Below are 72,089 nucleotides of genomic sequence, written 5' to 3' on the forward strand. Positions count from 1 at the left end.
AGGTTAATTCCGAAAATCGCTTAAAAACACGGGAATATAAAAAATCTTGTAGAATATAACAACATAAATTTCAAAATTCACCTGAAAATAGTCGCGTAAAAAGCTACTTTATGACTACATATTTGATAATGAAGTGACTTTAGCGGCTTTGTGAAATACGTGACAACAAATCAACAAATATTTTAAATATTACAATTAAATTTTTTATCTGGCATCCCTGGTTATCGGCGAGGCGACGCGAACTGTCAAAAGGTCGGAAGAAAAAGCAAAGCGAACAGTCGCACCAGTTTGTGTCTGTGTTCGTGTACAAAAATCTCGTTCGTTTGCGTTTCGTTCGTTCCATGCCATCAAAGAAAAATAGCCAGCAGCAGCTTTTTCGTTCGCGTTGTGCAGTGCGATTGTGCTAAAATTCAATACAATTTGATCAAGTGCATCATCCGGATTCCGATATCCGTCCAGTGGCATCCCAAACCTGTTGCATTTAGTGTGGCCCCCGACGATTACGGTAAGTGTTCGCTCGATTACTTTCAATTTCCCATCGAGAAAAATGAACCGTTTTCTCGCGTTCGCTCGGTACTGCGCCACTCCTGAGCTGAGCTGAGGGCTGAGTCACTTTGTCATCATCAGAAAGACAGACAGCGAGCGGAGCGAGTAATGTTTTTACGTGTCACAAAAAGGTACCGTTTTATCTTGGGCTTCGATTCGATGCCTTCTTCCACTAAGCTGTGTGGAATTGCATTCCGGAGGAACTCGCAGATTGATTCCCCCTTTTAGTAGTTCTTTTTTTTTCGTGATGTCGGTTGCCTTCATCGGAATGCGGTAATTACGCTATTTTTGCTTGCGCAAAGCAGTATGCTAACAACAGGTCTAAATGCTGCTGTTGCTATTGTTGTTATTGTCAGTACGGACAGTACAAGAGTACAGTGTTTCGCCGGTCGCAAGTGAGCGACCGACATGGCGAAGGAGAATGAAAGCGAAGCTTATTTCAAACAATCGAAGTTTTCTTTAGAACTTCCGAGATGAGTCATTTTTTGATTAGATTATTTTTCGGCATAATACCCAGCCAACTCTAGCTATTAAACTGGTTTGGACAGGAGGTTTTACGGGGTCAACTCGACCGTGGAAACCAAACCGATGTGCATTGTCTTCTCATCACCACTGTCACGCTAATTACCGTTAGGTTTCACTAATTGAGCTGTAAAATGTGACTACAATATAAGTGACCTTTCCATTAAGAAAATCAATTAAATTGTAAATAGATTGGATTTGTAAGTTCAACGCGTTCAAGCATCTACTACGGATAAATTACATCATTCGCGATTGCTATCGTTACGATATCGTATAACGTAGTGATGCGTGTCGTTCGTAATTAGTGATACCGGGTTGTTGGTGAGCTTTTCAATCAGATATTTATAACGGTTATTTATTTCAATCATAGGAGGACTTGGGGCAAGCGAGACCATCAGTTATATTTTGGCTGAACCGCTGAATGGCCATCCAACTGTATGCAAACTTATAAGTTCTTCCATTTGTGCTTTAGATTCGTCATCTTAAAATAACATTATCGAGTATCAGTTGTCTAAACAATTGCCACTCACTGCTTTCCGTACAAAGCAAGTTTATTGTTTGGCTTCAACTGGCCATCAGCACGTTCTGCAGCAAATTTCTACATCAAGTGCTGTTTAAAACAGCCCAAAATGAAGTCACGTTCATCTTCGAACGGATAATTTTCCTCCGATCAGTACCAACGCTTGAAGCCGTCATTTCATTTATCTTATTAGGCTTACCTTTTCCAGATCCGGATTTTTTTCCGGCATGTTGTTAGAAGCAAAAACTCAATTATCATTTATGGTCCATCATTAATGCTCTGCACATCCCGACAAATGAAGCTACTTTCGCTTTCGTTCCCAACGGGGGAAGACCGTAAAATTTACGCAAGTTTACCCTCCAAACCGGCAGCGTCGGAGTCAGGCATTTGACACAATGCACCGACAGTTGTCAACAATCTGACCCTGACTTCAAACTTCCACAGGATGCCCGCGTCGAATTCCCAAAGCATAATCCGGTACCGAAGATAACCTCACTTCATTGATGGAATCACTGTGTAATTTGTTCTGTTTCTCTGAAAGTTAGGGCACAGCCTAAAGCGCCAGCATTTCACCAATTAAATTTCACATCAACCCAAAAAGTTGTTCAATCCGGTCGGCTTCCCGTCCACCAGAAGCAGCAGCTCTCTTGTTTTGCTCGACTCAAATTGACTGACAAGGAATCCGAGAACCAGAAAACAAAAAAAAACTAGAAATCTACTATGCGGAAGAAGAAAAAAACAAACAAACTTGTACCCATAACAAGTCCAGTAACAAGGTGACAGAAGGCCACCGAAATCCGGGCAGCGGAAAACCTTTTTCGGCAAAAGACAAAGACTAAAACAAAACACAAACCCCCACCGGATTTCCACGCCAATTTCGCAGCCATCCCTCAATCGTCGCCGTATTCGTCGTCCTCATCGGAGTCGACGTGGTGCAATATAAATAATGATAAATTTTGCCCAAATTAAGTTGCCTCCTTCGGAGAAGATCGTGAACAATCAAGTTTTTCAGTTCGTTTCACCGTCCTTGGCAAGGACGGCACGAGCGAACCTGGAGGGACGGACGGACGGGGTGGGAAATGACTTCAGCAGGCTTATTCCGGTTTAATTATGCGCCCGTTTTCTTTTTTTGCTTTCGTTGATATTTTCTGCCGGAGTGCCGGGACGGGACGGTCGTATTCGAGCGCCCGGCAAAAGTGCCTCCCAGCCCAGTGTGCTTTTCCGAGTCGGGCGACTTTGGGGATTTTTATTTATTCTTTTCTTTTATGTTGCACTTTCTTGACGGGATTTTACCGTCGCGCCAGTGATTCGATAAGTGTGCAAACATTGGCAGGGTCAAGACTCGAGTCGAGGCCATGTTTTGCATAGTCCGGGGAGTTCCTTAGTCAAATATCAGGAAACAGATTGGTTAGGAGCACTCGTCGTCCCAGAGGTGGGGTACCGACTTCTTTTCAAAATATGTTTTGACCTGGAGAGCCTCAGCTCAAATGGAACGAAACAAGTTGATTTGTCGTAAAAAAATGTTTGACTTTTTATCTCACACTTGCATGTCAGTGCTTAGGAAGAATTTTCTCGACGTTTAACCAAATCTTCGTCTACTTTATTTAGGCCTTGTTTTAAAACCTTGAGCCGATTGTGAGTTTTTCAGTCATAATTCAACATGAACACAAAAATGCTATCATAAAATTTTTGTCATTAAATGATTACGATTTGACAAACAAGAAAAAACCCGATAATCCACCTGGTGTTAAATGGAACCTTTGTTATACCATCTTACGAAACTTAATTGAGGAAGTAGCCTTCCTCGAGACATTTTCTTAGATCCGTTCTAAACATATCTGGAAATGTCTGTAATGCCGCTTCCAGCGCTATTGGGGATTCCATCTAGACCAGACGGGTTCTTAGCTCTCATACCTTTCGCGGCAGCTGCTTTCAGAGTCATGGAAGATACAGAAGTTAGTACACCTACCGAAATCAGGAAAGTCCCCGGGAGATCCAGCAGCTTACAAGCCCATCCGTCTGCTGGACACACTCGGTAAACTTTTAGAGAGGATTATTCTCAAGCTCAACCGGCTTACAAAATACGCGGAGATCGAACAAATAGCGCCAGTTGGCACGCCATCGCTGCAGCACATAATGTGGGTCCCTGTCTACCTGTGTAACATCCTCAATAGCTATTTCAAGAACCGCTTTCTGGTTTATGAAACGAACATCAGCCTACGATACTATGGAGTCGACTATGCTTGCAACAAAGCAGCCAGGCCTTCAAGAATTATGCCAAATAGTGCTGGTTCAAATAGCAGCAAGAATCGTTATCTGGTTAGCGTATCTTGCTCGATACTGTGATACGTGGGTTCAACATGGAGTGCAGCACTGGACACCCAGCGGAATGGGACTAAATGGGAAGGAAAACAGCTCGTGTTATCGCCGGAATGACCCCTATTTGCATTACACTGGCCGTAGACAGTAATGTGATAGGCAGAAAGATACTAGAGGAATTCGCAAACGGACGAGAGCGGAGTCGATAGCCAAGCAGCAATCAAAGTGGAACACTGCTACGAACGTTTGATACCGAACGTGGTCAGTTGAGTCAGTAGGAAGCATGGAGAAGTGAATTTCTATTTGACGCAATTTCGATCAGGGCACGGTTGCTTCAGGCAGTACGTGATGGCGATATAATCAAGGAGGCGACGTAAATTAAGTAGTCTTAGTAACAAAATCAACAACGAAAAACAAATTAATGTTATAGCTTGCAAAATAAACCTTCATTCCCATTTTGTTTGTCAACCAGTTCACACCGTAACTATTTAATTCCTTAACTACGTTCTGCTATCCAAGAGGTTGTGGGCCAGCAGTTGTGAAAAATGGAGAGAACTGGAATCATCACTCAATAACGAAAACTACGATTCCTGGAAGTTTGAAGTCGAATTTCCGCTAGTAAGAGGAGGCCTGTGGAAGTTAATCGAGCCGGGCTTGAGCCTGAAGCGGCTGCTGACGGATCGAATACTGTGGCGTTGATTGCTTAGGCTGCTGCTCAGTCGGAGTCAGCACGGTCTAATCCGGAACACCAAGACTGCAAAGGACATTTGGGTCAACTTGAAACGGCAGCATGAGAAGAAATTTTTAACATCCAAGGTATGCTTACTGAAGCGAATTTGCGACCTGGAATTCAAGGATGGGGACGACATCGTAGAGCATCTGATCGAGTTTCAAGACCTTTTTGAGAAGTTGGCGAATGCTAGGACAAAATTAGATAACGATCTTCAAGTGGTCCTGTGGTACTATATGTCATCATTGTCATCGGCCACAAGAAGCGCGATTGCAAGCTATGGGTGCGGCAAAATAAAGAAACTGATTCTCAAAGCGAACGAAACCGGAGTGCTGAACCAAAACGGTCCTTTAAGAATCCGGCGAAAGCAAGAGTAGCTGCATCTGAAGGAGAAGCCACAGACTAACAGACGTAACACTTCGAACAAATTTTCTAACAAAACATCGTTTTAATGACACCCCTAAAACTACGCGCTACGCAAAGCAGCTTGCTATAAATGCTATAAATATAATATAGCATTAGCAATGCTATAAATTTACTTGTATATTACCTGACAACCGCGCCAGTGCAAGCGAGCGGCGTTCTCGCGTAGCGACTGTTGTTTGAGTCTTGGCTTAAGTGAACATTTGAAATGATCGTTTTTATTGGCGATGGAATGAGGCTTCAGTGTTACGTCTGTTAGTCTGTGCAGAAGCCTTCGTTTTCAGTGCTCGACATAATCCAGTTCAACACTGGATCGTGAATTATGGTGCCAATTCGCATATGTGTGCAATTCCGGATTTTTTCGTTTCAATTGAAGAGCCAACCGCTGCTATGCCAAGTTTTGTGACGGTTGCTGATGGTAAAAAGGCTCTGGTCAAAGGTGTTGGCAGTTGTCAAATCATGACAAGACGGTAATACGAATAAGATAACGCTTGCCGAAGTGCTATATGGTCCTGATTCGGATATGAACCTCGTTTCGGTTGGGCAACTCGTTTCAAAGGGAGCTACTGTGATTTTCAACCAGATGGATGTACCGCGGAGACCGGATTGCTGCGGTTGCTGTACATAAAAATGGATTGTATCATTTACGGATGGCAGAGCAGTTAACGGCAATGAAAGTAGAGTGTTGCGAAAAAGGATGTGTGCACCACTGGCATAGGAAATTCGGACATCGTGACGTTCATGCTGTGCAGAATTTGGTTCAAAGGCAGCTGGCGACTGGAATCAAGATACGTAATTGTGGAAAGAAAATCATTTGCGAAACGTGTTTGGCTGGAAAATTTACACGTTTACCATTTCCAAAGAAAGCAAACAAGAAGTCAAAGGCTGTAATGGAATTAGTACACAGTGACTTGTGCGGATCAATGAAGACGGTCACTCCTGGAGGTCGTCGATATTTTCTAACTCTTATCGATGACTACAGTAGATATACGATGCTGTATTCATTGCAGAAGAAATCAGAAACCTATGAAGCTATCGAAGTTTATGTGCTGAAAATAAAAACGATGTTTGGAAAACCACCAACGAAGTTGAGGTCGGATCAGTGCGGCGAATCGATAAAGTTCCTGAAGAGTGAAGGCATCCAGCAGGAGTTTACGGCAGGTTATTCACCTCAATAAAATGGCATCGCTGAACGCAAAAATCGTTCTTTGGTCGAGACGGCACGATGCTTACTATTGGCTGGAATGCACAATCGTTATTGGGGAGAAGCCTTCAATACAGCAAATTTTCTGCAGCATATGTTGCCAACCAAAGGAGCCGATTTAACACCGTTCGAGAGCTGACGTGGATTTAAACCAGATGTCGGAATGCTACAAGTTGTTGGTTCGGAGGCATACGTTGGCGTACCTGAGTCTAAGCGTACGAAACTAGAAGCTAAGGCAATAAAGATCTGCACCACAAGGCGTGATGATTCATCGATATAAAAACGATAAGTAGAGATGCGCGTTTCCTGAATACGTATCAAACCAGCGAAGGTATTCCTATTCCAGAATAAGCTGAAGATATTCAGTACTTTCAGTTGCAGCGAATAAAGAATTTGGAATGCCCAAATAGTTCAGAAGAGGATGAGCAGTTAATATGCCGTGAAAACAGAAAATGCCTATTCTTAGGATAATCTGGACGAGTCATTATATGAAGATGCAAGCATTCTAGAAGAGCGTGAGTTCGAGGAGGAGCAACAGGGGATTCAGGAGGAGGATTAACTCGCTGATACGCATAGGAGATTATGCCGGCCTACTAAAGGAATCCCTCCCCATCGTTACAACGCTGCTGAAAATGCTGTTCAACAAGAACTGGAGGAGCTGTCCTGTTACAAAGAAGCGATGTCAGGTTCGGAAAAGACAATTTGGAAGCAAGCTATTGAAGATGAGCTGCAGTCACTTGATGAAAATCATGTATGGGACCTGGAACCTTTGCCAGCTGGGAAGAAAACAGTTGGCTGTCGCTAGATATTTAAAAAGAAGACGGATGAACTAGGTCGGGTCGTGCATTATAAGCCGCGGTTAGTTGCTCAAGGATATACACAAAAATTCGGCGTTGACTGATGAGGTTTTTGCTCCTGTAATCAAATAGATTACTTTTCGGACGCTTTTCTCTGTGGCCAGTTAAAAGAAGATGCTCATCAAACATGTCGATGTGAAGATAGCGTATACATGCGCTAGAAACAAGAAACAGTACATGCGTCTACCACCAGGATACGAAGCGAAAGGAGGAAACACGGTATGCAGACTTCGTACAGGCTTATACGGACTGAAACAAGCTACTAGGGATGGGAAAACTATCATTAATTACTGATAGTTATCAGTAAGCAATAATATCACTAAGTATCAGTAAGGTTTCGCAGTTATTGAGTTATTGGTTACGTGACGTCGTCCTGTTAGAAAAATTAGTTGGTTTAAAGTTAATGGTCGGTAGTTTGCTTACGATAGACGAAAGTGACACAATATATCGTCGTTGTCGTCAGCAGCTTAGAGCCGGGGTGGCTCGTCCTGTTTCAAGCAGTCGTCTCTATTCAACTCGATCTTGGGCCATTCGTCGCAAATTTCCCAGTCGTCTCAAAAGTCATAAATCACTTTCGACTTGGTCAAGCCATCTTGCATGTTGAGTTTTCGTGTTTCTGGTGCCGGTGGGGTTGTTGAAAAGACCAGCGAACACATCACTCGTTCCAATATAGCTCTGATTAGTCGTGTCAGTTTATCCGGAAACCCGGTTTCGTGCATTATGTGCCATAGCTGGTCTCGATGTATCATATGTTGCTTTGAAATCAATAAAGATGTGATCCGAGGACACGATGTACCCGCAACATTTCTGCAAGATCTGTCGGATGGAAAAAATCTGGTTGGTAGTTGCGCGAGCCCCCATGAAGTCCACCTGATAAATTACAATGTAAAATTACAATGAATAATACAGTTATATTACAATTTCCTATTTTTTTGCTACAATACCGTGATGTGTAAAATTACTGATATTTACTGATAGTTATCAGTAACGCACTGAAAATACTGATGGTTATCAGTAACGATTTTTAATGATAGTTCCCATCCCTACAAGCTACTCGAATCTGGAACCACAAACTAGATGACACTCAAGAAAATGGGATTTCGTTCGTCCATGAATGATTCCTACCTGTACGTGAAATGCTCAAATGGTAGAATGGCTTACATCGCTGTGTACGTAGATGATTTTGTGTTAGTTTGTGGCTCTGAAGAAGAGTACAATAGCATCATTGCAGAATTGAATTGCCATTTCAAAGTGACATCCTTAGGAGATATTAAGCACTTCCTGGAAGTTCAAGTCACTCAAAACTTTTGTCAAGATTTGGATTAGAAGAATCAAAACCAAGTAAGATTCCTCACGATCCTGGCCACCTACAAGCAAAGGAGGAGAATGTGCTTCCCAAAAATCATCAATATGCTAGTCTGGTTGCTGGATTGTTGTATGTGGCCACAAACAGTCGCCCCGATATGGCTGCTCCGGTATCTATTCTCGGAAGGAAAGCAAGCTGTCCCACAAAGTCCGATTGGATTGAAGCAAAGCGTGTACTTCGGTATCTAGAAGGAACAATTGATCATGAATTGGTGCTAGGAATGGACACATCACAGCTGGAGATTTTCGTAGATGCTGACTGGGCTGGAGATTCAAAAGAGCGTAAATCCACGAGCGGTTACTTGTTTCGGTATGCCGGTGGAATAGTCGGATGCTCGGAAGCGGATATGTAGCACTAGCTGAAAGCTACTAGGAACTGATCTGGATGCTATGACTGTTTGAAGATTTGGGGATTAAAATCAACGTACCAATCATTATTAATGAACACAACCAAAGTGCTATCAAGTTACTCGAAGCCAATTCAAGTGGACGTCGCACAAAACACGTTGGCACAGGGTTTCATTTTATACGTCACTTGAAGCAAGATGACATCATCCAACCACGATATTTATGCACTAATGAAATGATCGCTGATATGCTGACAAAACCACTTCAACGGGTAATTAGACAAGATTCCGAGAAGCTGCAGGAATTCTTCAGTCGAAGAGGAGTAATGGTGATATATTCAAGGAGGCGACGTAAAATAAGTAGTCTTCGTAACATAATCAACAACGAAAAACAAATTAATGTTATAGCTTGTAAAATAAACCTTCATTCCCATTTTGTTCGTCAACCAGTTCACACCGTAATTATTTAATTCCTTGACTACGTTCTGCTATCCAAGAGTACGAGGAAATATCGGAGCACGTAGTCTTTGTTTGTCCGAGATTCGAGACAGTGTGAAGCGAGCTACCATCTCTTAACGCAGATAGTGAATAGTCAGTGAAATGTGTGGAGATGAGAGAATGTTGCCAGGGTGATAACATCAATCTTGTCCGATCTGCAGCGAAGATGGATAGCTGGACAGCATTGCAATTGTATCAGTTAGCGTCAGATACTCAACAGTGCGAACTTCCAATCGAGGTGGATAATGATGGCGATGTGATCAATTGACCAAACGTCCACATATGACATCTTGATCCAAAGTAATGGGATTCTGGGCGTGGTAAAACCCATGACCGGACTCATATCTGTAGGAATGGGTTTTGTACCCTAAATAATCCCTGTACTCACATTGGGTAAAGTTCATGACTGGCGGAAAACCTTGCGAGAGTAACTGTAATGGAGTGCGAGTCATGGTGGAGAGCATTTCTCAATCAGTACACGTTTCGACGGGTAGCAGTACCCCGCGAGGGTGGCTGTAACGGGGTGCATGTTATGGCGGTTATTAAGTGCGTGAAACGGAGTTTTTAGTAAACATGTCGCTACGAAACGTGCCTTCATCGCAGCCGTTTAATATCTATTCTGGCGTCGTACAGGGTATATAGACACCTAAGACCGATGCTCTTTGTGTTGTTCATCAATGATTTATGCAACTTGTTCCAAGCATCAAAATTTACGTTCGCTGATGAGCACAAGTTCTTTCGTGCGATAACTTCAGTTGATTGTATCGCACCCCAAGAAGATATTGACCTGCTTCTGAAATGGCGTGAGAGAAATGGAATGGAAACTAACGTCAAAAAGTGTCACATTATAACGTTTACTCACCAGTGCAATTCAATCGTTTTCTTTTACTCAATGTCATCCAGCGGACCTAGACAGAGTGCAGACCGTCAAATATCTGGATATTACATTGGACAGTAAGCTAACCTTCTCGGAGCATATCTCATCATGCGTGGTAAAAACATTCGCTGTGTTAGGTTTCATCAAGCGTAACGCTCGGCGAAACACCGTACCGGTGACAGGACATCTGGTGTAGGTAAAGACGATGTCGAATGTGGAAAAGCTGACAAAGGAACATCTAGAGATGGAAGAAATCCATCGAGAATCTATGAAATGTAAGTTGCAGCGTGAAATAGAATAAGCAAGAGGTTACCTATCCTTCGGAATTTGATAATACCTTCGGAATTTACCAATCGTCTAACGGAGCCTGTAGGACTCGGATATCGAAAACCTTGTGCGGCTACAAAAATGTCTAAACGCTCAAGCTCTGGAGATGGTTCAAGGACAGCTGTTTCTAGCGAAATAAGTTCCGGAAGCTATAAAAAAGGTTTGCCAGTTGTATCGGGCATCCAGGGGTACGTGGAGCTACGAGGGGTCATTTAAGAGCTGGTCGAAAAGCTGCCGTACAGCAATAAGTGTGAGTGAATGCGCTTCAAGCGCGTGAAGAAAGGTAACCCTCAGGATATTTATCTGTTCTCTCTCCAAAATAGTATCGGATGACTACGAAGCGAATGTCAGCGTCTAGAATTCAAGTCTGCTAGGAAAGCCAACAGCATTATATAAACACCGATAGCCGATCGGAAAAGGCCCAAACCATGTCGAAGGACACAACAACAGCAAAGCCGAAAGGGAAGCCACTGCCGAAGACAGGAAGAAATTTAAGTTGCGCAAAGTTTGTCAGCGCACAGATCATCAGCCGCGGTACTGCCAGGACTTCAAATATCGGTCATACGCGAACCGGATGAAAATTATCGATTGTGTCTGAACGAATACAGACGAGTCGGCGCCATGGAAGTTTAAACTGAAATGCAACATCGGAGTCCGCAAACAACCTCATAATCGATATCTTTATCAAATCGACGGTGCCATTGAAACTAGCGAGCACATCCAGACGAACAACGTCACGGTTCTCCGGATGAAAAGTTCAAGGTGTCCAATCTGAAGACAGTCCGTACCGTTGAAAGGTTGATGTTGCCTAATCAAACGTTAGACGCGGCGGATCTCGCATGGCAATTCATGCGCATGCGAGGTCAGCCTATGGACAATGAATCAACTAGAGACGCTGATAAGACTAAACAACATTTATTCATTTGCCCAAGTACAAACCAACATTAGAGAAGTGGTAGATCCGATAGTGGTGCGCTGCAAGATCGGATGGTGAATTTCTGGGATTCAATCGTGAAGTACCCAACGACGACCTGATTGACCTGGGTGACCCATGATTGTGGACTGGCTGTACCAAATATCTAAATAATCTGTGCATGTGGCAACCGTGTTCGCAGCTGCTGGAAGGTCCTGATATACTCGTGTCACTACTGTCCGTAATCATTGCATTCCAGGGAAAAAGAATCGCTGTTGACGACGATCAACGCGAGATGTTATTCCAGATGAAAATCATCGCTCGAGTTCTTCCGGAAAGATACCAAGCAATCTTCCTACGTGTTTGTCATGGTCGTTGCCACCTTCGGTTTGACAGGCTCCTCTTGTACGGTGCAATACATTTAAAACTTTGACAGCAGCAGCGGCAAAAATCAAGCGTCATCACATCAGGCACTCAAACATGCAGTTTGAGGCAATCAAATGTGCGAAGAAAGTGCAGTTCTTTCATCTGAAAAGATGTTACGAGATTCGCCGGAAGTACCCCAGAGAAGAAAACCAGTTTCCGCGGTCCACATCAAAGGCCGAAGGCAAAGTGACATCGTACGAATACGCGTGTTGGACCTTACCCTCTGCAGATTGAAAAAAATTACGACATTCGTGATTATTTTGAAGAGGTAAAAGAAGTGTAAATGAAACAACCATAACAATGAAATTATATATGGCTTGTCAGAATGCAACACCATTCTTTGCTAGATGGTTGCATACAAGCATTCCAAGAACGCTAAAGAAATCGGTACTATTTGCGGGTTTCCGAAAAACCTTCGAAAGCTGGTTATCTTGTGGATTCGCAAAAAATTTCTCCGAAACTGCATTGACTCGCTAACAGCTTGCTCCGCTCTCCGGTCAATTTCTTTTCAAAGAGATGTTTTCCAGCCACCAGTACGCGGAATCCTACAACAACACCAGAAAAAGTTGTCTAAAATTTGCTCGTCTGTTAAGGAAAATATTTATTTATCGATCATCATGATGTCTGTGCTAGTAAAGCACTTCAATTGTCTTATCAATTCTAGCGAAACGGTCAAAAATAAGACATGACAATTTTGAAGTTCTTTTTTTTAGTGGAGTCAAATTTGTTTCAATCGTTTGATGGGTGCAAAGCTGTTGAACACTGCGCAGGAAATCGCAGCGCTATTGAAGCAACATCTGGTCAATATGAAATTAAAATTGCTTTTAACGTTTTGTGGATAACACATTTATCAACAAAATGCATTGAGAGGTGAGCTTTAGCTCTGGGACAGATGAAGATGAGGTCACCGAACATGTGGCGAGCGACTTAGTTTCGAACACTGAGCAAATGTCTGCTTTTGTGTGTCAAGTATTAGTCTATCATTCGTCACCAGACGAATGACTATATCCTGCAACAATCCAGCCCCTGCTGATAAGATAGCTTCTCTTGAATGACTCTTCAGATTTGTTCCGGGTTGAACAGGAAAAAAAATAAATAAAAAATAAAGCCTACCTCTTTCCTATTCGTTCAAAAGTGAATCCATCTTTTTTCGGTACGCTTCGGTGGATACATTTTTCAACGCTTCGGGATTTCACTCCGGCATAATTTGAACGGAACAGTGGTGGGGTATAATAGTAGCAGCAGCTCTTCAGGGGGCAAAAACGCGCGTCGATGAAAAGAACGAAAAAAAAGAGTCTATAAGTACCCTAACGAAGCGCAACACGATGGCGATGGCTGGCTGGTTGGCTGGACGGAGAACCGAACAGAAAACGCACACCCAAGTGGCGGATGTTCTCTATTTTGGGCTTCCGAATCCTCGCGTATCCTCGAGAACATTGCGGCGTAATATTTTGCAGCAGCAGAAAGAGAGCAAAAAAATAGACACTACTGTTTTAGGCTGAGCCGCTTCGGTATAACAACGCAACGGTACGGGACGGTTGGCGATAAATGGCACCCAGTGGGAAGTATTACGCTGTAAGTGACTGATTGGGGCCTATTCGACGCAGAATGGCTGCTCGGAACGAGATTCGTGCAAAGTGCTTTTATTTTTGCGAATTGGCTTTCGGTGTTCGGTTTCAAGGATGGTAGGAAAAACAAAAAAAAAGCTGGAGTGGTAGCAGTCGAGTGTGAACTTGATACACTACTGGTTCGAAATTGGATCACGAGTACCTAGCCGGCAGCTGGTTCATGACGTCTTTTCGTCATTACGGTACCGACCCGGCGAGTGTAGTGCCCTTAATATTTACGGCTTGATGTTTGCTTCAGATTATACGAATACACCATCTTGACGATAACAAGAGAGAAAAGGGGTCGTAATTTGTATCGTTGTTGGAGAATAAATCATAGCGATTTTATGAGCACGCCACATGTAGTTAAATTGGGCACAATTACCATTAATTATCCTATTACTTGCCCCAGTCCGGTAGGGCAGGACCAGTAGTAGCCGTCCATTCAGGCAATCTGCTGGCTCTTTGTGCTGTTACTATTGGTGTAACAAACGGCACAGAAATTACCCATAGGAATTATGCCGAATAGCTCATAAAAGAGCCACGTGAGGTCTAGCTTGATGAATAATTTTCTTCTTCTAATATGCTATTTAACAGAAGTTTTGGGGATGAGTTCTTCCTGGGTGGTTAGGATATTATTGTCTGGTATTACACCTGTTGATTGGCTCTAAATATTCTAATCCTTAATTTTTCTTCCCCAATTTATTTGCAGGTTTCTTTTCTTTTTGAACAATAATGTCTGCTCCCGAAGGAACTTCAAACGGGTATGTTATTTAAACCTTGTATCTAATTCGCATTGGAACTAATCCCTTCATACATTGCAAAACAATGCTTGCCCCACGTTGTTTGTTGATAGAATGATATTTAGCTGTACACTTCCCTTCTGCCTTGCTTCTCTCGCGCCTATTAGAGCGTAGAGATACGACACTGTACCAACATTTGTACCATATAATACGTGTGTTTGTGTGCTTGTTGAATTTATCGCTACCAATAATCAACTTAATAACCGACGGCCTCCCGCCCGTTTATCGCACCTCCAACCCCAAAAACCAACAAAAAACCAAAAAACAAACCCATCTCGCCCGCAAACACTGACGCATAGTTTTCCTAAATTACCACCCCCGCCGACGGGCAGCACCCAGCCGACCGGCAGCGCCAACAATGCCACCAGCAACCGGCTGCAGCAGACGCAGGCCCAGGTCGACGAGGTGGTCGGCATCATGCGCGTCAACGTGGAGAAAGTGCTCGAGCGGGACCAGAAGCTGTCGGAGCTGGACCATCGGGCCGACGCGCTGCAGCACGGAGCGTCGCAGTTCGAGCAGCAGGCCGGCAAGCTCAAGCGGAAGCAGTGGTGGGCCAACATGAAGATGATGATCATCATGGGCATCATCGGAGTGGTTCTGCTGATTATCATCATCCGTGAGTACTATACTTACTTTGTTACTAAACTAGAACTCTAGAGGCTAAGCTTGCCCCAGTGGGTGTGTGTGTGTTTGTGTGAATAAGCTTTTTATTTCTTGTTTTATTTTCATTTCTGTCACTAACGCCTCACCGGGCGGCTGCTGGCTGTGTTTGCTCGAATGACGAGTGTCTGTCATTAGTGGATGTAATGTTGTGCTGCTCGATGGGCTTTTTTTTGTTGTTCAGAAAAAATACCCTAACAGAGGCAAAAGAGACGACGCTTTTTAATTAGATGCATGTAGCAACTAATGAATTCGCCCTGATTTTTTTTCTCTCTGTAGCTTAGTAACACTGTCGGCAGTTAGTTGCCAGGCACGGTGTGCGAAAGGTGTATGCAGAAATACTCTTTTATTACGTTAAAACGCTTTTCCTCTTGCTAGGGAAAAGGTGAAAAAGGCATAGCATTCGTCGTTAGTGTCAACAGTTTTTCCCGGTGGCACGAACCTGGACGGGGAGTGTTTGCTTACCCAAGGGAAGAGGGGTTGGAACGTTTGTAGAAATAGTTTCTGGAATTTATGGGAATCCTGAGTTGTCAATTAAGGTAATGTAAACTTTGCTTTTAACCATGGACCTGTATAACTCCAGTATTTAAAATTTTCTTAGTCATTCAGAGATTAAATGATACACTGTACATAGTTGTTGTTTCTGCTTGTGTGATTGATGAATTCACATATTTCTCAAGTCAAACTATAAACTAAAACATAATGTTTTGTATGGCCATTTGAATTTTCCAGTATACTAATGGCATTCAGCAGGGAATGGCGTTTCTACCTACTACCTTACAAAGTATAGCGATTAGACTTCGCAGCATCGAAAGGTAACCAAAGACTGTTTAGCTTTTCGATTTGCTGTGACTGCGTTAAATTTCTGGGTTAAAGTACGGTGGGTAAAAGTATGTTCATAGCTTGGATGCAAATATGAGATTTTGCAGATTGTATTATAAAGTGTTCCGTAAGTGCTTTTGATAATAGTTTGACATTTTCGTTATGTTATCATTGACTATGTTGAAGTGTAGAGTAGTTTTTGTACATTTCTGATTCTTTTTCTGTGAGGTGTCTCCTACAGACACAGTTGAAAAAGGATGTCCAAAATACTTGTCGGTGCCAAGTCCTATAATATGTTTTATGGCTGTGTGAGATTCTTATCCAGATCGCTTGGTAAATATACGATTTGGTAGTCGTTCTTTTCTGTAGATTTTGCTTTTTTATTTTTGAAGATTTTTGATTCTTTAAGTTCTTTGGTCATGAGTAAAAACCAACAGATTTTTTACTGCTATGACTTCGTTTTTTTCCTTGCAGGTGTAGCTATAAAGTACGCATCATGATCTCATTAATCTCAAACTGCTTGATTGATATTATTGCTGACGTTGTTAAACACATCTATTTATTTTGTTATGCCTGCTCTTTTACTGATTTGATTTCCAACAATTCACACTTTAAAGTAATTATTCGTTCGTCGAACGCTTCATCCAATAAATGAATTGTGCGCGCGGTGTGGCATGTTGCACCGTCTTGTTGAAACCACAGTCTCAGCACATTATGGGCACTCAATTGCAGTTTTGCTTATTGCTGTATCTATTTAACTAAAAGCCTTCCAGTTTGCATAGAGGTACGACGCTGGTCTAACAAGCCAGTCATCTTCGTTTATTCGAATCTCGGCTGGAGGGGTTGTTAGAGTCAATAAGGATCGTGACACTAACCCTGCAATTGTCCTGTACTCTAACAGCTGACTGCGAAGTATGCGATAACAGAATGTAGCACGTAGGCTCTGGTTTGCTTAAAAGCAACCGATTTTGTGCTCACACTTTTTTTATCGGTCATTCGATGCCCCTTTATTGAATTAAATCAAGAAATATTTCTTCTTCTTGGACTTTGTTAAACATCACTATTTTGAAGTTTGATGGAAATTGATATATTTTTCTTAATGTTTTTTGAAACGATGGTTCTACAATTGATGAAGGGACGGTAGGGAAAGAAATGAAAATTTTTTTGGTGAAGGTGGAGAAGAGCGGAAAGGAAGAGGGGGGGGGGGGGGGGTATTGGTAGCTATGCTTGACAAGTAGTCATTTTGACTCCTACCTTTTGTCCAATACTGGAAGGTGCATGAGTCGAACCAAGCTGGAATCTGAGATTACAACCGGATTCGAACCCACAACACCCGCCAGCGACCACCCCGCTTTTGTCAACCCCCTGTACTGATTTACTTATGTCAAGAAACATGTACGCTAAGTTTAATCAAGAACAGTCAAGGCCTTCCGGAGTTATGGCGCAACTCGTTTACTTTTATATACTTAAATATGTTAAAACCACACATATTCAAAGTTGATTTATTTGAGATAGAAAAAAATCCACTCTCCAATTTTTTGATATTATGCACAAAAAATCACGATCTTTCAAACGCAATCAACCGATTTTAATTCTGCTTGCACCTTTCTGAGATACTAACATTTGAAAACGGCCTGTTTTTATCATAAAATTTAATATAAGTGTAGAAGTAAAATAGATAGCCAATTTCTTTTTTCACCAAAAGTTGCGTCTTATTGAGCTTCAAAAGTCATCTGAAGAAATGTTTTGCGAAAAATGCAAAATAAAAAAGTTATGGAGAAAAATCGCAAAATAGCAGGGTCACCCTAACTTGACTCAGGAAAATCGCCCTAATATGGAAACGGTTCGAGATAGAAGGATTTTGTCTTCTACAATATTACTCAAAATATTTCAAGCTATGAAATTGCTGCAGCGAATATCGCTCTATCTTGTTTCGTTTGGAAGATAATTTCTGGATCTTGGTTAATTTAAGGGTCACCCTAAAATAGCTCATGCCAAAAAAAGCGCCATCCTAAATCAAGATTTTGTTGCTAAGACGTAAATAGTCTAAAATCAACAACAAAATAACTACTGAGTAAACAATTTTTTCCACCTAATTTGGCTTTCTGGACCATAGTGCATTGATGGCGTTGCCAATTCCAGGCAATCAACAGCTATTTCTATGGCTTCCTGACAACAGCAATTGATACGTATTTCTTCAACTTTTATCAAAAGACGAGAAGAAGAGCACAGGCTGATCAAAATTCTTTTGACGAAGCAATTTCGTGGTGTACAGCGTCTAGCCAAAAGATCGCCAGAAAAAGATTCCAGGACACCGATGCCGCGTGAATGTTTGAGTCCCTATTCCTCCCCAGGTCGCTAATAGGTTTACTCGAAAATCTGGCAAACACGAATAAATGTTTGGGCAAAATCTGGCGATCAATTTGACCGGAGGGAGGAACTTTTTCGGGAAACGTCTTGCCTGTTTCGTTCAACGCAGATACAAAATGTTGTCTGCAATTAGGAGTGATGACAGGACGAAGAAACATAAATCTGACAAAAATCTTGGATATTACCAAATATCTGCACGATTTAACCATGGGTTAAAACCATGGGTATAAACGTCCTATTTGTTTTGCTAACACGACTGAAATGCACTCTGTTGATACTCATTTGTGTACAGCTTGCTTTTTTCATTGGGCTCGATTACTTTACCCTTCCCTTGTATTACGTGTGTGTTATTTCCTGTATGATATAAGTGACCGTAATAAGAATATTATAGAATTGTTAAGTTGAATAAGTATCATGTATCTCTAGGTGAGCGAATCTCGATGGATATTGTCTCTAAAATATATGCACTATTCAGTTGTTGACAAACTCTGTTTTGGGAAAATCGCCAAGAGAATACTATTTGCAAACATTTTGGTGTTCTTTACCAGACCAGATAAGCCATTTTATCGCCTATTTGACATAAGCGGAGATTTCGCAAAAAGAAATATGATTTTACCAACTGCGACATCTAAAGGGACAGTTTCGAATTTAACCGATCATTTTCAAATTCGTCTTGTCTAGACTCACAACTTTGTCAAAAACCGCAACCTTCTATAGTATCATGGTCATGAGATATCATCATAAGATTATAATTTGGCAACTTGCGCCACCTAGTGAAACAGTTTCGAACTTTGTTATGCATTGCCAAATGCATCTTGTTCGAAGAAATAATTTTGTAGAACACAGTAGCATTCTTTCTCGTCACGAATCTGAGATATTCCAAAAAAATTAAAAAGGCTCGTTATAAGCGCCATCTATCGTATCAATTCCGAAATTTGTTGCCCGCAGCAGATTGATCTCGTCCAAATAAACAACTTTGCCAAAGACAGCAACCTTCTATCTCTTCTCAGTCCCGAGATATTAGAGAATCTAGTATCGAGATTCCAGAATCATTTAATTTGGTCGCCATTTACGCCATCTAGCGAATCAGTTCCGAACTTCGAACTTTATTTTCCGTTTCTAGATGCATCTTAACTAGATAAACAACTTGCTCGAAAACCGCTACCGAAAACTTACCAGTCCTGAGATATAGGCAGTATTATTCGCCGTGTACTCTACTTAGTACACGACGCGATCGATTACGTAACATTTTTTAGCGCGACCGCTCTAGGGTTAAGTGTAGTTCAGATGCCAATAACGTTAGCGAAGTTGAGCTTGCTTCTAACAAGACTACAGAACAGGAGTGGTAGCTCGAACAACGCGACGATCAAAAAGTGGTAATAGAGTCTCTTTCAGTTTTATCTTTTGAATGGTTTTCGCAGATAAATGAATAACAATAATTTGAGCAGAACGCTCGCTTGCTTTCGCCTAATATATGCTGTCGTGTACACTCAAGTCTTTTTTTTACACGGGGGATACGTGCCCGCCGTTAGAAAACCACGTAATTAAAAAAATGTTGTAAAAAACGCGTTTATTCCAAAATCGTCATAAAATAAACCGTGTTAATTCAAAAATTGACGTAAAAAAAACCGCGTTAATTCAAAATCATCGAAAAAACCGCTCGAAATTAAAAATCGCTGAAGAGACCGCGTAATTCATTTATTTATTTTATTTATTTCGTCAGCCGATGTAGACTAGTATAATAGTATAGTATGATATAATTCGAAAAATGATTTAAAAAAACCGCGTTAATTCAAAAATCGCATACCTTGGTATGATTGGCGAACAGACGATCAAAACAAAATCGTAAAAATGCTTAACGCCCACAACGCGCTATATCGATCAGTGCATGATCGATTGCGTCATATGCAACACTGACGTCACCGCTTCCGCACGGTAACAGCGTTTGAAATTATTGTTGGCAAGTCTCTGATTATGAATCAGGTTATTGTTCTATGAAAAATGCTTAGTGCATGGGAAACTTCTATGTGGGAAAGGAATTAGGGATTTATTGGGAGCCAAATCGCAATTCGAGACGCGATCTGCGTGATAAGCGTCTGTCAATTAATGGAATGCATTGTGCAACAGAGTAGTTTAACAACTTTATGGATTTTATGAATCTAGGGATTTTATGATACGAGTTTTATCGAATGAGATGAATGATGGAGTACGATTAGTTATAATGTTCTGTTTATATTACAGATTAATTTTAATATTTTGTTTGTACTACAGTTCGAATCTCGGCTATGCGGTACTGCTAGATTAGAGTCAGTAGGATTGTTGCACTATAGCCCCGTGACTGTCCTGTACTCTAATAGCCGGCTGTGAAGTCTGTCGATAAAGTAGGGTCAAGTCTTAAGAAAGACATTTAAGTCCTAGGCTTTTTTTGTGATTTCTCTTACGAACTTGTTTAATTGCTAATTTTCGGCCTGATTTTTCAGGTATCAGACAGTGGCCCCAAAGCTTTGTATTTTGACCTCGATGACTGCTCCCTGATCACGTTATCAATGTGTCTAGTGATGAGCAGCGGTCGAATGTTACCCTTAGATCACGAATAAATTCGGAACGTGGCACAATTTCGGTGATCACGGAAATAACTTTTTAGCACTAATAACTCAGCATTTGTTCTTATTTACTTTCAATCCACGATTTACGCCAGTAAGTTCCAAGGGGAGCTGCAATATCAGGCAATTTTGTTTAGAACAAAACTTTCGTATCGTCTGTGTAAAGTAAAATAGCTGTACGGGGATAGGTTTAGGCAGTTTGTCTACTAGAATCAGCAATTGTTCTAAGTGACTACCTTGTGGTACTCCTAAGCGCATTAGAGGCCATCCAGAGATACCACTTTTTATCTTATTTCAAATTTTACAAAACTGAAATGCGTGGCGCTAAATTTTGTTTTCAACTTGATTTATGCAGTATTTATTATTTTTTACGTGAAAGGAAGCTCCAGTCTGAAGGCCCCGACACAATTGCGTTGCGGAAATTTGAGTTTTTCCATGGAGTGTATGTCAAATTTCCGCAGTGTATGCATGCAAGGTGCCTCCCAGTTGGCCCCGAGGTATGATGCTGGCCTAGTAAGTCAGTCGTCGTATGTTCGAATTTCGGCTGAGAGAGTCTGTTAGAGTCAATAGGATCGTAGCAATTGGTCCTGCAATCGTCCTGTACTCCTTTAACAGCTAACTGCGAAGTCTGTCGTATAAAAACAGAAGGTCAATTTTCGATAACGAAATGTAGCACCTAGGCTTTGCTTTTTTTGCTTTTTTATGCATGCAAGGTGTTAGGAGTTAGGTCCGTATGCAAGATGTTAGGATCTTATTTCTTTTCTTCATAGTTACACATTGTCTACTGCGAATTATTATCGACTGCAAGAAAGTCCGTTTCAGCTTGACTTTCGCTTGACGATTCTTCTCTGTCCAGAGTATCTTTAACTAACCAGAGCACCTCAGCTTGGCCCTCCTAAAAAGGTAAGGGGTCCTAATTCATCATAGAAAAAATTCTCGTCTCCAAAAACCTTCACATGCCTAATTTGGTTCCATTTGTTTGATTAGTTTTCGAGTTATGAAGAAATTTGTATTTCATTTGTATGGTAGCCCCCCCTCTTAAAGGGGAAAGGAGTCATAATTCCCCTTCTAAAGAGGCGAGGGGTCTCCATTCACCATAGAAAAAATTCTTGTCTCCAAAAACACCCACATGCCAAATTTTGTTCCATTTGCTTGATTAGTTCTCGAGTTATAAAGAAATTTCCTTTAAAAGAAAACTTGTCCATGTGGACATTTTCCATACCCCCTCCCCCCCCCCCTTCCGTGGACAAGCGTGGACATTTTTATAACCCCCACCGCCCTCTAAACTGTCCACGTGGTATATGGATGGACCCTATATGTGGGCACGGTTTGTTGCCACGATTTTTACAAAATGTACCTACTCTAGTTTAAACCTCCCGATGTGTCTCCCAGGTATAGCATTAGTCTAGCAAGCTGGTCTATTAGAGTCACTAGCACTAGCGCTATTACTGTCCTGTACTCTAACTAAAGTCTTCAAGGGTCTCAAAGAATCTATTAGTACTAACTGCATTAAATGCTTCTCCTTAGGGAGTGAAGCCGCAAGGTTACCGAGTCTGCTTTGACAAGCGCATGATCGTGGGTTCGAATCTTAGTAGAATCACATCAATGTCAAGTGACTTTAGCATGGGTTTATTCTCAGTCCAAATCACAAATTATTGCCAAAGCTGATTTAGGAATCTATTTATTTCATAATATATCAGGAACATCGGATCTTTTGACATCAAAGTCGCAAATATGAGGCCAGTTGGTGTTTTACCTCGTTAGTAATAATGGGCAGTTTCTTGATACCGAAAGTTGTCTCAATAAACATGGTGCTACAAGATTGCTGCTCCGCAATGCTTGCTCTGCAAGAAGCATAACATCCAACGCTTACTCTACTGACGAAAACGTACAAACAACCGCTGGTACTGTGTATGCATATATTCTGCTATGTCCTACACACTTGCGAGCGCACAGCCTCTTAGCGTCTTCCTGTACAGCCCGCTCACAAGGCAAGCCAATGGCAAACAGCTCGTGAGCGCAAGCGACACAATAAGATGTTGTATGAATACAGATTTTTACAAACGCGGGCCCTCGTGAGGTATGCAGTATCAACTGCTGGATTTGCAATGACGAGCGAGAAGCGTGCTCTATAACTAGCACTACAAGTGTCTCATATTTAACCTTTTCAAATTCGGCCCTGCTGAGGCGGTACAGCCCAATGATGAACGAAATCAAAAGAAAATGAGTGCGCCAAGCCTGATCGAAGGTTAAACTGTAAAATAACAGTGAATCGACAGAATTCTCAACAGTCACAGGGTTTGTCCAAGCAACATTCAAAACGTTTATTGGTCGTATGAAGTCCGCATTTCTGCCACTGGTCATTGATATTCATCACTGTCTTGATTACCAGTTGAGAGACAAAATGCTCCCCGAAAAAGCCATATGCCCTCCCGATAACTGAAAGAATTTTAAAAGAACTAAAGTTCTGTCAGGTCACGAACAGAACTCGAGAAGGTTATTTCGCCTCAAAATGAGTCTATTTGAGCATTAATGTGACGCTACCGCATAAATTGTATGCTACCGTTTATTAGTTCCGACTGTTTAACCGTTATGTGTTCGGCTGGGTACCCGGGTACCTTTTGAGACTTTACAGCCTCGAAAAACAAGGTTTACGACAACTCAGCCAGCTAAAACTCGTAGAATGCTCCTAACTAGTGGGAATAAACCATTTGTCAACAACAGATTGCCTGTAGCAGCAGAGGGGGGTCGAAGGGGGGGCCTTCGAATTTTTTTACCCCGTAAGTGTTCGGATGGGTACCCGGGTACCCACCGAAATGAAATGCTTCTAACTTTATCAATTCTTGACCGATTTTGGATCTTGAACCGTCAAAAGATTGGAAAATTTGTCTATTTTTAGAGCATGAGACTTACCAAGCCTGGGATCACGTCTGGTTCCCGTAAATCCGGATCTCCGGGACCATGTTCCGGATCTAAAACAAATGTGTACAATTGTCAATAAAACCACACAATATTGGTATCAAAATTCATGAAATCACTCCAGGAGTTAATTTTTATCCATTTTGAGTCCATTCAACTCATAGTCTTCGGAATGGCCACTCCGGTGCAAATTCCTGTGGGGCCTTACGGGACCGCTAACATATTTGGATAGAAAACCCTAGCAATTTGTATATCAAAATTCACGAAATCACTCCAGGAGTTGAGTTTTATCCATTTTAAGTTCATTTGATAAGCTGTCCCCGGAATGGCCACTCCGGAGCAGGTTCCTGTGGAGCCCTATGAGACCATTAACATGTTTGGATAGAAACCCCAGCAATATGTATGTCAAACTTCATGAAATCACTCCAGGAGTTGATTTTTATCCACTTTGAGTCCATTTGATGAGTTGTCTCCAGAATGGCCATTGCAGAGCAGATTCCCGTGGGGTCCTATGAGGCCACTAGCATGTTTGGATAGAAACCCTAGCAATATGTATGTCAAAATTCATGAAATCACGCCAGGAGTTCATTTTTGTCCATTTCGAGTCCATCTGACAAGTTGTCCCCGTAGTGGCCATTCTGAGGACAACTCATCAAATGGACTCAAAGTGAATAAAAATCAACTTCTGAAGTGGTTTCATGAAGTTTGACATACATATCGCTGGGGTTTCTATCCAAACATGTTACTGGTCTCATAAGGCTCCACAGGAACCTGTTGCGGAATGGCCATTCCGAGGACATGTCATCAACTGAACTCAAAAAGGGTAAATTTCAATTCCTGGAGTGATTTCACGAATTTTGATATACATATTGCTAGGGTTTCTATCCAAACATGTTACTGGTCTCATACAGCCCCACAGGAACCAGCTGCGGAATGGCCATTCCGGGGACAGCTTATCAAATGAACTCAAAATGGATAAACCTCAACTCCTGGAGTGATTTCACGAATTTTGATATACATATTGCTAGGGTTTCTATCCAAACATGTTACTGGTCTCATAAGGCTCCACAGGAACCTGCTCCGGAATGGCCATTCCGAAGACAACTCGTTAAATGGACTCAAAATGGACAAACATAAACTCCTGGAGTGATTTCATGAATTTTGATACCAATATTGTGTGGTTTTATTGACAATTGTACACATTTGTTTTGGATCCGGAACATGGTCCCGGAGATCCGGATTTATGGGAACTAGACGTGGTCCCAGGCTTGGTTAGTCTCATGCTCTAAAAATAGACAAATTTTCCAATCTTTTGACGGTTCAAGATCCAAAATCGGTCAAGAATTGATAAAGTTAGAAGCATTTCATTTCGGTGGGTACCCGGGTACCTATCCGAACACTTATGGGTGTTAAATTTCCCGTACACATAACGGTTAAATATATTAAATGGTAGTTCTGAAAAGGTCTGTTTTGGTTTTCACCTTGCTAAATGATGGCATCTGAGTATGGATCAACATAACAAGCATTTCACTAAACCGTTCTGCAAACCATTCCGGCGAGCTATTCCGAGATGATTGATATTTTTCGATTATTCAACAGATTGAAATTTTAACGTAGGACTACGTCTTATGGCAAAGTTGCGTGTTACTTTGTATCAGTGAGTTGCTTGCAATTCTTTACAAAGTCTTAATTCAAGTCAAGTATACAAATAGCTAAAGAAACTGACTAAAGAAATGACATTGGAGCTCAGTCGCTCGCGACCTTTAACAAAGTTTCTTTGACAAATAGCGGTAAAGTAGAGTATCGAAAGGAACTAGTAAGATTCATAGGACGTTAGCTAATTGATATTTTAACTGGCTGTCCACATGTTAGTTGAAAGACAATTATACTTCAAATCAATCTATCACAATGAACGGTGCTATCAATTATTTTCGTGGAAATTGACGAATGCGAATTAGTGTTGTAAATGATAACCCGGAACAGTTTTTTTTCGGTTTAACCGTAGTTATAAGCAAGCTTCTTAAGTAAGTGACCTTCGTCAACTGCATACCAGTTTGAAGCCAGTTACTTAAACTTGCCTAGTGCTACAAGTCACCCAAAAATTGTCAAAATGCTGAATCATCGCCAATCATTCAGTTCAAGAAAATTCAATTTTATCTGCAGTTATATCAGTGGCCGTAGTTTGGCCTCAAGGGATTATCAATTGTGCTGGCATTAGTATTCCCTGTCAAATATTCCCACAGATAGAAATCAGGTGACGTTGCTATTTTCCATTGCCATTGTTTTGCAGATTGTGTGGCATGTAGCTCCATCTTCCTGAAACCAGTAGTCGTCCATTTTAATTTCTGCCATCTCATTAGCCAAATAGTGGAAGGCTCTCACTTCTAAACCTTGGTGTTACCAAAAAGTTATTTTCGCCACTATTCATTGAATAATCGTGACGAATATTTACTATCTTTATTTGGAAATAACAATTCCACAATTCACATTGGTTCCATGGTAAAATTGTATTGAAGAAATGACGTCGATGTTATGTTTAACTGTAAAATCATTCCAGCTTATCGCCATTTAACACAAAATAAATCATAATCATAATCATAAATTATAATCAAAAAATAGATGCCTAATAATGTGATTCTGCTAAAAGAATTCAAATTAACACTTTGTTTTGCGTAACACTTCGGAGGTTTATCCTTCAATTAAATCATCTAATTAAGCTGAATCGTGTTCTTTTCGGCACTTCAGTCCTAGTCGCCCATTCTGGTACGTAACAACGTAACCGAATACCACTCAATCAGTGACCATTTACACATTTTTACTGGATAAAACGTTTTTTTTTGCTCCTCTGGTTCAACAACCCGTTACGAAAGGACTGGCTGTCGTCTCCCCGTTTTTTTGCTCCCCATTCTCCCGCAGCAGTCGGCAGATTCTTTGTGTCTATGTGGCGCATCGCTTGTTTGTCACTCCACGCTCCCACCACGCACCACCGCCCGCGCGCTGCATGTAAGATTAATTTACATTTTAATTAATTTGAAATTTTCCAACCTCCTCTACTGCACTGCTTTGTTCTGCCGGCTTTGTTTTGCTGTTCGTTCCAACGCAACGCAACGTTAAGCTCGAATTTTTTGCTTCACTGATTTGTTGTAAACTGAAACTCGAATAGCCCAGCTGCTGCTGCAGCCCCGGCGTTACGTTGACTACGAACGATTTTTTTTAAATAGTGGAAGGAAATTTTACACAATTATAGTCCATGTGTTGGGCTAATAAACTTCTACGAATAATTGTTACGGTAACAAGGAGTAGGATTGAATTGCCAATTTTATATAACCAACCTTATTATCGATTCTAGATCAATGAACCTCTTGAAGGATCTGAAAAGAAAGATTGTGCTAACCCTTTCATAAATCATCCATTGACTTCCCTCTCCGTCACTACTTGTATACATGTATTGATTGGTTTGGTTGCACTTCGACAATGCCAGCAGCACAACTGCCAGCCTCACCAATTTTGCCATCCTGCGGGGAGCAACTTGTTTTTCCGTTGTTTTTTGTTCAGTGCTATCGATTCGGCTGATTTTCTTGTTTTCCGAGTAGAGCAGGTAGTGGGCCCTCTGGGCCCATATCTACCGGTTCTACCGGTGCTAACTGCTCCGAACTGTACGGAAAGTTTCGATGATTGCTTTTAGGTACCAATGAATGTGCACATGCACATTCAGATCCTTACAGTTCGCTCGCAAGCAATTTTCTCTTCCTCGGTGAAGTTGGCGAATTTCAACTTGAATCGATTGTGGCTTGTTTCCTTGTTGGTCGTATTTTTTCTGATAAGTTTGGTTTTTTGTTTTCTTTTGTGTTTCGGCATTATACAAAGCCGAGTGATTTTGCACCCATCGTCAATTGAAGGCAACTACATTTTTGAATGTTAGTTATGGAAAAGTTGATTTGAGTCGTTGTGAAAAACTTGTTGAATTCGAGTTTTTTTTTGAGAACTAAACAATTTTCACCATTGCTAATTCATGAGAAATCGGAGTTGATTACAAAAACGTTCGAGCTGTTTACCTAAGAATTCCAAACAGAATCATTCTGTTTGAATTGATTTTTTGAATAAGTTTGTTCGAAACTACGGGTTATTTTTCCCTCTAGTTTTCGCCACTTTGCGGGACGAGTTGTACTGCAGTTAGTTTTGTTTATTACCATCTTTAGTTTAAATTGATTTGAATGGTTGGGTTGGGACATTATAAAAAATCACTAATTATAACAAACTTTTGGGCATGATTGAACACATTTTAACGCCTTGCTAACTTAATTTTAAGTCAACTTTCGTTTGCACGTTCTTAACCGGTTATGGATGCTGATTCGCTGCTAGTTATAAGAGGAAATGCTGATTAAACATAGTATTAGTTTTTTTGCACTTGGATTGCTGGATTGCTAACGGTAAAAAATAATGCTCAAATCCGTGGATAAGGTGCCTTCCGTTACTTAAGCAACACCGTCAACTGATGATGATTTTATGCTATTTTTCGTCTTTTTTCCAGTTTCAATAATTTACTAGACCTTTTCCAGTAGCAACAACAACGTCCCTCCATACTTCAAACAATAAAATTGTAAACACCAACCAACCTACCTTTTTCGACGATAAAAATCTTCACTCAAATATTTAATATATATTCCGCGCGCTTTGAAAGGCAATTCTAAAGAAGAAAAATCAGACTCATCTATCGCCACGTTCTATCAGCAAACGATAAAGAAGAAGCGACAAAATGTCCCCAGCAAAATAAAAACGTAATCCTTAGTCGTTATCACTCGACACCCGGCCAGGCCGCGCGGTCCGTCGGTAGGCTCTTGTCCTTGTCGTCCGGAGGATAGAAAAGAAGGAGGGACACTGCTTCTGTCACTGTGGTACAAACTTCGAGGAAGCAAGAAGAAGAAAAAAACTCGTTCCTTTGAAGATGATGGCACAAAATCGCGTCACTCTCGAATGTAGGAAATAACGGAAATTCATCTCAGTCCTTCTCCATATCTTTTTTGCCTCGTCTGGGAGCTCCGCTCCGCCGCGAAGATCCTTTCCCCACCCCGCCACCCAGTAGACAGTGGTTTCCTTAGCAAGCAGCTGCAGCGGTAGTTTCGGTCACCGTCTGACGACGTTAAGATTTAGGTCGTACATCACAGTGAGGAGTACATCTTATTCAGAGTAGTTCAGAGTCTGCAATTTCCTGCTTAGTTTGGTGGATGTGGTTAGGGTGCAAGTAAGTAATCCTTGAAGCAGCAAAAAAAACGCACACTTTTTAACGGAGCGTAGGTCAAACTGTTATCCAACTTATCACAATAGATTATATACACACATTCGGGATCGTTAGGAAACCAGAAAGAAAATCTTTGCTTTTTTGTAGACTTTTATGTAATTGTTATATACATATGAGAATAATATTACCGTTTATTATATATTGAAAAAAACTAATTATATGATATCTATGATAACAATAAGCTTTTGTGTTGTCTTGCTGTGCGATTTTGTGAATGTCCCTCTCGCATTGCTTTGTATATATCGCTCGAACATACCCGAAAGCCCATACAAATGTTAAACCATTAAAAACAAAACAAAAAAAATGAGTAAAAGTGCACCTACCTGTTATTCAGAATTCATGGTCCATTGGGGATTTTTCTTTGCTGATACACATGTAGATGTTGTAAAGGTTACCTGTAACGATACATAAAACATTTCCTTTTGAATATTATATAATTTTAGTTATTTCTGACAGATTTAACAGATTCAGTAACTTATTATCAACTGTTTAAAAAATATGGCCATTTTCTAACGTCCTTCTGTTCCAAAGTACTGGATGTGCCAAGAAATTTTGTAAATTGGAAAACATACCTCATGTATGGGGAACTTTTCGTACAACTTTGTAACGACTGGGTACCACAGGGTAGTAATCTGGGACCACTGCTATTTTTTATCTACCTCAATGTAGACGTAGCACAGCGTTACTACAAGCTTTTTGCCATAATTATAATTTGATGATGAGAAAGAAAAATGAAAAATTTCGTTTCGAACGCTAAAACTGATGTGGAAAGCTTCGTCTGGTGACTCATTTCAAATTAAAACACTCAAAAATTGCAAAAATGGTATGAAATTTTGTATTTGAAACAGATAAATTGGGGTTTGCTATCCTCTTTTTGACGCTTGAGGTAGCCTTGTGAAAGGTCCAAATTTGCACCACTTTTTCGAGCATTTCGGATGGTGTTTTACCGATAACCGTAAACGTAATCCCTCCAAATGTGATCACCCAGGGTGTCGATTTCCTGGAAAAACCTGGAAAATCAGGGAATATCAGGGAATTTCGAAATTCAATCAGGGAAATTTTATTCAGTCGGCAATATTGTTTAGCAACTTCGGAATCGAATTAATTTCGGTGTAAAATCTACGCAGCTTGATCGCTTGAATTAAAACTTGTCACTTGCGTGGCGGCGATTTAATCATCTTTCAATTTTGCGTAGATTTTTTTATTTGTTTTGCGCCGTACAATCGTCAGACTTCACTCATAGTAGTGCTAGAAATCGGCATCTTCCGGCCTCACGTACTTCACGTACCGATAGCACAAATTGGGATACAGACTGTAATTTACGCGCGATCTTCAACGTTTTCACTAGCATCAAGCGTTGATCGTAGAATTTTACGCTACAAGCTTCAAGCATTCTTGGAGCATCTTCCTTCAGCATCCATGATTCATATCCGTAAAGGGTGACCGGGAGGATTAAGGTAGTGCGTTCTGTAGAATTTCTACAGGACTGCAGCTGACTACGTAATCCACAGAAAGCCCTATTCGCGTCTGCAATGTGCTGTTTCACTTCGCGGCCTTCATCGTTGCCATATGTCTTCAGTCCATCCAACATCATGAAAGCAGGATTGAGCAGTGTAATACCTCAATAGTTTTTACACTCGAATCGATTCCTCTTTTAAAAATAGGGCAAATTAGGTTAATCAACCCCTCCTCCGGCATTTGTTTTTCCGTCCAAATTCTGATCCGGTGGATCGCTTCGCAAAGCCGCTTGCTCCCCGCGTTTGAAAGTTCAGCCGCGATACCGTCCATTCCTGCAAGCTTACCGTTCTTTAGCTTTTTAATAGTCTTCTCATCCACCTCCTGTGTTAGCGGCTCCACAACTTGACTATCGCTCACAATTCATATCCTGTGCCTACCGATCTCCGTGTTAATCTCTCCATTCAACGCGTCTAGAAGTGCTCCTTCCATCTAGCTGCTTGTTGTTTTGTCAGTACGGAGGTTGTCTGCACTACCATTGCACATCACAGGCATTGCAATTCCTCCCCGTTTTGCAGATATTCCTTATGTGGTTGCTGACGAATCTCCCCTTGGCGCCAGCGAGCACGTGCTTCTCGTACTCACATTATTTTTTAAACAGTGCGTTCTTTTCTCGTAGCTTTATAGTCTTTTTATATTTTTTTTCTGTTCTAACGTGTACCCGGAGTGACCACGCGACTCTTGGCCTGGTTCTTCTAATCTGTCATTCGGCATCAAACAAGCTATTACGCTGTCTTCCAAAAGTTGTGCCTACCACTTCCCTTGCAGTTGTTGGCGCTATGGAGGATCCTCTTTTTTCCTGCTATTCTGTGATTCGTTGATCAAGCTTTCTGGTGTATTCCGCTGCAACGTTATCTGCCATCAACCGCTGGATGTTACAACGCAGCATTTTCTTAGTGCGAGTCGTCGCCGATTTCGATAACCGCGAGTTTTACGACGAGATAGTGGTTAAAGTAGATAAGATCCCCGAAAAAAACCGTACATTGATGATATCCAAAAGGTATTGACAGTTAATCAGGATATGATCGATCTGGGAGCTAGAGTCTTGAATTTTTATGTTGTGTGCTCCCCATAGTTCCTCTTTATCGACAGATTTCACAGTTATTTCGAGTAAAACCATACGTTTTCATACACTGTCTTGTCCAAACCACCCCAGTTATGTTTCCATATCAACTCAAACAATATATTGATGCTCAAAAATGATTGCTCTTATTTTATTATATTCTAACAATATATTTAGTTAGAGTGGTTAGACTTTTGATGTACCTCGAAGCCAGCAGGAACGCGTATTTTTCTGCCAAAAATCTTTAGTCACTCATCTCCTTAAGAATCATTGGTATTAGTTCGTAAAACATGAATAAATCTGGCTTTAGTTTTCAGAAGTTCGCGAAGTCCATGCAAGAGGGTTAAAAATAAAGCCAGAAATCGCCTAAATAAGCTTTGTAATTGAGTTTTGAGGGCCAGGGAAAAACGTTTGATGCATCAGGGAAAATCAGGGAAAGTCAGGGAATTTTATTTTTGAATTTGAGTCGACACCCTCACCAAACCTAGGTTAACTCAACTCAACCGGTTCGTTGTTTTGCATACTACGTGGCAAGATGCGCCGTCTTGTTGACAGCACATATCGTCCAGATCCGAGAGAGGCAAGACAACTCCGAGTCGTTGTCGGGAATGGAATAACTTTCCGGACACTTGCTTCTTGCTCATGAGGAATGATATCTAGCCTATATTGGAACAGCCTATTTTCGAAGATTTGAAAGATATTTGGCAGCAGTGAAGGTGATTTTTTCCTGAAATTAGACCAACTACGCATTCCTAGTTTCTAATTTTGACCAGCTGTCCCGGAAAATATCTTCCTGTGCAGCATCTGGTCATAAATGGTGAAACACAAGTGTCACCCATCGGTTCGAAAACGAAGGTCGCTCGACTCGTAATGAAAACAGCTGTTATCAAGACTGCTGAAGACTCTTCTAGCACAGGTAGCATTCCTCTGAAGCGGTTCGGGCATAGCGCCGTCATATAAATTAGTCGCCCTTCGCATCAGTGAAACCGGCGATCCTGGCGCGTGAAGATGCGTCCCTGCTAAATCAAATATAGCCAGCCAACCAAATAACGAAATAGATTCTGGTTTTCCTGTTAGAACCCGACGTTTAGTTAGCAAAACAGTCGAGTCCCAAAGTCTATTCTAAAGTGTCCAAAGGCACATTGTATCAACGCCACCTAAGAGATCGTCGTCAACACGATTCGCCAGAGGTTCGAAATCACAGCTGAGAGCGTTACAGAGAAAAACTGCACCTAAGCAAAGCCAAATACAGGCGCTGTCCTTACAAATTTTGCCTGTAGCACGGTTAAAGTGATTCACTCTCGGCACGGCGTCATGCACCATGGCTGAGCGCCTGCTGCCTCATATTTCGCTTCCACGCTGGTCTTCTGGGAACATTTACACGGGCAATGATACTTGTTACCAGGGCGAAAGCAGATCACTCAAGCAAGAAGCTGATCGGAATTCAAAATTCATTCCACCTGCTTCGTCCTATACGGGTGGCACCAGGGAACGACTCGTTCGATCGGTCAATGGCAGTTCTGGTAGCCGCTTACATGGTTGGAACCGTTGACTTCTCGGGACGAAATGACTTCCTAATCTTGTTGCGGCATGAGCAAATATGTCTTGACAAGACCGAACAGGAACGGTGCCGCTTAAGCTAGAAGCCATCGAGAAAAGACTGTTCTGTTCAGGCACTGGCGGATAACAGTGTAAGGAGAAAACCTTCTTGTCCTTAAAAGAACGGTTTGGTCCGCGAGCCTGCTGCAACAAAACTAAACCAGTGGAGTGGACTGCATACACATTAGTTACTTCCCTGGACGTCTTCAGAGGATGTGAAGGAAACACTAGTAAACTAAAACTACAGCAGTCCCCCGAATAACGCGGTTTCGAATAAGGACGTTTCCATTAAGAACGGTCTCGAGTGATTCCATTAACGCGGTCGAACGTCCTTATTGGAGTCTACGTAGCATATGGGAATTGACCTAATTAGTTCCAACATGGAATAAATCGTGATCCTGACCTAATAGACGGTTGGTATCTTCGACAAAGTTGTTCAGTACATCAACGGGTTTTCATTGGATTATAGTATTGCGGAATTGTCTCACAACGTGGCGCTAGCGTATATGTAATATTTTTGTATAGGCTGTATCTCGCGCTGCAGGCTATCTAGAAAGTTGCGGCCTTCGGGAAGTTTGCTCAAATGACTGCCACCTTCAAGATGGCATGGAAAAAAGCGCAGAACTGACTCACTACGTGGCGCTAGTGTATATGTAATCCTCTTATGCAGGCTGTATCTCACGCTGCTGACTATCTAGCAAGTTGCGGTCTTCGAGAAGGTTATTCATATGACTGCGACCTTCAAGAAGGGATGGAAAATATTGCAGAATTGCCTCACTACGTGGCGCTGGCATATATGTAATCTTTTTAAGCAGGCTGTATCTTGCGCTGCTGATTGTCTGGAAAGTTGCGGTCTTCGGGAAGGTTATTCATAAAACTGCCACCTTCAAGATGGTATGAAAAATATTGCAGAATTGCTTCACTACGTGGCGCTAGCATATATGTAATCTTCTTAAGCAGGCTGTATCTCGCGCTGCTGACTATATAGCAAGCTGCGGTCTTCGGGAAGGTTATTCATGACTGCGACCTTCAAGAAGGGATAGAAAATATTGCAGAATTGTCTCACTATGTGGCGCTAGCATATTTGCAATCTTTTTATGGAGGTTGTATCTCGCGCTGCTAACTATATAGCAAGCTGCGGTCTTCGAGAAGGTTATCCATATGACTGAGACCTTTAAGGGATGGAAAAAAGTGCAGAATTGCCTTACTACGTAGCGCTAGCATATATGTAATCTTCTTAAGCAGGCTGTATCACGCGCTGTTGACTGTCTACCAAGTTGCGGTCTTCGAGCAGATTATTCAAATGACACTGGGATTTTTCTGGCCATTTAGGAAGTAGCATTTACGGATAGATGGTAGACTAACCCGATGGATTATTTTTGCGAAGACTGTGGGGGATATACGAGTTTCTTCTAAAAACACGCATGCTGAACATAATAGCATAAACATAAAGGTCAGCATTGATTTGCAATTGTGGAGCCCCTCCTCTGGGCACGTCGGTGAGCAGATGCGTTCTATGAAAAAAAGTTGTAGGGACCTAAACTGCCATTTTCTAAAGATGATTAGATCACGATACTATTTTGTGGTTACCGTTGAACCACTATTATCAAACTGGTTCATCTCTACCAGGATGCTTACCAGGATGAGTCGAAAAATTTTGGTTTGTTAGGTTTCAACAAAAATTTAAGTACTGTACAAAATCTTTGTATTTAATTTTTAATAAATGGAAAAATAAATACTGGTTTTTTTCTTTTTTGTTTAGCTATTGAAGGTCTGATGTTATTATCTTTTTCTTGCCCCTTTCTTCAAATAAATTTCCAGACCAGGACACGCAAGTAGCACACTTTTGTCACTTCTGGTTGCTGCAACCTATTTATGACTGAAATCAGTCATTAATCGGTTATCACAACTAGTTTATAACAACTGTGCTAGTAGGGCATAAACTTTTTTACAAATTTGTATAAGCTTTATTAAACTTATTATTGGAATGTGAATTGGTTGCATGATTTTAACAGATATTTTGTATTCACTGCAGCGCAATATAAAGCCTTCACAAGAAGATTACATATACACTAGCGCCACGTAGTGAGACAATTCTGCAATAACTTTCTCGAAGGCCACAAGTTACTAGATAGCCAGCAGCGCGAGATACAGTCTGCCTAAGCGGAATAAATGTACACTAGCGCCACGTAGTGAGACAATTCTGCAATATTTTCCATACCACCTTGAAGGTGGCAGTCATATGAATAACCTGCTCGAAGACCGCAACTTTCCAGACAGTCAACAGCGCAAGATACAGCCTATACAAGAATGTTACATATATGCTAGCGCCACGTAGTGAGATAATTCTGAAATATTGTCCATCCTTCTTGAAGGTCTCAGTCATATGAATAGCCTTCTCGAAGACCGCAACTTGCTAGATAGTCAGCAGCGTGAGATACAGCCTGCGTAAGAGGATTACATATACACTAGCGCCACGTAGTGAGTCAGTTCTGCGCTCTTTTCCATGCCATCTTGAAGGTGGCAGTCATTTGAGCAACCTTCCCGAAGGCCGCAACTTTCTAGATAGCCTGCAGTGCGAGATACAGCCTATACAAAAATATTACGTATACGCTAGCGCCACGTAGTGAGACAATTCCGCAATACTATAATCTACTGAAAACCCGTTGATGTACTGAACAACTTTGTCGAAGACACCAGCCGTCTATATGGTCAGGATCACGAGTTATTCCGTGTTGGAACCAATTAAGTCAATTCCCATATGCTACATAGACTCCATTAACACGGTTTCCATTAACGCGGTCCCTATTAGCGTCCTTTTTGGGGGGATTACTGTATTCTATTTATTGAATAACACGTGGAAAAACACTGAAACGCTGAATGAATCGCGCACTGCGCGCTGCTTATATAGCATGAAATCTTCTTCGCTCCTGCTGCTGCTGCTGCTGCTCGTGCATTAAAATGAACTACCTAGTTCTAGCTAATCTACTTTTAAACATATAAGTGGGTTCGCCAAAATCGAAAAGATGTTCAACACTATTGAAAATTTTCACGCAAAACGCTGTTGGTTCAAAATAACCAAAGTTCGTCCGATAAAACTGGTTCTTCATAGACAGCAGTTTCGGGCAGGCTTCATTTTGCTCATCTTATGCATACAGAGGCAGAATAATCTGCTTCTCACAACGATCAAGTGCTTTCGTTTTTTGTTCAACCGTTTCCTTTCTCTCCGAACGATGCCTGAATACTGTTTTCACACTAGAGACACGAGACTGTTCGCTCCGTGTCCCGAAGAGAATATGCGATAGGCAATTATATGGACTGGAACGATATGCTCCGAGACCTTGAGAGCATGCATTCGGTAGCGCTCCGGCAGGAAAAGAAAGCTGAAACCAAACTGATGCTCACTTGCTGGCAGAACAAAGCACTACAAAAGCAAAACAAAACTCGTCGCGTCGGAGAAGGTAACATCCGACTGAGAGAGAGCAAATCGATTCGTCTCCTGCGCTTTGCCAGTAAAACGCCAAGAATTGAGATTTTTTGCACCGTTAAACACTTTCACCAAAAGTAAGGCTTGTTGTAATTGCAGTGTCGTTTGAGCGTATCTAGCTCAGTTAAGCGTCAGCGATCCAGTTAAAGGGGAAGATTGGCGGGATCTCGCCAGGGCAAGTCCTTTAAAGCTAAACGAACGAATCTTCTCTGCACACGTTCAATTCACAAGTTCCAACCGAGCTGGTGTGAAGTCACACATCTTTCAGTATCGGACGTACAAGTACAAGTACAGTATAAGGCTTGCAGGTAATGAGAATCCTTGAAGTACGGCCCTTTTTTGCGATGAACCCTAATTGTCTACTTGCTTTAAACACGATCGCCGTGCCTGCCGAACGTCAGCCTTCTGTCGAGAACAATGCCAAGATCATTAACATGATCCACTCAATTTAATGTTTGCCTAATTGGCGTTTGATTTCGATGAAAAGTTATCACTTCGCATTTAGCAGTGCTTATATTCAAAGAATCTAGTTTACGTCACGTTGAAAATTTATCCAGCAAAGACTGCAGACGCTAACAATCCTCTATGCTACAAATCGTCAGGTAGATTTCAATGTATTGTAACAGGCGAAAACCAAGGAACAAAAGTTTGCGAAAAGCTCACATGCAGCAGATCCCGAGCTTGATTCCACATCATCGAGATACTCTTTAGTAGTAGTTGAGCCGTATCAAGAATTCCTGTCCACTGTACTCGGTGCTGGGCTTCTCGCAATTCGTTAAGCGACTCGACACACTTCAAGCTTCAACCTGGTCGAACTATCTAGCACGTTGGGCCCCTCTATTCCTGGTACCGGTGGGGCTCTTGAAGAGATCAGATTTCACTGGACAGTCGTCCGGCATCCTTGCTACGTGGCCGCCCTGTTAGTACGACTCCGCCACACTCCGCTTTCAGTTTGTACTCCGCAGAAATAGTCCGCAACGCCTTTAGTTCAAATACGTCAAGTGCACCTATGTCTTCCGTAAGCAAAGGTACTATCTCAAGTCCGTAAAGGACTGCCGGTCTGGTTAGTGTTTTGTACATCGTCAGCTTTGGCGGCGAATGCTCCTTAATCGAAGCGTCTTGCGGAGGGAAAAGTAGGCTCGACTTCCAGCTTGAATGCGTCGTCGAATCTCTTTACTCGTATTATTGTCGTATTATTGTCCCAAAAATACAAACCTACTCATCAACTACATCCAGTCCATCGCCGTCAATAGTCATTGGCTGTGGGAGACAAACGTTGTTTCCTGTGGAGCCTCCTACTACCATATATTTGATTTTCGACGCATTGATTTGTAATCCAATTGTCCTAGTCTCCGTTTTTATTCTGGCGTAGAGTACCTGTGCCGCCCCAAGGATTTTAGTAATGATGTTGAGGTCATCTGCGAAAACTAGGAGTTGGCTACTCTTGTTGAAGAGATGGTTTCTCCCGGTTCGATATGCCCGTTCGTCGGATCACACCTTCAATAGCCGTGTTTAATAACATACAGGACAATCCATCCCCTGGTCGCAACCCTCTGCGCGATTCGATACGACTCGAGAGTGCCCCCGAAAAGCGTACGTAACACATCTTTCGCTCCAAGGTTGCTTTGATCAGTCGCGTCAGTTTGTCCGGAAAACTATACACTTGGATTATTTTCCCTAGCTTTGCAACTGCCGGTCTCTCAACTTCCAAGGGAGCACTCGAGTGCTCTCCGATGTATTGAAGAGCCGCAAGTTCGACGTTGTAGCGCTGCAGGAGGTGTGCTGGAAGAGCTCAACGGTACGTACGTTCAGAGATGGACATACCATCTACCAGACCTGCGGCAACACACACGAGCTGGATACATAGTGATGGGACAGATGCGGAAACGGGTGATTGGGTGGTGGCCGATCAAAGGCCGATTCTTCAATATAAGCATCATCAACGTGCACAGCCCTCTCCTCAGAGAGAATTACCGATGACGACAAGGATGAATTCTACGCGCAGTTGGAGAGTGAATACGACCGCTGCCCAAAACATGATATCAAGATCGTCATCGGAGATTTCAATGCTCAGGTCGGCTAGGAGGAGGAATACAAACCGATGATTGGAAGGCTCAGAGCACACCAGCGGACCAATGAAATGGGCCTAAGACTTATCGACTTTGCCGCCTCCAACAATATGGCCGTACGTAGTACCTTTGTCCAGCACAGAATCCATCACAAGTACACCTGGAGGTCACCAAATCAGACGGAGTCACAGATTGACCACGTTTTGATCGACATACGGCACTTCTCAGACATTATCGACGTCAGATCCTATCGAAGCGCTAACGTTGACTCGGACCACTACCTAGTGATGGATAAGATGCGCCCAAGACTCTCCGTTGTGAACAACATTCGGTACCGACGCCAGCCTCGGCTAGATACCGCGCGGCTTAAGCAACCAGACGTCGTCGCAAACTACGCGCATTCACTCGAAGCTGCTCTGCCGGAAGAAGACGAGCTGGACGAAGCCCCTCTTGAGGACTGTTGGAACACTATCACTGCCTCCCTTATTAATGTAGCGACATGGTTTGGGCTATTTTTAGATACAAATTGTGCCTCTTCCTCCACCTACTGTAGACACCACCGACCGAGAAGTTTAATCTAACTTTGTGTTAACTGGCGGGACGACGACACTATGTAGGCCCTTGCGACTTACAAGGTACTGCGTGTGAACGCTGTTCGTCTGTCAGCGTGTTAGCCGCGATTCTCAGCGCGGGGTCTCGGGGAAAAGCCCCGTTCCTGTGAAAATTTGACCAAACCTCTTGATTTTAGTCAGAGTTAGTTTTGTTAAGCGTAGCTACCTATTACCTCCCCCCCTTTCCTTTCCACTCTTTCCTCTCCATTCCCAAAAAATCCTTCATTACTTTCCCTTACCGTCCCTTCATCAATTGTAGAACCGTTTCAAAAAAATATATCAATATATGCCTGACCGCATTTCAAGGTCATGACTAAAATCACGAGGTTTGGTCAAACTATCAAAACAGCCATCAGCAGTGTAGCGGAGAGCTCCATCGGGCATGTGTCCCGGAATCAACGGAACGATTGGTTTGGCGATGAATGTAGGAGGGTGATGGATGAGGAGAACGCTGCGCGGGCGGCCAAGATGTGCAGTGTCACACGTCAGAGCGTGGAAAGACACAAACAGAAAAAGAGGCAGCGAAACCAAATTTTTCGGGAGAAACAGCGCTACCTGGAGAACAAGAATATGTAGAATAGGAGCGTCTTCATCATTCTCAGGAAACGCGAAAGTTCTACCAGAAACTAAACGGATCGCGGAAAGGTTTTGTGCCGCGACTGGCAGTATTATGACGGACGATCGTGAGGTGACCGATAGGTGAAAGCAGCACTTCGACGAACACCTAAATGGCGGCGGAGAAAGCGATTTCGACGGTGCAACAAACGAGGAGTAGGTGCCAGCCGCAACGATAGGCGAAGTAGTGGCCTCCATGCAGCTAAAGAACAACAAATCAGCTGAAGAGATGACATCGGAGCGGAGCTTATTAAAATGGGACCGGAAAAGCTGGTCGTTTGAATGCACCGGCTAATTGTTAGAATTTGGGGTACGGAACAGCTACCGGAGGAGTGGAAAGTTGGGGTTCTATAAAAAGGGCGACAAATTGGACTGTGAGAATTATCGCGCGATCACCGTTCTCAATGCCGCCTATAAAGTGCTGTCTCAAATCATTTTCCGCCGGCTATCACCAATTGCGAACAAATTTGTGGGAACTTATCAAGCCGGCATCGTCGAAGGTCGGTCTACAACGGATCAAATATTTACACTGCGGTAAATTATCCAAAATGGCCGTGAATACAGAGTTGCCACGCATCATTTATTCGTTGACTTCAAAGCCGCATATGATACCATCGACCGGAAAGAGCTATGGAAAATCATGGACGAGAACAACTTCCCCAGAAAGCTCATCAAACTGATTAAATCTACGATGGTTGGTACTCAGTGCTGTGTTCGAATTTCGGGTGGACTGTCAAGTTCATTCGAATCATACAGAGGGCTTCGTCAAGGTGATGGTCTTTCATGCCTGTTGTTCAACATAGCGCTGCAACGTGTTATGAACCGAGCGGATATCAACACGCGGGGAACAATATTCAACAAATCTATGACATGCCGATGACGTGGATATTATCGGCAAAACATCTGTGGCGGTGGCTGAATAGTACACCAGACTAAAGCGCGAAGCAGAACAGATTGGGTTAAAGGTAAATACGTCTAAAACAAAGTACATGCTGGCCAGCGGAACCGAGGCCGAACAATGCCACTTGGGCAGTAGTATATGATCGACGGCGATGAGTTTGAGGTAGTCGACGAATTTGCCTACCTTGGCTCACTACTAACGGCGGACTATGATACCAGCCGTGAGATTCGGAGGCGCATTATCAGCGGAAGTCGTGCTTACTGCGGGCTTCACAAGCAATTGCGGCCGAGCGGACTAAGTCCCCATACAAAGTGCACCCTGTACAAGACGTTTATTAGCACGGTTGTTTACTGCGGGCATGAAACATGGACAATGCTCGAAGAGGACCTGCGAGTGCTCAGAGTTTTCGAACGACGAGTGCTAAGAACGATCTTCGGCGGCGTACCGGAGAAAGCTACAGCTCTATGGCGAACCCAGTATCCAGAAGGTGGCCAAAGCTGGACGGATACGATGGGCAGGGCATGTTGCAAGAATGCCGGACAACTACACTGCAAAGATGGTGTTCGCCTCAAATCCGGTATGAACAAGACGACCAGGAGCGCAGCGAGCAAGATGGTTAGACCAGGTGGAGCGAGATCTGGCGGAGAGTACTCGGTGTCCGAGGAATTGAAGTGCGGTAGCCCTTAACCGAGTTACATGGCGAAACTTTGTTCAACAGGCTTTGTCTTAGGACGGCAAGCCACCTAAGTAAGTAAGTGCGATGGAACAAACCACACCTTCCATTGACTCCTCCGATAGTTTCTCCTCCTTCCAAATCCTTGAAATTATCCAGTGAAATACCGTTGCTAGCGGTTCTTGGTCAACTCGGCAGACGTACCATATGTTTATAGACTGTAAAACAGCGTATTATTCAGTGACGCGAAATCCGTTTTGGCAGATTATGCTTGAACATGACTTTCCAACTAAACTGGTTTGGCTTTAGGGTTCCACAACAAATGAGGATAATGAGTGAGATTTCTGAGGGTTTGAAACTAAGTGACGGGCAGTTGAATTTACTTTGTTCATCATCGCTTTGGGGAGTGTTACACGAAGGGGTGATATGCAAGGGAGTGTCACCATTATCACGAATTTTGACATGCTCCCAGATTTTGCGGACGAGATCAATATAATAGCTGTGTAAGAGACATTTAGACCTCTCAAGTGGAAGCTGCGAAAATTTAGTTCACCATTAGCTCTCCCAAAACGAAGTACACGAGGGCTGGTAGAGAGCATGGTAGCCCATTCCCATTTTTAAGAAGTGAAGACAAAGTTGTCAACCATCTTATTAAAGTATTTTTGCATCCGAACAATATTAGTTTCTGGTGTGTCGGCAGCCAGTAGTGGTACAACAGTCACGATACGAAGAAGCTTCATTTGTAGCACTTCAAAGGTGCCTTTGAATAATGCGAGTAAAACCGTCCCACGGTAGTGAGAAAGCAGCTCAACCTAACTGTCTCATAGGATTGGATTTCTATCCGTCTGATTAAAATGTCACGACAGGATGCTATTGCAATTGCCGGACACTGGCGGTAAAGTACAAGTAAAGAGCTAGTGGCCGAACGTCGTTGCATGATTATACCTCCAGCTTGAGTGACACACTGCAAAGTGCGGTAGACAGGACCACCCGGCGTGTGGTTAATTGATGAGGTTCCATTAAGGGTCAAGCCATGTGGGAAAGCTGAACGAAATAAGACTCTGTAGGATACACAGTAAAACACTTCGCCTGGTTAATATAAGCGATATTTAAACATACTCTAGTAGTGTACCCTAGATAAAAGATGTTTAGATGCTTGAGAATCGTGATTTGCATTTCCCCACATATGTGACGCATCATCAACCAAATCGCCATGTTTTGAGCACCCGGTCTTGGAACTAATGGTCGTAAACAAGGAAGGACAGATTTGAACGCAAAAAAGTGAACCTCCAGCAGCACTGCAGCCAGAAAAGGGGGGAGAGAAATCATTTTTCATTTTTCCACCGCTGATGACCTTTACTAGCGATGAGATCAACTCGGATGCCGGCCCTACTGGCAGTGCCCCTCGGTCGTTACCCGCGGCACAATGTGCCAAGCTGAGGGCGGGAGGCAGTAGAAAACTTCGTTTATCACCGACAAAAGCCAGCCAGCCAGGCGGCCGGGGGTGGAACTCGTTCGGACACAAATTTCATCCTTGATGTGACAGCACTGCAAACGCTGCCAGAACGCGAAAAGCGAAAACCGCTACAAAAGGCGACATTTATGAGACAGTGAGTGATGAACTTCACGGTGTTTTTTGTGTGTCACCGGCTGCTGGCGGACGACTGATGGAATAAATCCTTCCGCTAAATGAACTGTTCAGTGTTTAACACTAAACTCACTGATAATAATAATGCAGTGGTGTCTCGACTATTTTCCCCATAAAGACTTCAACAAATCCGAGAAATTTATGCAGGTTCAATACTTGCGAAACAACTGCAAATGTGCAACAGACTTTATTTTCTCTGCAACTCAATTTCTCGCTTCACTTGCCACAGCTCTATGGCAGCGATTGCATTCCTTCGGAAAGATTCACGTCGTCATTAGGATTTTTCAATGAATATAAAATTACTTCACGACATACCAGAGGAGAAAACGCATCAACTCTCGTTTCAATTCTAAAGCCATTTATTTTGCAGCACTTTTTCTCGGCTTTTGCTGCTGTTCCGTTGCAAATTCTACCATCCGGACCGGACCGAACGACCGGCTGACTGGTGGCGAAGCCAGGCCAATAAACGTGTGGAAAAACGGCTCGAATATAGTAGTGTAGTGCAGCTTAGCCTTGCAGCAGAAGCGACCGACGGCTGCCTTTCTGCGACCGGTTGCGATTTTCCCAATAATTTTCCACTTCCGACTTTCTGCCTCCGAAAAGCCACACTGAATCGGTCCGTAAGGTATAGCGCAGGGAAACGATATTGTGTAAATACACACGCTACTGCTCTCTGTCTCTCTCCCTTCTGCCATGCGGTCAGCATTGAAGCAAAATGCTCCGGGGCATAGCCCGACTGACTGAAAAGTCTCATCCGGACTTGCTTTGCCGGCTGCTGGCTGCCTAGCTGCCTGACTGATATCGCCAACGCAAAGGATGCCGGGAAACGGAATGATAATAATAACTTTTTCATCTCACCCCTGCGCTGAGCTGCGCTGCCGGTTGGTTGGTTGCGTGTGATACGCTGTCGAAGGTCGTTAGCTTTTCTACTCGAACAGAAGTGCATCCTGGCAGTTCGAACCGAAACTGTGTTTGTTAATTGCTTTGCAGCATGCAACACCTCCACCCCCGGGGGAGGAAGAAAAACCTAGGCAATGCAACAGCAGTCACGCGTTATGAGATCGGAACGGAAACATTGATACAATCGAACTTGAAAATTTGGCAGTTTCAGTTCAAGTTTGGTTAGGCCAACGAGTACTTTGAATAGTAAAAGGTTGAATTAATAAACTTTTTGGAATGTTCAGAACAGTTTTTGCTAGTATGAAATGCTTTGTCCTTATGCAGGTCTTAGACCACCCCGTCAAGGGCTCGTTGCTGTTTTGGATGATCCGTGGATTGTTCTTGGAAGAGGATCGTCTCGTTTCGTCTGGTCGTCTCTCGTCGCAAAGGTTTAAGCTTCGATGTCGATGTCAATATCATCAATCAACGTCAATTTTCTCGTGCCACGATAAGTCAGCTATGCTCGATCAACTATATCGTACGCTGCCTGGAAGTCGATGAAAATATCCCTTGTGGCTCTCCCGGACTTAGAAGCATGGCTGTAAAGCTCATCCGGCAGTACGTCCTTGCTGGTTTTTATTTTTTTCTGCCAATCTCTTGCTGAATTTACCTCTTGCTGAACTAGTGGTCTATTCCGTTTACACTTTTGCTTCAAATTGGTGGGTTAGGTTCAGGTTCTATTCCGTACTCTTGCATATGCCAGGACAACTCTTCCAGACACTATTGACGATTATCCTCCTGCTGGCTTTTCTTGCATCTTAGAATGTGCTTTTCCGTGATATCTCTGTGTTCGTCCGAGTTTTACCTCGATAATCTACCCACGCAGCCTCCGGGTAACTTTGAGCTTTAGATTGTTTGGATTAGAACTCTCGAAATACAAAAGGGAAAAGGGGGAGTTGGTCGGGAACCTTGTAACTGCGATGCCCTCACAAGGTTTTAACAACCGTGGTTTTCAAGCATCACGGAAAAACGCTGTAGAAAATTACCTAGTTGATCGTTCCTTTTCAAGCTTTGAGACAATAAAATGAAACCCATTAGTAAACATAACCGTATGCTCGCACCATAGGCTTAACTCCACTCATAAGATTCCGTATAACATCTAGCTGCAGCTTCTATACGGAAACCCACTTTTTCTTCATGTCTTCCTCAGATTTGACCTTGGGATACTTCCGTAGTGCCTGCTTCATAATAGCCCAGTGATGGGCCTTAGTTGCGGTATATTAGGGAGAGGGGGGTTTATATCTTTGGGTACGAAAGTGACCTCAACATCTTTTGAATAGTGGCACGAAGCTGGATCCGGCCAAAAGAACTATACGTTTTGCTTCAACAGAGGTAGCAGACGCTTCTGTAGACACTTCTTGAGGTAGATCTGCCCGTCTACAGTCCCGATAGTCACGAACGGCGCACTCCGTTTGCCACATGAGCAGATCGCTTGCCAAATCATGTGTTTCTTGGCAGACTGAAATTTTCTGCTTCCTTATTTCCTCCGGAACATCAATCTTGTGCTGGGCGGTGAAGAAAAGTAGCCTCGGAAGCTACCGGAAGTCCATGACAAGACTATGAGCCTTCGTCAGCATCTCCCACGTAACAATGTGAGTTTTATTGTACTCTTATTGCAGCTTTCAAGATCAATTTTGGTCTTAAATACCATCATAAGAGTGTAATAAAACCCAAACTGTTACTTGGGCTGGGTGTACAGTTTCCGGGCCCGTCACTTTCTCACCGTATTTTGCCGTTCGTCACGATTTGGTGCCTTCTGCACTTTGTAGGTAGACCTTCCCGGTCCTTGGCTCTCTAAACAAAAGACTTGGACAGCTTCAACTTTTTAGTCACATCCCTGATCGAACCATTGGGATTCCGCTTAAACGCTTTCACAACACGCTTGTGATCTGGATCACTAATAGCACATCCGTTCGATGCTCACAGTTTCGTAGTAACGTTTAATCACACCGCACGATTCCGAGTTATTTACCGATGCCCCAATGAGAGAGTTGAGGATTTTCCAGGTGCTTGTGCAAAGTCAATTCGTGACGTTGCTTTTCGGGTGACGCCATTTGGTCCAATTTTCGAAAAACTGACAGCGATAAAAATACAGTGCACTCTAAACTTCTTCTACCTAAATTTTCAAAAGAAAATACACAATGGGTAATTTTTACAGCGTTTTTTCCGTAATTGTTGTGGAACACCCGTTATAAAGAAGCAGAAGCTCTTGGTTTGCTTCGAAGTACGATGCTGGTCTTACAAGTCAGTTGTCGTATGATCTTGGTTGGAAGAGACTGTGAGAAACAATAGGATAGTACTTAGCCCGTCATTGTCCTGTACTCTAACAGCGGGCTGTGAAGTCTTTTGGACAAAATTAAAGGTCAAATCGAGTATATTTACCTAACTCTAAGGCCCTGCATTCCATGGCCTTACCTTGGTATATAGGAAGCATGCGATGGTTCGCTATTATAAAGAAAATATTGCTGTTGCAGTTAAAAACCGTAATAATCGACGTGCGACATTCGGTTTTATTCGTGTTCTGTATGTCGCAACTACGTCGCACGTGGTGCGCTGTGATCGCACATTGATGCGCTATACAGCGCACCACGTGCGACGTAGTTGCGACATACAGGATAAGAGTAAAACCGAATATCGCACGTAGATTATTACAGTTTTTAACTGCAACAGCAATATTTCGTCGCGCACCCCAGGGTCGGGTTATGCAGCGACGACGTTTGTTGTATATTTTCCGCGGGACCGAAATTTTGTCGAGAAACAAGACTGTTCAGGCTGTAAGCTATGTTTAAACCGCAAATCTGTAAGTTGTATCTGCTTTGTCGAATGTAAGTTGTGTTTAGAAAATATGCGTCTGCTCGGACAATGCCATTAATTGTCTCGGGGAAAAAGTCCGGGTTCGGACTATGTTAAAAGGGATTCGTGAGGTCGGGGCGCAACATCTTCCCCCGCTTACAGAACTGCTCGGCGCCTTTTGCGCTGCTTGGAATTTTAGTCTTAAAAATAATTTAGGTCTACGGTATAGTAATTTTCCTTTTTAAAGATAATATTTACATTATATTTGTCTACATTTTTATATTTTTAGTATTCTTTCTATGTTTCGAATAGAACATTCTTCTTAGATTCTTAGTTATTTGAGCGATTTTATACAATCGCATTATACTGCTCGTAGTAATGTGTTCAACATGTTGTATATGTTTGGTATATTAATAAATTCTACTATAAATGTTTTGGCGAATAATGTTTTGTTTGAAATCTTTTTTGTTTATTTATAAAATACATCATCTGACAATAGTAATCTTAATGATTAACAAGCAGCACAAAATAAGCAATATAGTAGTATATTCCGTTCCGTCCGAACATGTTTTGCCCTACAACCGTCCAGGCAATAAAGTAGATCTCTGGGCCTCAGAGTCCTTTCCGGTGCATACATATTAAGCTGCATATTAAGTATTCTAAGTAGGAGCATCGATCTCACTAGACAAAATTTTTTCCACAAAGACAGCTTGAGTGTTGAACGGCCTTCGCTATAAAGTCTGCATTTCAAGAAGCTGGCAGCGCTCTACATACGGTGGCAGAAATCGTAGAGCATATCGCACGAATTTCTGCTGAACGGCTTCAATTCTTGCTATCCAATTAGAATTGAATGGGCACCAAACAACCGAGTTGGTCTCAAAGATGGAACGCAGGGAATAGTAAAGTAATCGAAGGCACATAGGATCTCGAAATTCTTCAGCAATTTTGAATATATATCAAAGCTCCAAGCGGATCGACGCCTTAGCAATTATTTCTTGAATGTAAGCGAAGTATCCAAAGTAACGCCCAAATTACGACCTGGTTTACTCTAGTTACCGTCTTACCAAACATGGTACAATTGAACGTAATCAGGTTAGATTTTCTATGAAATGAAATCATACTGCATTTCTCGGTGTTAAGAGTTAGTAGTTTGCTGGAACACTACTGAAGAAAAATATCAAAAATATCAAAAAGAAAAATATTCGCTGGAGCTTCAAATAGTACAGTATCATTGACAATCTTGAATAATTTCACGTCATCTGCAAAAAAACAATCGGCAATCCTCCGGGAGTAAAAATGAAACATCGTTTATGGGGAAGTCCTCTGTGGCCGGACACTAGTTTTTTCTCAAAAACAAAACGTTTTAAAAATATTCGGAAAGCATGTAACAATAGTTAATAGCAAGATTTCATGGTGACCCAATTATGACATCTTTGTTTCAAAAGGTAAACAAATGTGAACTGTCGAACGGTTTAACCAATAAAACAAAGGGAATCGAGTAAATTTTATAAAAGTGCAGTTGCAAATATTTTTAACTAGCTGATTACCAGATCTTACTCGGTGCCCCTTTGGCTCTCAGTCACTTGTACATCTGTTGATTGAACATTGTACGAAAATTCTCGTAATGCAAGAAACAAAAACCTGTTTTCATTTTAATGTGTCTACTCTTTTTGTCAATTTCCCTCATGTTGTCCCATAGCCACTTGCAAAACTAACTTCTTCCCGGTAATCCCAAAAATATACAAAAACCGTTTTTGAACCTTCCCTTTCTTAATAGCCACCCTATTCGCCCTTTCAGAAATCCAGAAATGTACAACTGCTATCGTTCCAATTGCAAGAGGATGGCACCCCTTTGCCCATTTAAATCTTTCTCTCCTCTTGTAAGAGACCATCTCCCTCTTTTGTCAACCCCCCTGCGCTGATTCTTTTATGCCAAAATACATCACATGTGTTTGACAAGCAACGTTTAACCCTCCGTTACTCGCACTGTTGTATTTTGTACAACGCCTGTGAACCGTCAGCTTTATCTCGGTATATCTCAGGATTCCAGCAATAATGAAAGTAACTGTTTTATGCAAAGTTGATCCACAGACCAAGATCTTTTAAACGGTGGAAAAATTTTGATAAGTTTTTCACGAAGTGGCTTTAGTATTCGAGTGAATTCTGTTAGGTTTTAGCATGCCAATAAATCGAAGTTGGCGTGAATAACGAAAGGTTAATGAAGAACAGTCCAGAAGTTCCAGAGCTATGGCGAAACATATATTCATACTAACGTTCCTCGTCCCCCTACTTGTCGATTCTCTCCCAGTCAGCTTTCTCTTCTGTCACGTAGCTAATTATGCATTGGTTTGCTCTATGAAAACCACTATATGGAAACGAAACAAAGCGCTTTTTTGCCATATAGGGTACGGGAGGGTATTTTCAGCAGGTTTCTAAATTCAGCCTATTTTATATATCTGCCCTATTCCTCTTCGGTGAAACCCCATCTTTTATCGAAGTCATTTGCATAACTGCAATCGGTTTAATTGCCAGAGAACCGTATCCCCTTTTACTTAGTCCCTTGTTAGGGGTTTCCCCCTTTCGGCAACCTCCCAGTGCTGATTCCCTCACGCCAAGTGTGCCAAGTTTGATGAACAACCGTCCAGGCGTTTCGGAGTTAGGCCTTCCCCCGCTGTTATGAACCCCCTCTCTGTTGTCAACCCCTTTAATTCTGATTCCCTTATGTCAAGGGTGTTTCGGAGTTATGGCCTCCCTCCCCTGTTAGTAACCCCCCCCCCTCCCTTATTGTCAACCCCCCAGTGCTGATTCTCTTATATCAAGAAACATGTGTGCCAAGTTGAGCGGAGAAAGGTCAAGGCGTTCTGGAGTTATGGTGGAACATATATACAAACATACTCACGCTCACTGTTATATATATAGACTAGCTGACCCGACAAACTTCGTATTGCCACAAATTAAACTGTATTGTTCATTAATCGTGAATCTCGGATGACCTTTGTCACAATCTCGAGTTTTGCAAGTTTCTGAGGAGTTCATGGGTGGTTTAATATACAAATTTTCCTCACAGTAAAGTAGAAAACAACTCCCTCCATTGCTTAGCCTAATAAAATAAAGCGGATAGCATTAAAATATTCGCCATGATTATATAACATTTCGCCGCATACCGTTTTGCGGAACACCACTTCTCGGTTGACCATAACGCGGAATATAGAGTTTTGCGGAATACCATTTCGCGAAAAACCTTACGCGCGATATACCATTTCACGGAAAATGTTTTCGTGAAAAATACCATTTCGCAAGGGGTTATTCTCTCCTTACTTGCTGTCGCTCGTTCGGACCCAACTGAAAGAAAGTAACAGAGGGCAGTGGATCTAGGAAAATAAATAAACCTAATTGATAGTTTTTGGTGATCTTGTTTTTGACTAATGTTTTATGGAAGAGTCTAAAATTTCTCGAGCTCGATTAGTTTTTAAGTTACGCAAAAATTTCTGTCTGATTTGTATTATGAGAGTCCTTATCCCCCTACCACGGGGGTGAAGTGACTAAAGTCATTAAAAAAAATAAAAAAGTTCCTGCCTCCAAAACCCCCCACATGCCAAATTTGGTTCGATTTGGTTGATTAGTACTCTAGTCATGAGGAAATTTGTATATATTTCATTTGTATGGGAGCGTCTCCGTTTATAGGGGGAGGGGTCATAATTTACCTCCTGCAGAGGGAAGAGGTCTCAATGCACCATAGAAAAATTTCATTTGCTTTAGTTTCATTTAGTTTAGTTTCATTTTCTTGATTAGTTCTAAAGTTATGAGGTAATTTGTATTTGTATTTTTTTTTGATGTAAAAATGCAAGATTTTGATGAAAAAACTTTTTTTTTTAAAAACTGTGTCGTGTCCTTTATAGCTGGACACCAACTTGTCCTCTATGACCGGACAGTAAAGCAATCAGCGAAACCCCTCCTAAAAAGGGGAGGGGTTCTAATTCATAATAGAAAAAAATCTTGCCTCCAAAAGCCTCCATATGCCAAATTTGGTTCCATTTGCTGGATTAGTTCTCGAATTATGCAGAAATTTGTGTTTCATTTGTATTGGAGCCTCCCCTCTTGGTGGAGGGAGGGTCTCTAACCATCATAAAAACCTTCTCTGGCCCCAAAAACCTCTACATGCCGATTGGTTCAGTAGTTTTTGCTTCTCTAAGGAACATCCCGACAGATAGACCAGACAGACAGACAGACAGACAGAAATCCATTTTTATATATAAGTTAAAGATAATAAATAAAAGATGTCATATTTCTGCACGTTAGCTTGATAAAGTTGTTTTCCGAAACAGTATAAATTTGACGTAAAAATGCAAGATTTTGATGAAAAAACTTATTTTTTTTAAACTGTGCCGTGTCCTCTATAGCCGGACACCAACTTGTCCTCTATGACCGGACAGTAAAGTATCAGCGAAATTGGCTTACTTCGTATAGAATTGCTTTATCTTTGATTCCTATGTGAAACAAAATTAGTTAAGCAATGCAAAAGGTAGAAAAATTAAGAAAAAAATTGCAGCAAAATATCAGTTTGATGTCAACCTATCAACGTGCCTTGTAAATGGAGTTGCTGCGTAAATTTTCACGTGTATTCCGCGTTACCAGTACACTAAAATAAAAGATTTATGTGTATAGAACTTTATTCAACTTTTATACAGCATATCTGCTAGGACTGGACTCACAAGATTTGTGCTAGAGTTTTAAATTGTTCTAGGATGTTTTACTTCTATTGATGCAGGTTTTTATCATGTCCGAGCATAAAGTACAGCTTTCGATTTGAGCTTATTTGTACACAAAATACTGTCTACTTTAAGAATTTACCTTGCAGCACAAATATTGTTACTTTGTATTTTTGTGCTCATAATATTGTTTTCCTCCACATTAAATTGAAAATAATATGTAATAAACCTGGTATTTTTAGAGCTTTATCTTAAAAATCTAAAGTGTCCAAGCATAGTGGACTTCCCCCTATAAACAGCGTGAAGAGCAATGATCCAAGATTACTACCCTGTGGAACACCGGAGAGATTCGAGAAATATGCCGACTTACTTCCATCTTTACATAGAGCATCCGATTTAAAATATAGGATCGGAGCCACTGTATAAGCATAGAACAAAGCTCAAGCTTTTCCAATTTTGCTAGAAGAATACTGTGATCAACTCGGTCAAATGCAGCTTTTAAATCAGTGTAGACCGCATCAAATTGCGCACCTACGCTCATATTTTGTATGCACGCTGCGCTAAACTTTGCCAGCTTTGTAACAGTAGAGCGATTTGCATAACAGCCATGTTGCTGTGAAAAGATGTAGTGCTTGCAGCTTACGAAAAGAGCATCGTGTATTATAATTTCAAAAACTTTTGAAACTGCGCAAAGAGATCTAATGCCTCTGTAATTTTTAACGTTATGTTGATCCCCCTTTTTGTAGCTTCTAGGTCGGGATCATTGCAGGTAGATTGAAATCTAGGCCATCTCTAGGAATGCTACACGGAGCGAAAAAGCTCCAGTTTGTGTCAAACAAAATGATTGTTGCTTTAAGCCTCAATAAAATATTTTTATAACAACCTAAAATTATTGTTGTTTCAAAACGAGATTCTGTTTGAATCAAGAAAATAACAGTTTTGAATTAAAAGTAAAGTATTTTCAAATTTGAAGTTAACATTGATATAACAATAAATATTTCTATTTCAATCATACCTTTCAGTTTGAAACAAAACGAAATTTTTGTTTGTGCGTAAAACAACCATCAATATGGTTGAAACTACATTTTTATTCTCCGTGTAGTTAATACTGCGTTAGTTTGCGCCATAGTAGCAGCGGAGTCACCGAAATTGTGCTGGAAATGTTGGGCGAAAAAACTCCATTTCTCTAACAACGTGTTTCCATGATAGTCACCCAGAAACATATCATTAGGCAATGCTTCTTTCCTCTTTTTGCTTACGAATGACCGGAAGATCCTCGGGTTCGTCTAAGGTTACACTGCATTCGATGATGATTGTATGATTATTTAGTGCTCTATATAAATATTAATAGATTTTGCAACTAATAATGGGAAAAATCCTACTTAGAGAGTATGAATCAGTTACTAGTATTTTAACATTATTGCACACACATGGAAGAATCACAACTGGTCCGACACGTTCGAAACTCCCACATTCTCCCACACCCCCAGAGATCTGCTTTCCAACTATCCTATGTTATTCCGTGCCATCCGCACATGTTTTGCCCTACAACCGTTAAGGCAAAAAATGGCTTGACAGTACCAATACTGTGTACGGGTGTTTCGTCCGTAATTGGCCTTGCCAGCGTTGAAAGAGATTTCGTAGGCTGCTCGCACTTCTCGTGCCGGAAATCTCGTGCCGAACTGTCAACGCGTGAGTGTTAGCAAAAGCAAAAATACTTCCCTTTCTTTTTTTCTCACGCAAAACCCTGAACAATATCAGCAACGCTGGCAAGGCCAATAGGGATGGAAAACTTTACCTTTCGTTAAGTGTACGTTTGATTGACTATGGCACTAACAATTGATGTCTGTGCTAGTGAACACGAATGCGAATGTGCTAAAAATGACAAACATAGAACATGCTTTAGCATTTTGCAATTTTAGTGCGAAATTATTAAAAATAGGTGCGAAACGAGGAGAATTCACTCAAATAGTTTCGAATTCGAATATTTATTAATTTTTCTCACAACTGTTTTGTTTCACATCCTGCTCGTACAGTAAGTAATGTTGAATTAAAGCAATCGCTTCCGTTAAATCGCCCTAAGACGATTTTCCGGAGTGTCAGCCAAGCTCCCGCTTGCTAGCCTGTCAACTAGCTGTTTATTTGCGCTGGTGATGGGACACTGCGGCAAATCGTGCCTCGTTCCAAATGTGTTCATCCAAATATCGGGATTATTTACGCAAAAAGAACGTCGTCTCCACAGATTACGTAAAAATCGATATTTTCAGTTCTTTTCCGCCCCTGTACAACTGGGAAGGACAGATAAAACTTAAAGCTTAAAAGATTCGCAGTACGTAATTTTTGCTCAATCCCAAATTGTTTCGTCGAGTTGGATTTCGTGACACGACTACTGGTAGCACTACAACCTACATCCTAGTTGATTTGCAGTTTAAGCTCAACCGGACACGCGAGCCTCCGGAATTCGGGGATTCATTTGGGTTCGTTCCACCGAGCGACGATGCTCGTTAGTCGTTACCCTAAGCAGGAAGTGACCTCAATCATCACTCAACACTATTTTACGCCGTAGCGGAGACGGAGACGGGGACAAGCGCCGGCGGGGACACGCACGCTTGTGTTGTTTGCTTGAAAATTCCCGAACGGACTGTTTTCGCGCGTATGTTGTTGCCTCGACGGTAAAGATTTGCAGTAGTGCGACTATTCACACGCTTGGCAAGCAGTAGCAAGCAATCTCCGGAATTGAATTTCACGCCTGGTTATGTTTTTCCGCTGTGACTCGTCCAACGACGACGACTACGACGGCATAATAGAACGACGAAACGAATGAAACGAGAGAGCGTACTCGGCTGAGTGCTAGTTATCTGTGAAGTTGTCCTTATTATCCTCGCCGGTCGGTCGTGCAAGAAGCGCATTAGCTGTAGTAGCACTAGATTTCTGACTGTCAGTCAGTTGAGTTGAGAACGGCCAGACGACTGGAATGTTGGATGGAATGTAGGTTCTCGGATTCCATGCTGGATTCTGGTGATGGAGAGAGGTTTCTTTTTGAAGTGACACACCGAGCATGCATATTATGGCTTTAGATTATGGCAGAAAATGCCGAACGAATATCCGATATTATTTGTTATCAGTTTGCAGTCCGTCTTTGATCACATATCAATTCATTGCTGTCGTTGCTTTATTTTCAGTGTTGGTTATCCCGGATAACTCACAGTGAGATGTACGCGATGGAGGTTTGGCACAAAAACTTTGTTTCCGTTAATCCCTAAAATCATTGTTTCGTGGTAAGTCGATGCAACTATTTAAATTAAAAATTCCTTATCAAATATGTATATCAACACGGTGACCAGTTAATTTAGAGGGTCTTTATATGCTTAAATGATAATCTTGTACTTATGTTATTCCACTATAAAACTGCTCCTTTAAAATTTCATCGAATTATGCTATCGAACTTAGAATTGAAAGACATCCACAGTCTTCCGGGTTCTTCAAAAGAGATAAATGTGATCCCCTCATATCTAATAAATTCCATTTTTATTACTCCCTCACAAACATATTTCACGGAGCGAAAGCAGCCGGTGCTGTGTGTCTGAAGGTGCTGCACAAATTCCATAAATGTAATATATTACAAATCAATCCACTGCGCGCCACGTGATCCCCCGGGGATCACGGATTCCCGGCAGAAGAAAGCGCTATCATTCATGCAAATTTACCCAGCGCCATTACAAAGAAAATGTTTTTCTTCCGCGCCAGCATCGCTCGCTCGCTTTGAGCATTTTCCATCGATTTTCGTTATTCGCTTATTGCATTGTTCGCCGAAAATTCGACGGTTAGCCATCCATTCATGTTCGATGTTCTCCCGGAGTAAACCCGGAACAAAGCTACTGGTTTCACTTTGGGTGGTGGTGGCAGCCCAAGAAAAAAGGTCAGCAAATATAGCGAACCTTGGGAAGAGGGTAGGGGAAAGCTTTACCATGTTTAGTGTATTTCATCTTTACAGTACCTCTACGTACTGCTAGCTGTAGAGCTTTACGGGTCTGCCACACCTACTCCATAATCTTTCCGCTGCCATTTTGGTGGTGAATCTGCTCGCTCGCTGAAAAATGGTTCCCAAAAGGATGGCAGGATGCAGACGCAGCACAATCTCAAGGGGTAGATTTTTTATAAAACTTGCTCCAATAGAATTGGATGTGGTCAGTTTTATGATGGCCCAAATGGTAGAAAAATGGTTAGAAACTGCTTCGTCCAATTGTCTGTGCTAGGCAACTCATCCACACGCTTGCTCTAATGTGTGTGGGCGTTTTGTGTGCTTGAAGAGTGTGTGATTTCAATAAAACTGTAATGGACTTTAGGATATATCCATTAGTTTACACACCCAGCGCGCATTCCGGTCGGTTGGGTTGGGATTCAAATCTGCAATTGTTCCACAGAGTTATGTTTAAAAATAAATCCAGTCCGCCCTTTTAAATAAACATTCTCAGCTCTCGACCCGGCAGCTCCGAATAAATTGTGTTCATTGTTTGGTTTCCGGCGCAGTCCGCGTCCGCTAAAAAAAAACCGTCCGTTTCTTCCTGGGTCTTGATTTTAGTGCTTTCGGTCGTTAAACGTAAATGAGTCCAACAACTGGAACGCTCGCTGCCATTAATGGCGACCGCCGCGGGGCTTTGCTACGTGGACTCTTTTTTTTCATTATTTGACCCTGCTTGATGATGATTCCTGCAGCAGAACAACTCAACGGCGCTACTGCTGCTGCTGCATTCGGTCCGGCTCGTGAAATAATTGAATTACTGTAAAACTCACTCTGCAACGAAATTATTTCGCTAATTGGACCTGTCAATTGGCAGCCCTTATCACGCGATTGTACCTCCGGAAAATTTTCCATTAAAATGTTCCGAGTTCGGCTTCGATTCCGGTGGACAACGGATTCGGCCATCATCAGGGTGACAGCGAGAAGGGTTGTCGGGCCAATAAGAGTATCGGTAGAAGCCGGGGCACGAAAACTTTTTGCAAAACGAAGTAGATCCGTTTTGCTAATTGTATTGATACAATATAGTGATAATTTCGATTTAAGAGGACCTTTCAAGAGTTTTGCAGTTTTATTAGATTGAAACCAATATTTTCTCCATTGTCCATTGTGAGTTAGTTTTACTGAGTCAAGTTTAATTAGAGCATGTTTTAATTTAGTTTAAGACTTCAGTGTCCGGATTCAACTTCAACTTCGCTGAATTTTTCACTGTTGGTCATCTGTGGACTATTTTTAGTTCGTTTTTATATTTTTGTCAATAATGCAATAATTTTTAAGACATTTTGAGGTCTTTGTTGTGTAATTTTAACTGCTGTGGCAAGACGTAAACCGAAGCGAAGGTGAGCGCGTCCAACATATTTTGGCCTGGAAAACTCCGGATGGCGCTTCTATTCTTTTGAACTTAATTTACTCATAGCAAAAATTCTACACGCGAGACAACACAAAAACTATTTATCGCTACCCACGATATCTCATTCGTGCCTGGTGGCCTGACAGCTGAATGTCCGAAGAAGAACAACTCCATTGTCGTTATTATCAATAATCGATAGTAACAGAAATGCGAGAGCGTAGGTGAAAGTGGATCGGGCACAACTTGAGGAAAGGAGCGATTCAGATCTGATCTGTAGAGAAACACTCGACTGGAATCCGTAAGGACAACAAAGAAAAGGTAAACCCAGGGACTGGATGCGATGCAGCTTAGCACGATTGTTGACGAAAACTTGTCCTGGCGCCATGGTGAAAGTCATGGATGGCGAGTAACCGTCGCCAGTGGCGATCTCTGTTTCATTTCTTTGTGGACCGATGTATATGGATATGGACTCTCACCTTCGCTAAGTCTATATTTTTGGCCTAATATCAAGAATTTTTCAGTTTGCCTGAATTTACATTTTTCGCATTAAGCATTTATTCTTCCCCAACACGTAAGTAAGTTAAACTGCAAAACTACAATAGTTCAAAATAATGGTCGCAGTGGTAAAAGTTCCCAAAAGACGAGGAAAGTAAAAATACTGCATGAACGGCGACAAGCCGGACAGTGGAAACTATGTCCGTTCTGATTGCCGCCTAGGAATTGCTTTCCCGAATCACTTTGCGCTGACTATCACCAACACCAATTGCGAACAGATTTGAGTGCATTTATCCAGCTGTCTGCGTTGAAGGCTAGTCAACGACGGATCAGCTATTTACGCTGCCACAGATACTCTAAAAAGGCCGTGAATACAAACTTCCCACTCAACTCAGCATTTGCACCATTGACTTTAAAGCTGCATATGATACCATCGCCCGTAAAGAATTGTGGAAGTTCCCCGGCATTTAATACGGGTCCGAACACTGATGCCGTGGGATTGGATTTTGTTGCTTCTGTTAGATGCCAAAATTTAGCCAATGCACCTCGTTTTGTAGTGATATCGATTGTTCCAAAAACGTGGACCATCAGCGACTGATAAAAAATAAAGTCACGCATTGTCTCTTTAGCTGTGAGGTGCTATTGTGCACGCTCTGATTTTTATTCGTTTTGTTCGCGATTAAAGCCTTTTTCGATCGACGGATTCGTTTCGAGAATCTGATACAGGGCTGTATGACGTAAACGATGGTTCCTCAGAGTTTTCTAACATAAACTATAGCTACCGTGAGAGCAAGTTTACAATAATTTTGCCGCTGAGTCGATTATTACCTGTTGCTGACGTCATCTCTACAAATCGTTTTTATTGGGCTGAATGGTCAGGAAATGGAGATTAATTGCTGCTGTTAATTAATAAATATAAGGCCTGATGAACACCTCAATGGCGAAGTCGCAGAAGAAGGCGGAACGGAAATTAACCTAGGAGCGCCTATGAAAGACAGTAATGTCCTAGCAACTGATCCCCAAGAAGTCAAACGAGAAATCGGGCTGCTGAAGACCAATAAAGCCGCTGGGACGGACCGCCTACCAGCAGAGCTTTATAAACATGGCGGAGAAACGCTAGCAAAGGCTCTACACTGGGTTATTTCGAGGATTTTGGAGGAGGAAAAGCTACAGGAGGAATGGATGGAAGGAGTGGTTTGTCTCATCTACAAAAAGGGTGATCGGCTAGACTGCTGCAACTATCGTGGTATTACGCTGGTAAATGCCGCCTACAAGGTACTCTCCCAGATCCTGTTACGCCGGCTGTCACCGATAGCACAAGGTTTCGTAGGGAATTATCAGGCGGGTTTCTTGGCGGCTCGCGCAACTACGGACTAAATTTTTACTATCCGACGGATCTTGCAGAAATGTCGGGAGTACAACGTGCTCACGCATCACATCTTTATTGATTTCAAATCAGCATACGATTCAGTCGATCCAGACAAGCTTATGGCAGATAATGCACGAACACGGTTTTCCGGACAAACTGACGCGACTGATCAGAGCTACATTGGATCAAGTCCCTTCGAGACGCGGCGAGGGTTGAAACAAGGTGATGGTTTATCCTGCATGCTGTTTAACATCGCTCTTGAGGGGGTGTTCCGACAAGCGGGTATCGAAACGAGAGGCACGATTTTTACCAAGGGTAGCCAACTTCTAGGTTTTGCAGATGACTTCGATATCATAGCCAGGAACTTTGCGACGGCGGAGGCAATCTACGCCAGACTGAACGCGGAGTCTAGCAGAATTGGGCTAAAAATAAATGCCTCGAAGACCAAATACATGAACGGAAGAGGCTCAAAGGAAAGGAAACAAACGCGCGTCTCCCATGGACGGTAACCGTTGACGGCGACGAACTAGAAGTGTTAGAGGAGTTCGTGTATTTGAGATCGCTGGTGACCGTGGACAACAACACTAGTAAGGAGATCCTTACTCTGGTAAACGGCTGAATAATGCGTACCGTCGGTGCCTTGTGCAGGTGTAGGCATAAAATAGACCCTACAGTGGTTCATAGCCTCTTATTCAGCAACTTCTATTTCTACCTCCTCTTGGTACCAGCCGGGATACTAGCAACGTTTATTGAGATCGGGTAACCAACCCCGGTGGAACCCAAGGTCGTATGCCAACAGGAACGAAGGACTTTTTCGAGCTTCGTTGGCCCTCCGGCGAAGCAGGGGGTTGGTGTAGCAGGCTTTGCAAGCCGTCACCACGAACAATACTAAAGCACGGAACGAAGAACAAGGAAATTCTTACTGGAACAATCGGAATAGACCCACGCGACGTAAAAGGACTATGGATTGGAAACTCGGGACGTGGAACTGCTGATCTCTCAACTTCCAAGGGAGCACTCAAGTAACATATTGAAGAGCCGCAAGTTCGACGTCGTAGCGCTGCAAGAGGTGTTCTGGAAGAGCTCAACGGTACGTACGTTCAGAGATGGACATACCATCTACCAGAGCAGCGGCAATGGGGGCAGATGGGGAAACGGGTGATTGTGTGGTGGCCAATCAATCCTCGAATGTGCAGGTTGAGAATCAAGGGCCGATTCTTCAATATAAGCATCATCAACGTGCACAGCCCTCACCTCAGAAGTACCGATGACGACAATGATGAATTCTACGCGCGGTTGGAGAGAGAATACGACTGCTGCCCAAAACATGATATTAAAATCGTCATCGGGGATTTCAATGCTTAGGTCGGCCAGGAGGAGGAATACAAACCGGTGATTGGAAGGTTCAATGCACACCAGCGGACCAATGAAATCGGTCTAAGATTTATCGACTTTGCCGCCTCCAAGAATATGGCCGTACGTAGTACCTTTTTCCAGCACAGAATCCATCACAAGTACACCTGGAGGTCACCAAATTAGACAGAATCCCAGATCGACCACGTTTTGATCGACAGTCGGCACTTTTCAGACATTATCGACGTCAGATCCTATCGAAGCGCTAACGTTGACTCGGACCACTACTAAGTGACGGTTAAGATGTGCCCAAGACTCTCCGTTGTGAACAACATTCGGTACCGACGCCAGCCTCGGTTAGATCTCGCGCGGCTGAAGCAGCCAGACGTCGCCGCAAACTACGCGCATTCACTCGAAGCTGCGCTGCCGGAAGAGGACGAGCTGGACGAAGCCCCTCTCGAGGACTGTTGGAACATTATCAAAACAGCCATCAGCAGTGTAGCGGAGAGCTCCATCGGGCATGTTACCCGGAATCAGCGGAACGATTGGTTTGACGATGAATGAGGAGGGTGATGGATGAGCCGAACGCTGCGCGGGCGGCCAATGTGAGCAGAGCCACATGTCACAACGTGGAAAGACACAAACAGAAGAAGATGCAGCGAAACCAAATCTTTCGGGAGAAAACGCGCTACCTGGAAGAGCAGTAATATGCAGAGTTGGAGCGGCTGCATCGTTCTCAGGAAACGCGAAAGTTCTACCAGAAACTGAACGGATCCCGCAAAGGCTTTGTGCCGCGAGCCGAAATGTGTCGGGATAAGACTGGCAGTATTCAGACGGATGATCGTGAGGTGACCGATAGATGGAAACAGCACTTCGACGAACACCTGAATGGCGCCCAGGCGGAGAACCATGGCGGCGAGGAAAACGAAATCGACGGAGCAACAAACGGGGAAGAGATGCCAGCCCCAACGATAGGCGAAGTTAAGGAGGCCACCATGCAGCTAAAGAACAACAAGTCCGCTGGAAAAGATGGCATCGGAGCGGAGCTTATTAAAATGGGACCAGAAAAGCTGGTCGTTTGGGATATGGAACACACGTAAACCCTCTGCTGTAGTTCTGTAAATTGAAAAAGATGACTGAAACTGAAATCCATGCCGTCATCGATTGTTTTGCTCGACATTTGAAAATTTTAGATCAATTGGTAGAAGTGTCTACACAGGTTAGGAGGCGATGGTGGTGACACAGCTATTAGTATCGAAACTGGACGATGGCGCGCAGAAGGATTGAAAAGAATTCGCTGTGGAGAAAAAGCAATCTGGATACCTTCACGTAATGGAATTCTTGGAAAGGCAAACTCGCATTCTTGCTACGATATCGGTCAATCAATCTGCCGAAAGTCATCGTGCTTCATCTTTCTTTACTACACCGTTCAAAAAATCCGTGCCGAAACTGTCCGTCCAAACAGCTTCAGAAAACGCGTTGCTGAAGTGTGTGTCGTGTGGTCAGACTTGATTTTGCTCATCTTACTTTGCCAGTAAAACACCGAGAATCGAGATTGATTACAGAGGACGGCATAGGTCTGCTTGTGGTGGATTTTATTATATCAGCAATTGTCCTGATCTCGTAAAAATGGGAAGCTGCATATGATACCATCGACCGTGAAGAATTGTGGAAATTTCCCGGTAAGCCAATCAGACTGTGTGCGGTAGTTTGATGCACTCCTTCCGAGTGCCCCCCGTGCAGCATACATTCTCTCGATTAGATTGGATGCGGTTCCAGATCGTAAACTCCAACAAACAAAAAAAACAAAATCCGCTCAACACCGGATTGCAAGCAAATTTTATCTCCGAAAGGTTATATCCGACAAGACCTTGGCGTTCCAGGTTTTCCCCGAGCAGACCCGGCCGTGATTTTTGGCACACTTATACTATATTCTATTCTAAGTTACGTATTTTGATAGTATCAAAAAGTTTGAGAACATGTCAAACCAGTTAGATGAGGTTTGTAGTTTAATAAACTGATTTTAATGGGGTCACGACACATAGTCAATTATATCTGGCAAACCATATGATGCAGATATTTAGTATCTTAGGCAAAGTTTAATGAAATTCAAAGATCTACAACTTTGCCGAACACAGGAACATGCTATCTAGTTCCTATGAAAAGTTAATTTTTACAAATGTGTTATCCCCTTAATACCCAATTATATGAAAGTGTCAACAATTGCAGAATACTTTTTTAGGGAACTTCTCCGAAGACACCTAAGCTCAAAAACGTAAAGAAAAGCGAGAAAAGACTTTTGCCCACCTTTTTCCAGAATGGTCGCACTGTGCGGTCCCCGTATGACACAAGCTCAAATCCGGCAAGAGTTCTGACCTTTGAAAGGTAGTGAACGGCAATTCATATTTTTCGCAATTATATTCGCTACTTTCGAAGTAAGTCGGCGTCAGTTTCACAATCCCCTGGTCAACTCCCAAAGCCTCGTACTTGTGTATTCGCTGTCACCGAAGTCGACTATTGCGTCCCGCTCTGAAGCCCGTACATAGTAAAATAGCATCCCAAAAGGTACACATCGCCATTTTCGTGTGCTTCAGGACAAAGGCTGTTCACCTCGAGCTAACAGGGGATCTTACTACTGCCGCTTTCTTAGGCGTCTTGCGACGCATTATATCCTGTCGAGGTCTCCCTACCGAGATACATTCGGCTAACGGCCTCAACTTTCAGGGTGCCAACAACCACCCGCGAGAGCTTGATAATTTGTTGAATGATCCGTCTACGTCGGTTGAGATCGCCAATGAAATTTCCCAGCCAACGTGGCATCGCGTGGAAGTTCATCCTGCCGCGTGCACCTAATTTCGGTGGCCTCTGGGAGGCTGCCGTGAAGTCTGCAAGGATGTCACTCATTCAAGTTCTGGGTTGACGATAACTTTTATTCGAAGACAGACAACGATTCTTACCTAGGTCGCATCATTAAAGTTTTTCCGGATCCCGAATACTGTATGATAATTTTGAATTTCATTAGTGTCCACTTCGTAGACTTTGAATGAAGCGAGCTACCAGTTCCCTTTCTAGGCACTCAGTGTGTAACTATCAAGAGCGACAGCAAGAAAGAAAGTTAGTTTTATATCTTGCTAATGTATCCGTCGTTAGTTAAACATCTCTGCTAGGTTCTCATGTTTTTCTTTGGCTGCTAAAATTTTAGTTTTAGTCGAAGAACGTCCTTCTTAGCTAGCCTTAAAATGATAAATTGCTGCGAATCCATCTTCTAGAACAATTTTTCACACATTTTTTCGAGAAGAAAAACACTTACACAAACCCACAACTGAGAAGAAAAACATTGCTTTTGGTACACATAATTCAGCATGGATGAGAACGAACGTCTGCTTCACATTCCCAAACACTAAACGATTTTAACCGTCGCATCTCGCGTACTCGCAAAACATTCACAAAGCATATGGAGTAGAAAGTGCTTTCAAACCAGCCACAATTTCGCGGTTTCTTCGCGTACAGTACAGAACCATATAAAACAAAGTTGTTTATTATTTTCCAAGCAAGAATAAAACGGCTTCCAACCAAGTTTGCAGCAGCAGAAAAAAACAACAAACCTGTCTGTCAGTGTGTTTATGCTTCTTTCAGTTTCAGCCCCTCCCCAAAACCCGGACCGGCCGACCGACCGACCGGCCGGGGAATCGAGCTTTAAATTTTAATGAAGTAATAATGATTATCATAAAGTTGGCCCTTGCCATGGGCCATGGAATAAACTCCCGTCTGCGTCCGCTTTCGGCTATTTCGGAGGCTCGCAATTTTTCCTTCTCACAAAAAATTGCTCAGCTCGCCATCTACTGTTGAGTTTATTACAGCATGACAATTCAGCTCGACAGACTATCATTGAAATTACACTATGCCTTTCGATAGTGCCATTTTTTAACGTTACGATTTTTATCTTTCAATTTGACGTTTTGGAAAATTTTGTTCTATACCATAAAGCTTTAAGCGAATTCTCACGCAACCGCCTAACCGGGGTGGATAAATTAGACGTAGGATTTCGGCGGCTTCGAACATAAGCTGGTTGGCATCTATCATCCGAAATGAAGATGGAACGTTGGAAATTCCCAACAGCTGCTGGTCTGCGCTCGTAGCATTTCATTTACCCATTCCAAACTGCGGGGGGGTGGTAAGCACGCATATAGCCGGAGGAAAATTCGCATTTCAAGAAACTTTTCACCACCTCCTTCTCCGCTCCGCTACTGGCTGAATTCTTTATCATCGGCATGGCTGCCAGCCGCCGACGGAGGCAGTCATTCTCGTGCCGTCGAATGAGAAATCGTTTTACAGTTTTGCTCCGGCAGAGGATTGTCATTCATTCATTGGGTAGTGATTCGACAGAATTCCGGTTCGGCCGTGGTGACTGAGCGGAAACCACCACCACCGCACAGAGCAGGAGGAGCGTGAAATTACAGGCCTTTGCCTCGCCCGCCGCTGAAGCAAGTCTTCGTCGGCAAGGATAACTTATTTAGTTGGATTGTAAATCACTATCTGTTGCGCTGTGGGTCGATACCTAATGCCCGGCAAAATTTGCCATAGTCGTTGTACTACTGGAATGGTATGAGCATGCTTTCGAAAAACAATTCCAAAGGAAAATAATAGCTATGCTGTGTAACATATTTGCCGGGTTTGGAGTTATGTTCTTCGATGCGTGGGCTTCATGACCCTTCTCAGTTCCTTGTGTGTTCTTTTCAAGACAAGTTGGGTTGGATTTTTTTCTCCCACAAGAAGGGTTGATGAAGAATTTGATTTATGAAAAAAGAAAAAGTAAGCCTGTTTTCTTCATAAATTTAAGAAACGGAAGTGTTCAATGAAAGAAAATGTCAAGAAGTTTCTCTTATTTTCCTTACCTATGGAATAAATTTTGTTTGTTCAATCGTCTAAGGCACACTAGGAATTCCTGTTAAATTTTTTACAGACGATTGATTAAATTCCTCAAATAAAAAAATACTACCCAAGCCTAACGTCTGCTTTGGTTTTATGGTTCTAAAAAATGTTCCTTTTTGAACAATTACATACCTATTAATATTCTATTACCCACAAATCACCATACTCCTCCATTACTTCATCGGCCATGGAAGCGCACGCTCGCTCATCGAAATCACGCAGTTCAGTGCGAATGCGAACAAGTGAACGGGTGAGCTATTATCGCAAGAAATTGAGCGGTAGTGCACTCGCTCACCCGCTGGAGCTAGTTCACCTATCACTAGTGGATAAATATTGAATCAACTGCGAGAGAGGTGGTAAGCACTGGGCGTAAAGTACTATATTTTGTCTACAAAACAAAACATTTTCCATTAGAAATTTAAAGTTCAAAGAAAGCTCGACAGAAAATCAATTGACTGTGCAGTGTAACAGCTAGTTGGATGCCGAATGCCAGCAAGTGGTAAATTAACACAATCAGACCAGCAGTCGCATGACCAGTACAGGGCTACATGTCCGAACACAGAGAGATATAGGCTGGCCAGGGCTGCGGAATAGAATTCAGCGTCTCGAAAGCTCGAGTACGAAGAGCACGAGATCGCCAGCAAATAGGAGCCTGGAACGACACACTTGTCATGCCTATGATGGGCAATGATAGTGCTGTCAACTAGCGTTTTGATAAAAACGGTGGTAGCCACCTGATGAAACGAACACTTCTATACGAAGATGCGAAGTCCTTCACCGGCGAGTACTATCAGTTAGATACGTTAGACTACTAGATAGGCTCCGGAAATACGACTTGTACACTCATCATCTGTTTGTTGATTTTAAGGCGGCGTACGATTGAGTCAAACTAAATGAGCTGTGGCAAATAATGCTAGAACTTTTGCAAATATATTAAGAATGTTAGGGCCTCGCGTTTGATACCAAAATAATTGAGTTCTGATGACTTATCTGGTTAAAATCGTTCTTAATTATTGTAAATTTTATTGTGTTGTATATGATTGGTCATAACTTTACTATTGAACCAATTAAAATCCAATTCAATTAAAAAACAATATAATAGTGGTCTATGAGGCGAATAATTGACCCCTTGAAAAAGCACATTTTTAAACAATATTTTTGAACTGTCTGATTTCTTGAAATAAAACTCTTCCAATAGGAATAGGAAGTCGGAAGGCACCTAAATTTCAATTCAACGCTCCGCTGCGATTAAACCAATTGGTTTATTCGGAGTATATTAGCGGATTAAGTACACAACCTCTAACACCCTCTACAAACGACTAAACAAATTATCAGTAATGTAAGATACATTTTCGCCTCGTCGGTACATCCATAGAGAAAGTGAAAAAATTAAAAACAAAAATTACACAAACACAACACGGAATTAACGTTCACAGATGTCATTCTACCAGAGAAACAGAAAAATGTAGTGTACCCGGTACCATGTGGAACAGACGATGGGAAAAACCTAAATCGTACAAACCGATAGGAAGCCACAAACCAGGATAGCAGAACACGAAACGGCTCACTGGTGAAGGCTAAATAAATACTATGTGAATGTGGCGGGAATAGTATAAGAATGTAAGATTTCTGTGGGATGCGGAGATTCCCTATGAAAATTATAATTCGCGAATATTTATTGTCGCTAATGCCTAACTATTATGATGTAATGGCAATAAATATTTGCAGATGACAGACGATAGCTGAAGAATAGTAGGCAGAAACGTTACGCAGTATAACTGTCGGTTACATTATTTCACCGAACATATACCACCAGAATGGAATGATTGAGGGGGCAAATAACACCCGCCAGAAAGTTGCTCACTTCATGGGGGAAATAAAGCTAGAAAAACGGCTCCTGATTTCAAATCCGAAAGTTGCCTCCCTTTACTGCCTCCCCAAGATACATAAAAACCCATTGGCTATGAGACCCATCTCGTCTAATGTCTGCACACCTACTGAAAAAATAGCCGCTTGGTTAGTAGGCGAGATGAGAAAATACCCCATTAGGCACGGATCAAGTGTGAAGAATTCGCTAGAATTGGTAGCACAAATCCAAGATACAGTTGTACGACGGGGAGAAATTCTGGTTTCGTTCGATGTTAGTGCTCTATTTCCGAGTGTGCCAGTCCCCGCTGCTATAAAAAGCTTACGGGAACATTTAGAGAGAAATCGGGCTCCCCCCATTCACATCGAAGCCTACATAACGGTGGTGAAAGAATGTATGAGCCAGAACTTCTTCACATTTAGGGAAAAAATCTTCAAACAAGAATTTGGCCTTAGTATGGGGAGTAAACTCTCACCCCTCCTGGCTGAAGCGTTCATGAGTGACTTTGAAGTCGAATTGGGAAAGGAAAAGCTTTTCCCCAGAGTCTGGAAACGGTATGTCGATGATGTTTTCGCGATCGTAAAAGAAAGACACCTGCCGCAAACTCTAGATTTACTAAATTCTCGATACCCCACCATAAAATTTACAGTGGAAAAAGAAGTGGATGGAAAATTACCTTTCTTGGACCTGTTAATAACCAAGAAACAGGACAACACTCTGAAATTCGGAATTTATAGAAAGCCAACATCCACAGATCGATACATCACATCTGATTCCAATCATTTTGGTGCCCAAAAACAAGCGGCCTTCCATTCCATGGCACACCGTTTTGTCTATATCCCTATGGAAGAAGAAGACTTCATAGCAGAAAAAGAAAATATATATAAAGCTGCCAAAATTAATGGATACGACAAACAGTTTGTCGACAGAATCATCCGGGTACATGAACGCAAGAAACATAAACAAAATGTAACCACACTACAGCCAGAGAGGGAGAACATCGAAAGAATCTGCATACCGTTTTATCCCAAAGTCACAAACCCGATAAAAAATATTTTAAAACGACATGGCTATCACGCAGTTTACAAAAGTAATACTACCATACGTGATTCACTGTGCAACGCGAAGGATAAGGTTCCTACCAAAGATAGGTCAGGAATCTACCAAATCAATTGTAAAGACTGCCCGTCAATATACATTGGCCAAACTCGTCGTAAAATCCAAGCCAGGATAAAGGAGCATAGGAATGCAACAGAGAACAAACGCATAAACGACTCCAGTGTGGTGATGCATGCCATTAGTCTTCAACATCAAATAGACTGGGACAGTGCAAAAATGTTAAAAAATGTGAGAAAATCGTCACACTTAAATGCCTGGGAGTCTATGCAAATATCTACAGCTGAGCAACCGCTAATGAATGAGGACGATGCTCCAATAATATCGCCGCTCTTCAGTTTGACTAAGTTATGGATGTAAATGCTCCATCTCTTCAAGATAATCAGTTGGACATCACCCCGTTGATGGGAAACATATTTCCCGAAACCGGTCGGTTTAAAAGGTAAACTATCCGTTTGTAAAAACTATTAGTGTTATGTCCCGTTCACTAAATATTGAGATATACAACCAGGCCATAAAATATATTTAGCTTTGAATTGGTTTTATGGCAAGTGGAAGCTGTCAAACGTGCACAGTAAAGGATGTGACACATGGGCGTAGCGACGGGGGGGGTTTTGGGGGTTCAAACCCCCCCCAGGAGAAAATTTGTTATACACTTTCAAGCTTGAAATTTCACAGCCAGCTGTTGTTTAAAGTATAGGAAAATGTACGGGGCTGATTGTACGATCCCCGTCGGCGTCGTGAACTTAGAGCCGGGGTGGTTTGTGCTGTTTTAAGCCCCATTTAATGCGATCTTGAGTTACTCGTCGTCCATTTTCCAGGTATCTCTGAAGTCGCAGTTTTTACTTAAAAAATAAAAAATGTCGCTTTAGACCTGGACGAGCCATCTCGCACGTTGAGTCGCTATGTGCCGGTGTCGGTGGGGTTGTTTTATAGAACCGTTTTCCTTACGACGTGACTAGTTCACTGTACTTTACCCCAAATGTACGTTGGTAATCTTCCCGAGCAGTGTATGTTGCCTTCCCGATCAAATGAAAATATCAAATTTATAACAGGATGAGTTCTAAATAACAAATATTTTATAACAAAATCTCCTCTGCGTTTTGTTATAAACTTGGTCTCGTTAGTAGTTCAAATAACAGAAATTGTAACAAAATTTGCTCTAGGCATATCACAAATATATCAAATTATGATATAATTTGATCTAGTTTATAGCAAGATGAGTAACAAAAACTAGTATTCTGTCTTGCTGTATAACCAAATTGTAACAAAGCGTGTTATAAGTAACAGAACGAGATAGAATCTTGGTAGAAAATTTTGTGTGTCTTAAATTTTTCTATCACATTTATAACAAAGTTTGATAGAAATATCAACTTGAGCAACAATTCTGTAAGATTTTTGTTAGAATCATCTGATCGGGTTTGATTCATGCACCTCCGCTACTCTTCGCTTTCAGCTTGCACTTCGTCAAATGCCGTCCGCAAAGGCGCGTAAGTCCTCCGTGAGCATGGTCTATCGGTCTAATAGGGGGTTTGTACATTGTCAGGTTCCTAAGGTGGCTTATGCCTCTTAATCGCAGCGTTTGGCGAAGCTCAAAGTAGGCCCGTTGTCCTGCTTGAATATGCCGCTGGATCTCCTTATTTGTGTTGTTATCCGCGGCTACCAGCGATCTCACATACACGAGCTCATCTACGACTTCTGGATCGTCGCCGTCAACGATTACCGTCCGCGAAAAAAGCACGTTCGTCTCATTTGATCCGCGTTAAATCAGACCAGACTAAATCGCAAAATTTAAAAGAATGAGTTAATGACAGCAAACGTTCAAGAATTTTCTAAGCTACATTTTACTCTAATAAGACTACATAAATGTTGCAAACAGTCAGTGTTATGAGATGATTTCGAACAATTGATAGTTACAAACCATACAGAGCAGCAAATTTTGAACGCGTTTTTCTCGAAATAAGATTTTTGTCACTTGGCTCGGTCTGACTTAACAGCGACCATTTGAGCTATTATCATTCATGTATTTGGTCTTCGACACGTTGATTTAAAGCCCAATCCTGCAAGGCTCCGCCTTCAGTCTAGTACAGATGGTCGGTGTTAAGTCAGACCGAACCAAGTGACAAAAATTTGAATTCGTGAAAAACGAAGTCAAAGTTTGCTGCTGCTGTGTAGTTGAAAGCTATCGATCGTTCGAAACCATTTCATATCTCTGGCTGTTTGCAACATTTGTTTGATCTTATTAGAGTAAAATGTAGCTTACGAAATTCTTAATCGTTTGCTGTCATTACCTTATTATTTTAAATTTTGCGACTTGGTCCGGTCTGATTTAACACCGACCAGATGGCCTTCGTCGTGGCAAAGTTTCTGTAACCTGCTTAGCCACCTGGCAAAGTCATCTGCTTAGCCAAGAAGTTTGCTACATTTACTAAGAATCAAACCTCTCTTTTCGAAATCTGATCGTCGGATCACCTTACGAGCGATGTCGAGAATCATACAGCATAAGTTGTTCTTCAGCACTCTCGCTGCGTCTTGAAGAGACTCAGTTCTATGGATTTTAACAGCCTCTTCCAGCCGAGATTCGAACATACAACGTACCTCAATGCCGGCTGGGAAGCCATAACTTTAACTCTGTTATTTCCATTTGATTTTTTGTCTGATGAGCAAAGCAAAGCCGTGGGATTAAACGTCCTTTCTAAGACAGGACAGTTACCGGGCTAGTACAAAAATCCTACTCACTCTATCTAGCAGCACCGCCTAGCCGAGATTTGAACATGCGACGACTGATTTGTTGACCCAGCATCGTACCTCGAAACCAACTAGGCGGCATTTGTCTGATGCAGAACACTCAATTTCAACCAAAATAGTTTTTAACTGAAAATAATACTCCATTTCCTGAATAAGCTGCTTACGGTTATACTATGTCAGATTTGTTTTGGTAAAACCCCCCCCAAGGAACTTTTCTGGCTACGCCCATGATGTGACAATTGAAATTTGGTCGACTTATACACTCAAGTCGCTTTTTACGCGAAGGATACGTCCCGCGTAAATCAAAACCGCGTAAAGAAACCGCGTAAATTTCGAAAATCGCGTAAAAAACCGCGTAAATTTCGAAAATCGCGTAAAAAAACCGCGTAAATTCCGAAAACCGTGTAAAAAAAACCGCGTAAATTCCGAAAACCGCGTAAAAAACGCGTAAATTCCAAAATTCGCATAAAAAAACCAAAATTTTGCGTAATAAGAAACTTTGTGGATTTCAACACTACGCGAAAAAATAGACGTTTTGAGCACATCCGCGTAAATTCCGAAAATCGCGTTAAAAAACCGCGTAAATTCCAAAATTCGCGTGAAGTAAACCAAAATTTTGCATAATAAAAGTCTGTAGATTTTAACACTACCCGAAAAAATAGACGTTTTAAGCACATCCGCGTAAATTCCGAAAATCGCTTTAAAAAAACGTGTAATTTCCGAAAATCGCGTAAAAAAACCTCGCAAATTCCGAAAACCGTGTAAATTCCGAACTTCGCGTAAAAATAAATTAAAATTTTAAATTAAAATTAAAAATTTACTAAAACTAAAATTTAATAGACTAGAGAGAGCTGTAACCGAAAAAGGCAGAGAGGAAAGTCGGAATGGGGGAGGGAACGAATGAGGCAGTAGTGGATTTTATCACCCCATTAGGGCCAAGTTGTAACCTTCGATCGCAAAGCAGGCTTCTGCCGTGCTCTGCAAAATATCTCAATTCTCGGCGTTTTACTGCCAAAGCGCAGAAGACGAATCGATTTTCTCTCTCTCAGTCCGATGTTACCTTCTCCGACGCAACAAGTTCTGTTTTGCTTTTGTAGTGCTTTGCTCTGCCGGCAAGTGAACATCAGTTTGGTTTCATCTTTCTTTTTCTACCGGAGCGCTACCGAATGCATGCTCTCAAGATCACGGAGAAAATCGTTTCAATCCATATAATTGCCTATCGCATATTCTCTTTGTGACACGGAACGAATAGTCTCGTGTC

General features: G+C 42.2%; 1 protein-coding gene across 3 annotated transcripts; it reads left to right on the forward strand.

Annotated features, from left to right (window-relative positions):
* Positions 1 to 292: 292 nt before the first annotated feature.
* On the forward strand, positions 293 to 54,962 carry LOC128738735 (synaptobrevin). Of its 3 annotated transcripts, none has more exons than XM_053834077.1 (4): positions 293 to 505; positions 14,194 to 14,245; positions 14,584 to 14,900; positions 54,762 to 54,962. In XM_053834077.1, exons 2-4 carry the CDS (start codon positions 14,217 to 14,219, stop codon positions 54,788 to 54,790), a joined length of 375 nt encoding a protein of 124 aa, XP_053690052.1. In that variant the 5' UTR covers positions 293 to 505; positions 14,194 to 14,216; the 3' UTR covers positions 54,791 to 54,962. The 3 variants fall into 3 exon arrangements, with proteins under 3 accessions (XP_053690052.1, XP_053690054.1, XP_053690053.1); XM_053834079.1 differs by having other exon boundaries at positions 295 to 505; positions 14,617 to 14,900; positions 54,762 to 54,957; XM_053834078.1 differs by lacking the exon at positions 54,762 to 54,962 and adding an exon at positions 28,190 to 29,132 and having other exon boundaries at positions 295 to 505.
* The last annotated feature ends 17,127 nt before the right edge of the window (positions 54,963 to 72,089 follow it).

The sequence above is a fragment of the Sabethes cyaneus genome, chromosome 2 (assembly GCF_943734655.1).
Source record: "Sabethes cyaneus chromosome 2, idSabCyanKW18_F2, whole genome shotgun sequence".
In the NCBI taxonomy this organism is placed as follows: Eukaryota; Metazoa; Arthropoda; class Insecta; order Diptera; family Culicidae; genus Sabethes; species Sabethes cyaneus.

What these genes read in the sequence shown, in the direction of transcription:
- LOC128738735 (XM_053834077.1), top strand. Translation starts at nt 14,217, where the DNA reads ATGTCTGCTCCCGAAGGAACTTCAAACGG. An exon ending in CCCGAAGGAACTTCAAACGG is followed by an intron (nt 14,246 to 14,583) that starts GTATGTTATTTA and finishes ACTGACGCATAG; the next exon opens with TTTTCCTAAATTACCACCCC. An exon ending in TCTGCTGATTATCATCATCC is followed by an intron (nt 14,901 to 54,761) that starts GTGAGTACTATA and finishes CTTTATTTTCAG; the next exon opens with TGTTGGTTATCCCGGATAAC.